The 62,370-nt window shown below is 47.0% G+C and overlaps 2 protein-coding genes and 1 long non-coding RNA gene across 3 annotated transcripts in view; 1 reads left to right on the top strand and 2 right to left on the bottom strand.

Moving 5' to 3' along the window:
* The first annotated feature begins 4,557 nt into the window (after positions 1-4,557).
* LOC144100493 (multiple inositol polyphosphate phosphatase 1-like) lies at positions 4,558-20,286 on the top strand. Its single transcript, XM_077633432.1, is given in 9 exon segments — positions 4,558-4,769; positions 8,602-8,736; positions 9,405-9,515; positions 11,913-12,050; positions 14,110-14,195; positions 16,123-16,237; positions 17,438-17,642; positions 19,817-20,031; positions 20,034-20,286. Coding segments are annotated over 9 exon segments (1,407 nt in total). The 5' UTR covers positions 4,558-4,567; the 3' UTR covers positions 20,234-20,286.
* A 2,428-nt stretch (positions 20,287-22,714) lies between these two features.
* On the bottom strand, positions 22,715-27,064 carry LOC144102574 (cell-death-related nuclease 7-like). The gene is made up of 3 exons (XM_077635811.1): positions 27,055-27,064; positions 26,108-26,352; positions 22,715-23,015 (listed from the first exon to the last, which is right to left on the bottom strand). The coding sequence occupies exons 1-3, from the start codon at positions 27,062-27,064 to the stop codon at positions 22,905-22,907; spliced, it is 366 nt and encodes a 121-aa protein (XP_077491937.1). The 3' UTR covers positions 22,715-22,904.
* Positions 27,065-56,680: 29,616 nt separating this feature from the next.
* Positions 56,681-62,370, bottom strand: part of LOC144100492 (uncharacterized) — a 7,125-nt gene continuing 1,435 nt past the window's right edge. Inside the window, exons 3-5 of the long non-coding RNA XR_013307687.1 lie at positions 61,033-61,107; positions 59,703-59,793; positions 56,681-57,872 (exon numbers count right to left, since the gene is read on the bottom strand). This is a non-coding gene — a long non-coding RNA (uncharacterized LOC144100492). The remainder of the gene's footprint in view (positions 57,873-59,702; positions 59,794-61,032; positions 61,108-62,370) is intronic.

Here is a 62,370-nt window from a genome sequence, read left to right as displayed (position 1 = left end):
GATAATGAGCTGGTGTCTTCGCTAGCGACAGAAGAGCAGTAAAAAAATGTCACCGGACTTATTTCACCTCAAAAGCAGAAACACTGACTACTCAAGCATTGGTCGCCTGATGTTTTCCCCCATGGGGATGCTGACCCAAGGACTCACTAAAAGCATAATTAGTAACGCTCGGCTGTCATATCACAGTAGGTTTGCCGACCGATTCAAAGGTCGAAGGTCTCACTAGCGATTTCTCGATTCATTGATTTATTTGTTTTATTCGGTGCAATCGTTCGGACACAATTCGGTCTTGGATAACAGGGCCAAAGGCAGACGCTATCTGCCTGACGAGAGTCCTCTCACCCATATACAACTACAAATAAGAAATACATCATTATATACACCGTAGCGGTGGCCTAGTGGTTTGAGCATCCGTTTCGCATGCGGGAGGTGCGGGGTTCGATCCCCAGTGCCACCGGGTACCCACCGGTGATACAATGGGTTCAAGCTTTCCCCTGCCTGGTGCTCGGCTTCTTTAGGGTGAAATGCTTGGGAAATCGGACTTTGACCCCACCTTGTGAAACGAAAACTGCCTTGGCGCTCTTTGGCCAAAGCTGCCCTTGCGCCATAAAAGTTCATCATCACCTCACTTACATCATTACATATTTGGTAACGCAAAAACAGAAATAAAAACCACTTCAGCACGCGGGCCAAAGTTTTCGAAGATGTATATACTTTTTTTCATGAAACAACATATAGGAAATTCCTCAAGGCATTGAATGACAGAAGGAAACTTTTTTAAAGACATTCTTAAAGCTTCCAGAAGATCTACACTGCTGTGAGACAGCAAGTGTAGATGAGTGGGTGTTCAGAAAGTTATGGACTAAATGCACCAGTATAGCAAAGTAACACGAAACCTAACTGCCCGCAAGGCTGACTTACCAGATTCTGACGAAGACACCAGGGGTCTACTATGGCAGCGCCTTAAAAGGAGTTTCTTTGTTTCACTGGAAACAATCGCACAACAAAACTCCAGTGGAATAATCAGCCGTCTACCATTGTCACCGAATTAAATGTAAATAAATTTCTGGAACTCATCCACTCAGTTAGTGGTAATTTATCTGTCTCCAACTTTTTTGTTGTTTGTGTTGTACGTTTTTTATTGCAATACATATTGTACCTTGATGCATAAGTTGTCGGTTGTCTATAAGCGCATTATTATCGCATTCTTTTTATGCATGCTGTTCATTTGTGTATTATATATTTTTGCATTGCCGCTTCCCCCTCCCCCCCAATGTAACACTCTTTTTCGAGAGCCTTTAGGGGTATTTTCAATAAATAAATAAAAATAAATATACTGTGATTTAAATGCTTTAGCAGAACATTCTGGCGCCCCATTTGGTTCGTCTTCCTGTTGGTTAATCATAAGGCGCAAATAAAGCCGGGACCAAGCAACACATAAGTACAGGCCGCTCCACCATGAAAGAGAACAAAGCTTGAGCATTCAATTAATAATTACTCGATAATTATGTATCACAAACGCACTTTTTCCTGATGCCTAATTAGTTTTCCTCTTATCCAAAAAAATATCCGATTGTCACAACTCGCAAGGAATAGTTTGTCGAAAGTAATATCAAGTCATATTTGTTTACGCGCATATTTATGACTAAGGGTGTAATAAGTGCAGTAACCCCATTTGGAAACATTACAAGATCGGTGCTACCATGCGCCGCCAGTGAAGTGGCTCTGCGTTCAGAAGTAGTGTCTTTTATTTTAATGGTCCTTTTACACTGGACTGTTCCGTAATAATGCACCGAAAGAGTTATTAATCACCCAAGGTGTCTGGTAATGTTGCATAATTCTTCATCAAGAAGTATTCCTTTACACTGTTGCTCTTTTACACTGTTATTTTACTCTGTGTAGAAAGTGCCTGAGATTTCTTGATGTACGAATTTGCTGAATCGTTCTTTACGGCTTCCTGTTAGTTCATGCCAATCTTGCCGCACCGTGAAAGACATGAAGAGTTCTTAGATCTAGGCAATACACCACCTATCTAGGCGCTACGTGGCCGTCACAGCTTACACCTCATGACCCGCTTCATATGGTAGCCAGTTCGCGATTCTTTTCTATGAAAGTGTTTTGCATAAGTTGCCGAAGCGGGTTTGTACATTAACAATAAATCATTTACCTTCCGTAACTAATTTAGTGTCATTACAAAGGTTTTTCAAGCTTTTATGACTTGTGTTTTGTTCCAGTTTCTTACTTGTTTCCAAGCCGCATATAATAAACAAAGTATTTCGTTTCTCAGAGGCTGCGTTAGAAGATGTTCGCTTTTTAGTCGTTGGCCGCACAATGAGCCTTTTAGCTATGTTGACCGGGCTTACAGTAGTAACTGTAGGGTCAGCGGCTTGCATTTAGGCGAATGATGCATCAAAATGACAGATTACAACCAGATGTAAGTCGTGAATTTTGAAAGAGACATTGACTTTTCTATGAAATCGATCAGAAGCATGGCAGGATGACTGACAGAAGAAACAACAACAATAATAATAATTGTAGTAATGCGTCAAAGCGAATTGCTAAGCACAATGCAGTCCCAAACTGCGGCTTGGGCAGCAAGGCGTGGCTCGCAAATTCTACGCTAAGCCGCAAGACACAGACCAAGATCAGGAGAAGAGACAGTGGTTTTCAAAAGGAACACAAAAACAAAAACGAAGTTCACACAAAGGTCAAATGGAGGACTCGTCTTCGGTTAAGCGTAAATGACAGAAGTCGCAATTAAGGGCGACGTTCACTTCTCGCCGCGAGGAAGGCTTTGAACGACTCAAAGGGGAAAGTTGAATTTCTCGTGACATTTTGTCCACTTGGGGCTCCTTTTTATACCCGGACTGCTGACACCCGAAGGCAGTGCCTTTGGCGCTGAGAACTGTCTCAGTAAAGACGCTTGCAGGAAGCCTCCCGAGTAAGTCTTCTTTCAGCGTAAACGTTATCCGCAAGAATTCGCTATATACACACAGTGAAATGTGACGTCGCTCATAGGCGACGGTGTAGCTTCGGAACGTAAAGAAATGTAATACGTAATGTTAAGGCCCCTTGCATCTCGCGTTTTATGTTTACGGGTGGTAGAACAGTAAGCGACCACTCTGTTCGCCGAGAAGGCAATTTTTCTACCACGACAGCAACCGTACTATTATCTCCCAATTTTATTCGCGCATGTGTGTATGTGAATACGTTTGTCTATGCTCAGATTTCCGCACTCAATTTTTACTGGCTGCGGCAAGTAAATGACGGCCAAGAGCTATTATGTGATGTGTACAGGTGCCTTGACGAGGTCAGCCGGAGCCGCTAGATCTCGCACAAAGGCGCGAATGTTTCGAAAATGTCATTTTTACAGCCCTCTGAAGCTATACTTCACTTTAACTTCATGGTTGGTTACCGTGAGTAGAGCCGGCTGAAGTAGACAGTGTCTTTCACCCAAGACATTAAACGGTTTTTAAAAATAGGCTTTTTGAGTTAGAAGAGCGCTTTTTTTCGGCATATCAATGTCAGCGATGTAGTTCATCAGAATACAGCTAAGAAGGGCTAACTAGCAGGCTGGTTAACTAATGTACAATAGTTACCTTTTTAACTATTACTATTAGGCTCCTTAATTATTGAGAGGAGAGGCATGTAGCTCACCGTAAGTAATATCTATATAATTTTTTTAGAATTTCGAAACCGCGGTTACCCTCGGCGCTGTGACCCAACGAATTTTGGCTACATCGCGCCAAAATACATTCCGTTCGAGAAGCTTGCAGGGAAAACTTCTCCAGTTCAGGTAACTCGTCAAATGAGCCAAAATTTGTTGGACAACAGCGGCGAGGGTAAAAGCATCATCGAAATTCTAAAAACTGATATAGATATTAGTTACGATGGGCTACACGTTTATCAATAATTAAGGACCCGAACAGTAAAAGTTGAAAACTTAACCATTCGATGTTAGTTAACCAGCCTGTTAATTAGCACGCTTTAGCTGCATTCTGGTGTACTATACTACAGAAAATACTGTGCCGAAAACAGCACTCTTCTAACTAAAAACCCTATTTTCAAAAAATTGTATAAACTGTTAGGTGAAACACCCTGGCTAGTTCTACACGTAAGTCACCTGGTTCCTTCTCTTTTCTGTGCCTTTGCAGACGCGCCGATTATAAACGACGGCGGTCCAAGACCCCTTTAGTGTGGACTCAAATAATGTTTAAAAATTCGAATAGATAAAAAATAGAATTGCATATAGTAGAATAGATAAAACAGCTACTGTAATGGAACTGTCACAGTATGGTGTACTTGAATATAAATCGCGAAAAATTGTAAATACCTCTACAATCTCCTGCGCAAGTCTCAACCCCCAAATGACAATGAAAGGAGACAGCGAATAGCTGTAAGTCACAACAGCTCCAAAAGAGTGTGGGCTTCATTTCTAGCGTATTTGCGACCGTCTTATTAATCGACTCTGAAGCCGGCAAAAGCCAAATTCCAGCTCTCTTCCTGAACAACGATACACGTCCGTGTCGGCCTTAATTTTCTTTTTTACAGGCGACAAGCTTTCAACATGAGGGCTGTGTGGACGGCGGCTGCTGCCATCCTAGCGCTCACAGTTGGTGCTGAGAGCGACTGCTACCGGCCCAGGGAGTGGAACGGCCGATGCAGCCGCGATCCCTACAAGCTGCCATCAACGCTATTCGGTACAAAGACGACCTATCCACATGCCACGGGTCTGGAAAGCAACCGGGCCAAGCGGGTATACGAGCGAGGTATGTTGGGGATGAACCAGAATGCCAAACCCGACGAGGTCGGAAAAGCACGCTTAGGTTTCAGTGTTGGTTTCAATGTCGAGAAGGAGCTTCTGCGGCGAGGCGAGGAAAAAAGCTCAAGATATCTTAATCAGACTGGCCAGTACGATCGGCCTGTGGGGAAAGCGTAAGTGCAATGAAAGTCAAAAAATCACAGTCGATTTGGTTAATTAGGCCAAATGCGGAAACGTGCGCTAACATGACGTGACTTGTCGGTTGGAGCTGCGACCGTCTAGGTGGAACCAGGCTTCCACCTGATTACCAACCCAACTTCTTCCGTTTAGGTGCTGTGCAAGCCTAATTCGAATCACATTCTCCTCATAACCGCTGCTGCTCATTCCGCTTAGCTGGGCGCGCTTAGGGGAGCAGCCGCCTAATTAGCGCACCAGGTTCTCGCCTGGTTACCTCAGGCTACACATTGGCAAGCAAGCCACCCGGTGGGCAGGTGAGCAGTGGCGCAGTGCCACAAGGCAGGTGCTATGGCAGGTGTTGCCATCGGTGGGACTTGGGTTTCTTGGGTTGGGTTGCGACAAAGGCTGCTCTTTCGAAGCAGCCTCCCACGATTAAATGGGCTGCCGCCTGACACGCTGGACAGGTTGCCCACCACCCGGTGAGCAGCCCTGCCACCAAACTGGCTTCAGACAAACAGACAGACAAACATACAACGTCCAAATCCGGGGAATGGCTACTGTAAGTGCTAGCGCACTAAAAGAAATACAAGGTGACCATCACTGCCAAAGAGATAATTTTCTGTGCCGTGTGAAGATATACGTCGCACTAGCATCGTTGTAGGCCGCCTTCAGTAGATCAGGCTTAAGGAGGCTGTAAACCCAAGCTTTCGTTGGCTGAGCAAGCTCGGGTTTCCATTGCCGCAATACACCAAATTTCACCAAATACTTTTTCCGGGGAAATTTAGCTGCTTTAAGGCATACATACACATATATCCGACAATCTTGGACAAAATTTTGTCAATATTGGATTGGAAAACTGTAAGGCACTGATATGGAAATATAGAAAATAATGGTCCATTCTTTCGAGGAGCTAAGAATGCCATAGAAAACCAATGGGGAATGCTTTTGACGATAGAAAAAAGGTTAAAACCAAATAAATGCAAACCTGCCCACGGGAGATCAGCGCATATATTGATTATTATAGTCAAATCTTACAATGGGGTATGAAAAAATTGCGTTTATAAGCTATTTCCCGTTCAAATATGTTTTTGTCCAGAACTGTTTGGTATGTTTCCTTGCAATAATATGTCGGATGCCTTGGCATGTTTTATTGTTCTCTGTAGCTTTTACGCTGCTGCCAAAGCGTGGTTCAAGCCCTAATTGCTACGCTTGGGACTATAAGTACGGATTAAATGTAATAAAGTTTTCGAGGCAATCTTGGCTTCGTTTATCGGCACACGACTATAAGCAGGCTACAAAGGCCACGCACCGGGAAGGGTTCTAGTCTCACGGTCCAGCATTTCTGCTCTGCAAGGCTCTTAAATTTTGATAAAACGGAGTGAAGTTTCTGTGGACGCCAAGCCACGCGTTTTCTTGGAACTGACAGCTTGTCCTTTTGTGAAATGGAGTTGCTTTTCAGGCTTAACCTTTCTGACGTCCTTTCGGCTGACGACACGAAAACGTACGTAAGCGGGGTGCATTTAGGCCGATCTTTAGCGCGCTCACCTACTGTGAAAGCTTGCTGAGAAGCGACAGTGTAGTTTCATGAAAACAGCAATTCTTCCTCGGCCCCAGTGGGCCGACGAATGTTACTGCGTCGCCGGTACACAAGTGTGAGACCTCAGAGGTGTGAGACCTCAGAGACCTCTGCGACCTTAGTACTAATACCACCTGCAGTGCTGGGCGTGCTACAAGTGCGAAATGTTGCGAACTGTGCCGTTCATGACTTGTAACACTGTGCACCGCGTATCGTGGCGTGTGACGAAGAGGGGTTAATTCCGTTATGTCGGGGCCTGTCTTAAAAAGGCTGTGTAGGGGGCTCTAATAAAGTTGCGGCATGCCTGGAATATTGAAGCACGCCGCTTCACGAATAGTGTCCAGCAAGGATTTTTTTTAATGCGCTTTGTAGAAGCTGAGTTATCTGTAGTTAAAATTTGAATTTCAGCGTCTTCGCGCCTTTCCCTCTCCTCTCGTTACTTTTTTGCACGCTAGAAGGTAGGCGCTCCTTCGCCGACTCCCCCCCCCCCCCCCCCCCCCCTCTGGGAGCGGAGCTTCCCGACCCGCCGGAGATAAGCGGCTTATTGGCCGCGGCCACGGTAGCTGCCTGACGTCTGAAAGAATCTAACCAATAGCTGTCTCTCAACATGTATACGCAGATGTGGGAGACGGAGGAGGGCGCGAGCACGAAAAAGTCGCCGGAAAGGGCTCGCCAACTTTGACGCGTGATTGTGGGTCGTCTGCTGCGTGTAGAAGAGTATTATTTGGCTCTGGTTTTCATGGCAACACAGCACAGTTATTAAGTGAGTTAATGTGCTCTCCTCAGAAGGCGTCACAGACCCCCTTTAAGCGTTGATTTATCCTGGGTTGTGATTAACTTCCATAGTATATGATGCATTAGTCCTGCGTCTGCGTACGCATGTGAGATAATCTTCAAGAATCATGTAATGCTGGACCTTGTAGCAATCACTTATCTAATAAAAATAATAACAAAAATTGGCAACACGGTAATGAAAAGCACACTAACTGCCTCAGTAAGGGTGGATAACCGCAGCGCGCATTGAAGGAAGGAATGAAGAATGGAGTGAAAGAAACAGGCGCAGTTAATGGAGGGCTTCGGATTAAATTTGACTACGTGGGGTTGTTTAACATTCACTGACATCACACCGCCTATGGTCACCTTCTGCATTTCGCCTCTGCCGAAATGAGACCGCCTAAGCCGGGATTCGATCCCGCAACCTCGCACTCATCAACTGAACGCCGTAACTACTGAGCCCTTGCGGAAGGTACGTTCCTATCACCTATTTAACCGCTGATCCGTGTTGTAGTTTTGTTTTTGTTCCAGGTGAATGTTTTTGTTTGAAACCAATAGCTCTTGTGTCATGCGCTTTTCTCTCCTTCGTGGACGTGTTGCATTCGCACTTGTAACGTTGACAATAATTTGTTAACATATTTGTTTTGCACAAGACCACGTGACAACAAGGACTTGTCGTCGGTATTTAACCCAAAATATTCGCTCATTATTTCTCGTGTTAGCAAAAACGCAATTAACTATGAACTATCGGAGCAGGGAAATAACAATAGCTGTGCGAAAAGTCAGTGGCTCGGCGACAAATCACGAATAGTCGGTTAATGGAATGAGATGAGAGTGATTCATCTAGGGGGTGTAACATCGCTGACCGCCTAAAGCTTTTGTCTAAGTTTTAAATATGTTGAAAACTGTGAAGTACACAGTTTGCAATGCGCGCTTCCTGCTAGCACTGTGATTCATATTCATCACAGAAATTTCCAAGGTGGGTCAATCATAGGCCTGCACACTTACGTTGTCTTTTCTATTTATCGTTAACGATGAGCGCAACCAACAAGAGCCGTCGAAGAGTTACCAATCAAATATTTTCAGCAAACTGTTTGCTTGTGGCGCTTGGTACAATTCTGACGAAGGCACAACGCTAGCGTGCAAGGTTGGAGGGCAGAAGCAGATGAGTAACTGTAGGGTTCGATTGTTTAGTACCCATCGAACCTGCTTGAATATTCAAGCGTAGATTTTTCGCATATGCCGTTGCATAAAAAGTGAAGATAGCAGAGATTTAATTGTGGTATCTTTCCTCCCTTGTACTTTTTCGCAGGTTGCACACCTCTCCTTTTAATGCTCGTCATGAGGCACACCACCAGGTATCCAGGAAAAAAGGATATTATTAAATTTAGTACCAGGCTCACAGAGCTTCAATCCGAAATTCTGAACGCTTCTCGCCTGAACTCCGGTAAGAAAGAACATTGTGCGATAATAGCGTTTCGGTCGTTTCCTACCATCCAAAAAGGCTTCGTCGACATTCAAACAGTTCATCGCAAACTTTAGCGCCCACATCTACTCAAAAAGAGGACACTACGCAATGACCAGAGCAATTTATCCGGAGCTGTCCATTTTTTTGCACTACTACTTAAACGGCCGATGCACCACCAGTGAAGTGCTATCTATGTGGCCGTGTATAACTGTTAATCTCTAAAAGCTGGTTTCATCAGCCATGAAGTCGGAATTTAGGTATTTTTAGAGAAAAAAACGCAACATACAGATTGGCTCTTCGTTCTTCAGCGGGTCAATAGTGTCTGAAGGCTTGAAATGTATGAACCTGCTGCTTAAAGTTTGTTTGTTTGTTTGTTTGTTTGTTTGTTTGTTTGTTTGTTTTGCCCGGACATAATTTTAAAAACTGTCAAAATTTTAGCAGCCCGAAAACCGGTCGGGATTGGGTATTTTACTAAACAGGAAAGGTTGATTACAACACCTAAACAGCCTTTGGGACGGGCCATTGCAATTAAATTCATCGTATTGCTTACCATTTATTAGCCAATTTGCATCGCTTGCATATCGAAACTTCTGTTAATTGAAGAACTTGTATCAGCAATTTTTTTTTCAATATATTTTTCTCTGTAGCTCACTTGTGCAAGGACCACGTGAAGCTGCTTAAAAAGTGGAAGTATAAGTGGAACGTATCTGACGAATACCAAGTAACGAAATCCGGCATCAAAGACACAGCACAAATAGGCAAGTAATTTGTTGTTCTGATGATGTTTCACTACCTATTTGTTGCAATTTTTGTATCTTACTCTAGCCACTGCTGAAAAAAAGCTAGAATATAAGCCTAATTTTACTGCTGAAGCAGAAAAACAAATGTGGGTGGTGGTTTCAGCCACGGAAGCTACCATTAATAACGCCCTCAACACAGAATGCAATCTTTTTGTCTGTTTTTTTTCTTGTTAACACCAATGCTAGTTGTGAACCTCCGGGAACTGGCAGCGCACAGCTAATTTTATGAAGCTGAGCTTGCTCTTCCAGACATTTGCGGACTGCCACGAGTGGCCTACTTTTTTTCTCTTTGTTTTAGACTCAGTGTGCACTATCTTACGTCGTCTGACAGCCTGTCCACTTTTTTCTGTCAGGCTTCGCTGAGGAATACTGCTTTGCTGACGCACTGCACAAGCGTCATGGATGACCAGTCACAGTCGATTTCCTTTGACCTTATTTTGTTATTTTGTCGGTCACTTTCAGTTTTGCTGTTTTCTTAGCTTTAATTTGTTTGGTCTTCCACGGTGTCTGCCTTCCTGTTAGTCTCCTCTGTTTTATGTTTTTTGCCTCGATGTGTTCGCGTGTCGTCTTTTTAGTTCGTTTCTTTCGTAAACACCTGATCCCGTGCCTCGAACCCGCAAGTCCGTGTGGATAGTGATAACACCACATCAGGTGTGACATTCAACATTCACCGAACATCACACAGTCTATATACATTACAAGCACAGTGAACCTGGAGTAGCATGTTGTTTTTCGGTAGCGTTTGCACACTGATCCCAAAACGACGCCGTGTCAGCTTACGCGCGAACGTTTGCCCACGCTACGGCAACGGATACCGCAGCTGTATTCCGTCTTCTTGCGTCTAAACCCTACCTTTCCAATAATAAACTTTGTGATGAGTAATAGGCGTTAAAAGGTGCTTAATGTCACCCAAAATTAACATCCAACAAAACTTCAAGCACATGACAGTCGTTAGTTTCCACAAGGTTCCTTCAGCGTTGTGCACTAGCATAGTACATTTTCTTGAGCGCGGAGCTGGAGCCAAAATAAGTTTTCACCCCATCCTTGAGATATCTGTTCGACTTTACGAGAATCGAAGGAAACCAAGTTTTCCCTGAAACAATACGCCTTTTTTTAATTTGTAAAGTTTTGGTCTTTACGGAACCAATACCTAACTCCTACATTATTCCAGCCACAACAATTCAAAAAGCTACGAATATGACGAAAGAATGTCAATTAGGCAGTCGGAATCTTATTTTGTTCTAAGCATAACTGCCGGCTTTCGAAGACATCTTCACGTCTTATCTACAGTGAGGACTTTATCTGCGTCGGTCTCTCTCACCGCCACACAAACGCCGTCTTATAGAACTCACAGTGCCTCCTAGTTGGGTGAATATCCACAGGAAACAAGCAGATAACTAAAGTTGGAAATTAATCCCGTAAGCAGTGATTACAAATGCCGTATTTGCGAAAACACCGGCGACCACTAGACAGTTATCGCGTAGCATGCGAGCCTGCAAGCGAACTTATTGTGTTTATACACAGCAAGCATAATGCTCAGTTGTTATAACTCAACAGCGACAAAGAAAGCGCAAAGAATGACCTCGAGCCATGTTTCAAACGTCCCCTGTTATTTTTAATGCGAAAGCATTACCAGGCTATACCGGTGGGGTCGTGTTATCAAAACGCGGTGCAAGCAGTTGACTTTCTCAGAAGTTAGGATCAAACGAATGGTTGTAATCGTTACAGGATGATAAGAGGATGATGCGCAAAAAATTATTTCGATAGGATGATTAGTTAATTAATCAGAGCCAAAAATATCGAAGAAACGTCGAAAGAGCGCGGACGTCGATATAGTGAGTGGACGGGAAAACATCCCTGGACAGCAAAATAGTAGAAAACTGTGCAAAAGAGTGAAAATAAAGTCCGAAATGGGTTTAAAAGTGTTTGGGGAATGAAAATTAATTTTGAAAATTTCATCTATATCGAGTAATTAGTTCATTAATTAGAAGGAAAATTAATTGAACGGTTGAAAATGTTGGACGGGAATATAGTAAGTCGACGGGAAAGCAACCATGGCGCCAAATTTGAAAAACCGAAATGGGTGATTAAATAGAATCAAAGGGAGGCAAAGAGAGGCAAAGAGAATCAAAGAGAGGCAAATAGGGGTGACCAGTGTGGAGGAGGCGTCAGAGCTTTCGCATTCTCCCAATGCGGCTTTCCGCAGTGATATCTAGCGTTTTTTTTTTATCTTTGGTTAAGGCAGTTTTATATCAATGCGAAATAAAACGTGCAATAGCTGCGTTGTTTTTCTCGTGAGACATTCTTCCTACAGAATCGCTGAATATTTCTGCGTTCGCTACTTGCTATATGCAGCCGCCAGACTTCAGAAGATGTTTCCTAGTCTGCTTCGTGATCGTTTTGAAGAAGACTGGTACACTGTAACGGCGACGACCAAAGTAAGGACGCAAGACACTGCAAAGGCTTTCTTAAAGGAAGTTTTAAGGAAGAAAGGTAGGCACATGTGTCTTATTATCTACTGTGCTCTGCCAGCAAGGCTCTGCCTCGACTTAGTGGCGTCCCATTTAAATCAGCATTGCGGTAGTTGTGCACTTACGTGTTGTGACATGAGCATGTATCCCCATGAGTCATAACGGAATACTGACTTGTGACGCTTTAGTTGCGTCTCCTGGTTTGGTTTATGCGGTTTAACGTCACAAAGAAACTCAGGCTGTGAGGGACGCCGTAGTGAAGGGCTCCGGCCAATTTCGACCACCTGGGGTTCTTTAACGTGCACTGACATTGCACAGCACACGGGAAGAGCCTTTTCCTTTCGCCTCCATCGAAATGCGACCATCGCGGCCGGGATCGAACCCAGTTTTAGTTACCTTAGTAGTAGTAATAATAGTAATAAGCGTATTATTGAGCCCATTTGCACCCACCGGAGAAGTGCGCTTCTTTCGAATTCAAGCTATCGACTGACGAGCTGTTTCGTGAGCGAAAGCAGAAACGGCTGTTTTGAAATTGGTAGCTCCAAAATGTTTTCAGCAGTCGTGAAGACAGGTAATGCTAAATACCCTATAAGGACATCATTGAAGGAAAGCAAATTCTGAGTGCTACCTATTTTAGAAGCTGATGGCAAAATTTGGGCCCAACACCCGAAATATATTGTCGAAAAGGCAGAAAAAAATTCAGAACAGACCACTCTATGCAGAATAATGTCCTCGAAGTACTGTTACCATGAAATTGTTACAACCTGGTGCTTTAGGGCACTGATGCAAACCGTGTGTTTCCGAACAAGAATTGCTACAATGAAATTAATATTCAAGCTTCTTCTTTGGACCTTAAATATTGATAATCACAATTACTTAAAAGCGCACAACCGCCACTCCAGACTATGTAACCATAATAAGTGCGTCAAACGACACTGCGCGTAGTGAAGTTTAATTTGTCTTTTTTATAAGAATACAACTGAAATTTGCAATGCTTTACTGAGTCAGCTCTCCATTCGCCGGACGCTGATACCACTGATGAGCAAGTCTGACGTTTGCTCGCACCAAGAACAAATGTAACTGAATTTTTTTTCATTTCACCACTCTTTTAGTTTCAGTCACGTGATCAAGCCCACTGCTGTATGAACCTGAAGAAGGCTCGTTTTAATATTAAATAACACTGACTGCTCAATCACATAATGTCACAAAAAATTTCAAGGTCAAATGTAGGTGAGAAAGGGATGAGGAAGAGTGCCACAATGAAATATCTTCGAGGATTCAGTTGCGACTTTACTTAACTGTAAATATAGCGCTTAAAAGGCTCTTGTCACTCATGATTGACATGAACTGTTAAAAAACTATGTCATGTGTGTCATCGGTAATGTGACCCATGACAGCGGGTTAGGGATCTTTTTGTTGTGTGGTAACGTCAACTCATACCGACGAAAGTTTAGGGGTAATTAACTAAAAGACAATATGTGCCACAGCACCGGAGAGAGAGCGATTCGGTTTGGTTTGGTTTGGTTTATTAGGGGTTTAATCTCCCAAAGCGACTCGGGCTATAAGGGACATCGCAGTGGAAGGCTCCGGAAACTTCGACCACCTGGGGTTCTTTAACGTACACCGGCATCGCACAGATTCATTTGGGGGCATATTGACAGGTTTGCCCTGGTCGCAACGGTTGTGCACTGCAGTAACGTCAATACGGATAGGCAGTGGGTGCTTTCTAAAATACACAGCCTTAGTCAAAACATTTCAGGCCTCATAGTTTCCAGACACGCCATCAGACTCTGGTCTTCGGCTTTTAAGGCATTCAGGCGCATAGTGGGTCCTATCAAGGCTCAAAAGAAACCATGTGGCCTGAAAACCTCTGAGCAAAGCCTGTATTGTCTGAGGTCATTAGATGAAGTGAGCATCGCATGGAGTGTTTCCGTGAGTCTGGCAATATAATTATCGTCATTTCTCCACCTGGCTATGGCGAAAACTTGGCAATGTTTTCTTTTTCGAGATGAAATCTGAAGTTCTCGTTCGAAATAAAGTTCACAGAATTTTCAACGTTGCTACCTTTCTACCTGTTCCAGAGTTCAAGAAGTTCGAGAACTTGAAATATCTGCAGCTAAACGATAGCCTGTTGGGGTTCGATAGCATTTGCGAAGACCGTCTAAAGGTGAGATTTACTCCAATTGTTGGACTCCGTTCCTCACGTTTGCATTACACGTATAGAGCACCTGCCAAATTTTTGTTCACTTTGACCTCACGTGACAGCATACCTCAAGGAACGGTCTCTTTGGTTTCGCTTAAGCGAAAGTTTGTCTGCTATTTGTCAGCATCTCACTGTCTATTTAAAGCCTTACCTTTAATTACTGGTTTTAAATATTACATAAACTATTGTAAACAATTTTCGGTGTCCACTAGTAGTGGTACCAGTTTATTCAGTATTTTAATACTAAGATGTGCCAAACTGCAAGTGAAAAGAACGTTGTACCACAAAGCTAAAAAAGGCAGAGGCTCCAAATCTAAATGAGGGCAGGCCTTTCTCGACGATAATTACGATTCTGCTCGTAGAAGCATTTTATTTAGCACAGAACTACCTGGGAGTGCATTTGTCCAAATTCTTCCCCAACTTTTTTCTTTCTATCTTTATTATCCCAATGTTTGGGCTAAATGGTAACTCGTATACATACAACCAGAAATCATTTTACCATCATAGCTTCCCAGCTTTAACGAAGCTGCGCTTGTTCTGACGAGCCTATTCCGATTTCTGCTTAAAGCATCTTGACAAGAATTTCGATTAGTTGAGCTTTCCAGATTAAGCATCTTAATGAGAATCTCGAATAGTACACGCTTTGAAATATAGATGAACGTTGATGAGCCAACGCAAAAAGACAACGGACAAGTAGAAGAAGGATGACGGGTGTTGAAACTCTTCTTTCTTCTACTTGTCTGTTGTCTTTTCGCGCTGGTTCACGAAAGATGATGGAAGATCAACTAGCTGAACAGTTATTGTTGTACAGATGAACGCTGGTCTGAGCGGAGATGCTGCAGTGTTTCATCCTTGAGCGGCTGGTGATTTTGAACTAGAGACTGCAACATTCCCGTCTGCACGACTTACTACATCTAATATTGTCCCAAGCATTTCTATATTATTGCAATGTGTAGCATTGAAATAGGCAAGATGTACTCGACTTTCGCATAATTCGAAGAAAAAAAGATGTCCTGCACCACGAAGAAAGAGAGAAAGAAAATAAGCATTTATTGCGTAAAAGCAGACCGGAGCGGATTGTGGACTGGGTCCTCAGTCCCGGACTCCAGCAGTTTCCACCCACGCTTTGGCGAAGACGACATGCGATGAAACGTGTGCCATATTTTTCACTACTTTGATGCTAAAGACATCGTTTTGTAGCGTGAGCTACACTGGCCGAGGTTGTGCAGTTTCGCGTGGCTCCTGGAGAGCCATGCTACGCATGCGCGAGGAGCAGTGACGTCACACAGCACACAGCTGGCGCGCCGGAGCCGCCGCCGCCGCGCGCGCCTCGGCGGTCATAGCCGCGGCAGACGCACTGGCGCCGGCGCGTGCCCAGCTGTGCGAGGCCTCCGTTGCACAGTAGCCAAGCCTGACGCTGCGCCGGAGCCGCTTGGTAGCGCCTCTCATTTTGTGCGCAGGCGCAGAGGAATATGCGGGGGTATACATATAGCGGGGCATTTGCCAGTGCGGTATATCCATGGAGAAGGAGAGCGAAATTGCTGCTCAGCGGCAATTGAGGCTCATCGTAGCTCACGCTACGTATGTCCTAGCATAGCCGAGCTAAGCCACTGCTAATTTTTTATGAGAGTAAATGCCGTCCACAGCGCCTGCTGCAGATTGAGCTGTTTTCATATGTATAGTTTCAGTGAGCCATAAAATGAGCGAATTGGACAAATCAGAAGTATATTAAACATGCCGGCATGAACATGCACACTACCCCACACACTGCTAGTGTACTACAGTGCGTGCCCGACTCTAAAAGACATGTTTCGAAGGCCCAAGGCGTCATATATAAAGCGCTGCATTCTAGTTGCGTCCTAACCTTTTGCCCCGACCTTCGTTTCCACAGACGCAAGGTGTGAACAAGACTGAATCGAAACAAGAAAAGGCGTTTCTAAGTGGCAAGCAAGTCAGCAAAATGGTTGAAGCTTTTTCTAAAAGGATTGGCGTAAATGTCTCAACAGGTTTGTGTACTAGATTCCTTCTGACTTCGCGCAAAAATTGTCTTACGTTGAAAGGAATTTGCTGTACGGGTACAAGGCTGATTTACTGACAGCTTTATACGCTCACTTATTGCGTGCAACGAAAAAAGGCGCAGAAATAAAAGTAAACGATCCAGGCGAGCGCACTTTAGGCAACCATTGAATCAGTCTAAGCTGCTGCAAGACTGATCCAGTAGTCATTCCGACAGCGGGCATTATTTGGTTCTTTGACTACGCAATTATGGCTGACAAATTTATCTTCTTAGAAAAGCCGTTCGGCAGACTTCTCTGTAGCCTTGCATTCAAACTAGCCGCGAGCACTATTCAGACAGCACGTGCCCGTCATTGCATCAGACGAGTTTAACGTTAAGATAAGCTTTTCACGACATCTGTTTCGTTGAAGACTACTAAATTCCAGTGATCAAAGCTGCACATATTCACACGGCAGGACCAGGAGAAAAAAGAGTGACAAAAAATTGACATAGCTTTAATGCCGTTAAACAGTGCATGACGTGTGAAAGTACTTGGTTTCGAATTAGCCTGACTATTGTCTAAACATTGCCTTAACTTCTTCGAATTCGATTGACTATTGCCTAGAGACACTGCCTTACATTGTCCTCCAAGACAGTTCATTTTAAACTTCCGTACCACGTGACTGTCATGTACGGCTGTATCTAGCGTATTTTTATATAGCCATCAGGCAACTGTGACGCCTTCTGAGCCACCTACTATGCCCTATAAAAACAGCTGTAAGGCCTAGCCTCCCTCTCTGTGGCATAATACCCAATAAACCAATGGGCACTGAGCCCCCCTTGGATGTCCGATGGACATTCTGGACGTCTACAGTATGTCTAAGCGAATTTCTGTGCCCATGGGGAAGCATGCAGACGTACTCGTCTATTAAACGTTCAGTCCGCTTTTGTTCGCTGCTCAAGTGCCCGGCTGCCTCTCTTCTTCCACTGCAAAGTTCGAGTACACAACAGCGACCTTCCCCTAGACACACCGTATTGAATTGAGTCAATGTATCAAAGGTAAAGGGGCAGAGGTCAACGTTTCAAAGGTCAGTGAAGTACTGCATTCCCACTAAAAGGCACAGCGTTGTCTTTTTGTATTGAGACAGAGCAGGAAGGACACGTTCTGAGACTGCATAATTCAGTGGTAACGTACCATTTTCTTTCCTAGGCGATGTCAAGCTAATGGCGAAGATTTGCTCCTTCGAAGTGGCCCATTATGGATGGTCCCCCTTCTGCTACCTGTTCGACAGGGAGGACCTCGACCTCTTTGAGTACGCCGACGACTTGGACGACTACGAGAAGGACGTCTACGGGAACGAACGAAGCGTCGCCATGGGTTGCGTACTCGTAGACGAGCTGGTGGATAAGATAAGGTGAGCTGAATAGCAAAATCCAAAATAGTTTCGAACGAACAGGTCGATCATCGAAAGGAACTGAAAAAGAATGGCGACATTAAAGGGGCTCTGAAACGCCTTCCGAGGAGATCACATCAACTCACTCAATCACTGCACTGTGTTGCCATGAACACCAGAGCCAAATAATACTGTTCTAAAAGCAGCAGACGACCCACAATCACGCGTCAAAGTTGGCGAGCCCTTCCCGGCGAATTTTTCATGCCCGCGCCCTCCTCCGTCCCCCGCATCTGCGTAGACAAGGTTAGAGGAGGCCATTGGTTAGATTCTTTCAGAAGTCAGGCAGCTACCGTGGCCGCGGCCAATAAGCCGCTTAGCTCCGGCGGGTCGGGAAGCTCCGCTCCCAGAGGGGGGTCGGCGAAGGAGCGCCTACCTTCTAGCGTGCAAAAAAGTGACGAGAGAGGGAAATGCGCGAAGACGCTGAAATTCAAATTTTAACTACAGATAACTCAGCTTCTACAAAGCGCATTTAAAAAATTCTTGCTAGACACCATTCGTGAAGCGGTGTGCTTCAATATCCCAGGCATGCCGCAACTTAATTAGAGTCCCCTTCACAGTCCCTTTAACAAATACCAACATTTCATGCGATGACGAGAGAGAGGGCTAGTTTCGGCAGATTTAAGCATGATCTTAACATAGAACGATTCCGACTTCTAGATGTACTGGGCTTGAATGACACGTAAAAATGTTTCCTTGAGTTCCCGGTTTCGAGCCCGACCGCGGCGGCTGCGTTTTTATGGAGGCAACACGCTAAGGCGCCCGTGTGTTGTGCGATGTCAGTGCACGCTAAAGATCCTCAAGTGGTCGAAATTACTCCGGAGCCCTCCACTACAGCACCTCTTTCTTGCTTTCTTCTTTCACTCCCTTCTTTATCTCTTCCCTTACGGCGCGGTTCAGGTGTCTGCCGATATATGAGACAGATACTGCGCTATTTCCTTTCCCCAAAAAACAATTATTATTAATAAAATTATTAGCATGAAGGAATTCAGACTTTATAGGGTAAGAGCTGAAACGCAACATGCTTCTGTTATTAATCTCTTCTTCAGGATGGGGCTTTCATTATATATCTTGTAAAATAAGCACAGGTGGAATGCATTTCTACGTCGCGACAGCAGTGACAATGAAAAGTTATTTTTCACAGTGCTAACGCTAGAGTCACGGTGATAATTTCAAAGAACGAAACGAGCAACTAAGTTTTGTGCACATTCGATTTGGGAGATGAGCGTCTCTTCAGTAGGACCCCAGACAGGTGCTGCATATTTTAATTTAGTGCGTAATAACTATTTATAAAGACAAGCTTAAACTCTGCTAGAAGCAACGTAAAAATTTCGGCGCCTATGGCTTAGCATGTGATGGTATTTATTTATTTATTTAGTTATGTATTTATTTATTTATTTATTTTACCCTCAAGGCCTGGGGCACTACAGAGGGGAGTGGATGACTGAAGTTGCTTATATGAACGACATGGGACTCTAAAGAAAGATTAGAAGAAATAAATACGTCTGAATATTTGTAATAGAGCATAGATTCAATACCACCTTTATTGAGCCGGTATGTAGGCAGCCTATTACTCTGAAATACACGCATATATTTGCTTTTCCTAGTGTCTCATCTCATTTTTCATAGGATAGCCCACTCGAAAACATGGTTAATATCAGAATGAAATATACCTTCATTAGATCCACTCCACTCTTAATTTCGTGTTACATACCACATGCATTCGCAAAAATATTAATCGATGAACATATGTCATTAGGTAAGTAGTTCACTTCAGTAAGAATGCCCAGTACCTACAGCACCCATCCTGCAGGCCCGCTATATTCACCTGGAGAAGAGTCCACTTTATTGCTATCACAAAGTATGAGCGGTCAGTGAGTAAACAATGTAGCCAGCTACGAAAGTCAGCATTTAATACAACTTTAAAAGTTAAAGCGTTTCGTGAGTAACCTTTCCATATCGCTTTGAATAATAAAGGAATATGCCGTCTACAATGAGACCCCATCAAGAACGCAACTTGATGAATGTCATGTAGGCCATGTAATGTAGACCCTCATCTACCTTAGAGTTCGCATACCCGCTTGATATTGTCTCTACTGGGCACAAAAAACAATTACGGTTTCCGGCCCTTTCCGCAGGGAAAAAGTACAAGAAAGACTCACCGGCCGACCCCGCGCAAATAGGCGGCTAAGATCAGCCTTGTATTTCACTCACGCACCGGTTATAAAGAGCCTCATCGGCAAGTTAGGCCTTGGAAGAACCGAGCCACCGCTGACGGCTGACAACTACTGCCACTACAAGTACTACAGGCCATGGCGATCTTCGCACATGGTTCCGTTTGCAGCCAACATTGCCTGGTGCTGTTCGAATGCGGCCACCAGGGCTTCTACGTGCTGCCGCTGCTTAACGAAAAGACCATCAGGCTGCCAGGATGCCGGAACGAGTTCTGTCCAATCAGCGACTTCCTGCGCACACGGGCGGTCCTTTCGTCCAGAAGATGCGACTTGACGAAGATTTGCAGCAGAAACTGGAATCCTAACGTTGGTCCTGAATAGAGAATGCGATGGCCCCAGCCAATGGGGCCCACGCTTCTTGCGCAGTGACGAAATAAACGACAGTCTACTTTATGATGCACGCAGTTCTTCCTTGCTTTATGTCCTTCATGTTACAATACTCTAGCATTGTTAAACTGTACTGTCATCCAAAGAATGAACTCAGTTCATTTGTTGATTTATTGGTTTATTGGGTTTAACGTCCCAAAGCAACGCAGACTATGAGAGACGCCGTGGTGCAGGGATCCGGATAATTTCGACCACCTGAGGTTCTTTAACGTGCACTGACACATCGCACAGTACACGGGCCTCTTGCATTTTGCCTCCATCGAAATGCGACCGCCGCGGCTGCGATCCAACCCGCGTGTTCCGGGTCAGCAGCCGGGCACCATAACCACTGGGCCGCGACTTGAAGTGCCAACGTTCACCTACTTCCAAAGAAGCTTACACCACCATTTAAGATGCTCGACAATGCGCAATTTCACCGCAGCTCTCTGGATGTTTACGTATTTTAATTGTTTTGATACGTCTTCGACCTTCACTACGCTTCAGCCTCGGTGGGGCTCGCGGCGTAGTATTGGTGGTGACGGCGAATCGCTTCCACGGCAGCGGCTAGAACGATAGAGTCTGGCGGCAACAGCACAGCGCCTAAACCCGAGCTGTTTCCACCACGCCACTCTGGCAGCACATACGCTTTATTTTACATATTTGGTTGCACAACTCAGCTCCACTGCAAGTACCCATTACCGAGTGTCTCAGTCGTTCTGTGATTTCTTTTCTCCAGCTATCACACCCTGGCCAAACTTTTACTTTTTAATCAAACGTGAAGCATTTGCGTACGTGCGTGCGTGCGTGCGTGCGTGCGTGCGTGTGCGTCGAGAGAGGGCCAGGCGCGCAGGTGCGGCAGTGTTTTCGTCTGCTTCTCCACAATCGAGCACATTGTTGACTGTCTTTTTCGAGTATCTTCGTCCTTCTTTCGTGTCACGTGATCAAGTTACACCACCACCACCACCACCATCACCACCACCATCGTCCCCGCTACTCAACCTACAAACGTGCAAGTAACAGCCGCCCTGTGAAGCATATCCGAAGTATGTTGCCCTACAGAGCCAATGGATTCCTTTTTAGTCGCCAAGCCACCAAATTTTGATGACCCCAAACAAGGCTTTATTGATTAGGCGTAAGGACAGCTTAGCAAAAGACAGGACTTATCACTCCTCATCAGATGTAGATAGCCCTTATTTCAAATGGTATGTGTTACACTTGCTAAAATTTGGGAACGGCAGTTGGTGCTTAACTATAAGCAAGATCTGTATCTTCGACTTTATTCGATGAAGTGTAGTGACTGATATGAGCGTTAAGAACAGAAGCTAGCAGAGGAGGGAACTATCAAACTGAGCAAGACGGATAGCTTGCTCCTCGAAAAACAATACCGATAGTTCGTTTTCCCGTCCGGAAAGGTAGCTGCGTTGCCGAGAAAATAGCGAATGAAAGCCCCGAAACCCTTACACATGATTTCACTATAACAACCATTACATCCGCAGATCACTCGACGGCAGTCTTGCTTTTTTGTCTATTCATGTTTTCGCTATCGTTAGAAATGTTCCCCATTGGTTTTCTATGGCAGCCTTAACTGTTCGATGCGATGGTTAGAAGCACTTCGAAAGAAAGATTTTGCTACATATGAGAAGAATGGACCATTACCTTCAATATTTCCATTACAGTGTCTTTCAATTTCCCAATTTTTCAAAATTTTTGGCCGAGAATGTGAGACATGGGACATGCGCCAGAAGAAAAATGGAAAATCGCAACTACGACCATCGCAACCCCCTCCCCCCCACTCTGTCCTCGTAGCAAAAGGCTATAGGGGGCAGCCTCACTATGTGCCAAGAGTCCAAGACTATGTGACATGTGCCATGCCTATGTACTAAGTCTATGTACCACATCTATGCGCCATGTCTGTGTACCAAGACTGTTTTGAAGACTATGTAGCAACTAACCCTGATTTCAAATCCCCTGCTCTCTCTCGATGTACTTGTTTTCAAGGTTTGGTTTGGTTTGGTTTGGTTTATGAGGGTTTAACGTCCCAAAGCGACTCAGGCTATGAGGGACGCCGTAGTGAAGGGCTCCGGAAATTTCGACCACCTGGGGTTCTTTAACGTGCACTGACATCGCACAGCACACGGGCCTCTAGAATTTCGCCTCCATCGAAATTCGACCGCCGCGGCCGGGATCGAACCCGCGTCTTTCGGGCCGGCAGCCGAGCGCCATAACCACTCAGCCACCGCGGCGGTTTTCAATAGTCCACTCTGCAAATACCTTCTGGCTATTACAAACGGTCAATTCTACAATCACTAAGTTATTTTAAGTTTCAGAAATTCTGTTTTATGTAATCAAATTTAAAACACTCGTATAATGTGCGTTACATGTGACGTAAGATATTTTGCCGCGTGAAAAAAATTCCACAGAGACGCAAGCTTCTCGTGGCTCGTGAGCGGGAGTATTTTTATTTAACAGATATAGACGAATCAGTGCAAGTCTCTGGAGTTCATGTAGTATCACAAAAGCAGAAGCGCAGCAAAAAGTGGAGCTACGCGCCGACATGTGTAAAAGCTATCCGTCGCGTAGGGTGCGGGACTCAAAAGGCACCGCTGCAGAGAGTTGTCTCCAGTTGCTACTCAGCCTTGCCGCAGTGACTCCGTTCGGCAATGGCGTCCCTAAATAACTGAGCAACCATGTCGTCCCAAATGCAGGTCACCTCTCCTCCTCGTTTGAACTGCGAAAGCTTGGGAAATAACAGCGTAACATATTATATGACAGAAAATTCTGAAAAAAAAATTTAGGCTGAAATCTTGCAAAGCAGCTTTGAGTACTCGGTTTCTAACCTGACCACGGCGGCCGCGTTTCGATCGAGGCGAAACGTAAGGGCGCCCGTGTGCTGTGCGATGTCAGTGCGCGTTAAAGATCCCCAGGTCGTCGAGATTATTCCGGAGCCCTCCACTGCGGCACCTCTTCCTTCCTTTCTTCTCTTAGTCCCTCCTTTATCTCTTTTCTTACGGCGCAGTTCAGTTGTCCGCCGATATGTGACAGATACTGCGCCATTTCCTTCCCCAAAAAAACAATTTTCATTTTTTTTTCATTTTTATTTGAAAAGCGTTGCTCATTGCGCAGAGCGCCATCCTCTACACAAAGCCACTGCACATGACTGATTTTGTATCCTTATTTCGAAAGTACTAAATCCCCTTTGCTTTCAGAATACAGCCGCGCAGGCACAGGCCATTGGGCAATTGATTTTGCAATGACGGTAAAATTGTGCACAAAGGCAAACGCTCACTGATGTATTACACAGTTGGAATTGAAAGCCGCAGTCTGTGCCGAAATTCCAGAGGCACTGGCCCGCACGATCTTTGCAAAGGTGCGCAATACTTTGTCATTTCACAGGTGTTCCCTGTGTTTTCGTTCTATTTCATGTGATTTTTATGCTCGCTTTTTATGTTGCACGTGCTCTGTGTACTGTTAAGCCTTGCAACGGCTACATGAGCCACGTAGAGTAGTAACTTTACAGCATTCAATTCTAGTAGCTGGCGAGGAGTTTCTGTGAAATAAAATTAAAATGAATATCGGACCAGGCAGCGTTTCTGCCCTTTTGCGTAAACACTGTTATGCAAGGTGCCCAACTATACTGGAGCGCTCACCAAATCGAGCAGTGACGTTACGAGGACCTAACGAAAATTTTCTTCTCAACATCGTCATCATCAATTCGAAAACGTGAGTGCTGCCTCTGTGCGGTTGCTAGAAGCTTAAGATATCTATTTACGTAAACCCGCAGCGGTGGCTCAGTGGTTAGGGCACTCGGCTACTGATCCGGAGTACCCGGGTTCGAACACGACCGCGGCGGCCTCGTTTCGATGGAGGCGAAACGCTAAGGCGCCCGTGTGCTCCGTGATGTCAGTGCACGTTAAAGATCCCCAGGTAGTCTAAATTATTCCGGAGCCCTCCACTACGGCACCTCTTTCTTCCTTTCTTCTTTCACTCCCTCCTTTCTCCCTTCCCTTACGGCGCGGTTCGGGTGTCCAACGATATATGAGACAGATACTATGCCATTTCCTTTCCCCCAAAAAACCAATTAATATTATTATTATCTTCCCTCCCTCCTTTATCCCTTCCTTTACGGCGCGGTTCGGGTGTCCACCGAGCTATGTGAGACGGTTACTGTACCATTTCCTTTCCTCAAAAACCAAACAAAACAAGTGAGCCGACGGCGTTCATAGAGTTCACGGGCGTTGACAACTTTGCAAAGGCCGTTCATTTTCACGAAAAGAAACGCGCACAACCGGCTCCGTCGGTCAGTGGAGACCTCAATCTCGCTCTCATGCACGTGGCGTTGGTGTCCAACTGCAAAAGTTTGCTTTGATTGCGTTCCGCACACTGGATAGGCAGCGCGCCCTCCCTGCCACCCTGGGAGGCCGCATGCAGTTAATGGTTGATCGCGAGAGATTGATCACCAAATTAACGCAGCGCCCTAGGTATTGCTGCAGGGCCGCATGTCAGCCACAACGCTGTGAGCGCTAATGCATTCAGGCCTTATCTCTCTCACACCAACGCAACATGTATCAAAGCAAGAATGAGGCGTCCGCATATCCAGGGAGCCAGTTATGCGCCCTTCCTTTGCTCAAAGCTATCGCCGTCTAGAACATCGTCAACGCCAACGCCAATGAACACTGAACGCCGACATATTTCTCTTTGTATATCCTGGATTAACTAACTAATGCACATTAATATTTACTTCTGCCCAAATGATGCCCCCCTCCCTTTTTTTCAGCTCTTTCCTCAATTACTGACGTGCGACCGCATTTGGAGATCTGCACAGAGACTTGAGCTGTGGGTGTCCGGTTTCTTCATGATTGGCTTGCGTTGGGACGTTGAATATCTCCCATACGTGGACAATGCCTATTCTCGCAGCTTGTGTTATTAATTACAGGAAACTGGTTTACACGCTTACTTGTAGCCCGCTCTATTTGTTTCAATGCAATAACGTTAGGAGGGTCATGAAGGTGAAAACGGTCCGGCGTCAGCTGCGGTGGCTACAGCGTCAGTGTCTGTCAGAAGCCGCCACCTACCAACCGTGGCAGGCGGTGTTTAGGGAGATTTACTTCTCTCCGCCTCCCACCTGCCAACCATGCCCCTCTACCCCTCCCACCCCCACTACTAAGGGAAAGGAGGCAGGCGCCGCAAAAAGAATGACTGTAAATTGAATAAGAATAGAATCAGAATTTGAATACAAAGGAACTGCAATCGAATCAGAATTGAAAGATAGATTATGACTGAAAGACAATGAAATAAAAATTGAAATAGAGTCAGATTTGGAGTAGGTTGTCGAGTGAACGAAAAGTGCCTTTAATAAAGGAGGTGCTTCAATCAATCATTAAATTCAAACGATCGCACCCAAAAGGGTGCCGACCGTGAGTCAGGAATATATCGCCTTTATGTCTGCCTCGTAGGCTACCATTGTGGTACGAATAAAATACTTTGAATTTGACATAACTTCGCACTTCCCTTTTATTGTCCCTTCATTTCTTTGTAACCCCTTAATACTTACTACTTTTGTGCCACTTTAGACTTTCTCCTGTTTTCGGTCATGCGACGTAGCTTACGACGAAAAAGAGCACTTGGTGGGGGCGGTTTTCCCCAAACACCCCTGTACGAAAATGCCTGCAATTCGATTCTTCCATGGAGAATATCTCGCCAAAGACAGGAGGGAAGTGTGCTGGCAGTGAACGCTCGCGAACACCTGAAGAACGCACTCAGGCGCTTACCTTATGCACAGAAAGTTAGCTACAGCTGTACCCTGTCGAATTAGGTAATTTGGCCACTCACCGCGCGATTCAGCGAGGAGACACAGAAGAAACCCTTGCGGAGAGCGACGTCCCACTTGCTGTGGTCCTCTGCCGTGCTGAACTCGACCGCTTGGCCTTGGGCGAATTTCAAGTTTATCGTGCCGACGTCCGTGACACCGTGCGGTCCGCTGCAGTCCTTGTCCTGTGGGCCGCCGGGGCCTCTTCGCCAGGACTGCACGGCGATGGTGTCGCCAGCATACCTGACCACTTCTTGCTTGTAGACGTCTGCAAGGGCGGGGGGGGGGGGGCAGAATTAGTAGGCTAGCTGCGCAGACAAACGCTACGTTATTTTTGCAGCGATAGCTACATTACGGTAGAATTTCGAGCCTTCAGCGTGGCGGCGCAGCCACGCTGTCACGTGGTGCGGAGCTGCTGCCGGCGGCGCGGCGCCTTGGCGTATCACGAGGTTCGTCACGTGACCAATTTGCACTCGGCCAGCTGCAGCTATCGCGTCACTGCAGGTTTAACCAAAGCTAAACCACCGCCAATATTTTTTCTTATGTGAAGGCTATGCGGGTATCGCAGCATGTGGCAACTGAGAACGGCAGCATTTACCGCCTTGATGAAGCGAATGTTATCTAGGCGGGCCGATGGGTAGCCGCTTTGGGTAACATTAACAGGAATTAGGAAGAGTGCTCTAGTTCACTTGTTTGACCACCACGTAGTGCTGTGGCATTGAAAGTTCAATAAGTCGTCTACTCAAGTGATAAAAATTTACCTTTGGTTAAACCTGGAGTTCCGCGACAGCTACAGCTGGCCCGAGTGGAACTTGGCCACGCGACCAACCACGTGATCAGCCACGGCGCCGCGCCAACGGCAGCTGCTTCGCACCACGTGACAGCGTGGCGGCGCAGCCACAGAGTGGAAGCGCAGCCACGCTGAAGGCTCGAAATGCTACCGTAATGTAGCTATCGCTACAAAAATTACCTCTGGTCATCACACGTGTGTAAAGCGAGTGGTAATGACAGCGATTTGCGGAACTCAATAGGCCGTTTGATGCACCATATCGTGGCGCCATCTGTGCATTGTGGCACGAACAGCGCAATCACTCTCCAGCGCTGTTGCACACAGAGGACACCACAAATCAATTGCGCTGCGAACGATGCCGAGACACTCCTTCTTTTTTGCTCATTTATCCCCTCATCTTATGCCGACGCCAGAGAACCGGGAAAGATGCCATTAACAGCTGTCGTTAAAAAAATGCATGGCGGTAGCGAGCCTATTATGTGCGGATCTTTTGACCACTGCGGTGTTTCGTTAGACCACTTGGCAACGGCTACAACGTAACTAACGTGGTATGCATGTACAGAGTCGATCACACTTGTCTAAAGTGCTCGAGAGGTGCCATCAGGGGGAAATAAAGCGGAATTCTTAAGCAGGTATTGACTTTCACTATAATGGTTGCGTTGGAGAGCAGCAAGATGGACACGTGGACCGCACAGGCACCAGCGCCTTACTGCTAGCAAAGCAGCTGAGAAAAGATTTCACTTCGTTTGCTCCGCAGCACACCGCCCGAGCGCTCTAGACAAGTGTGACCGACTCTGTACGCATCGGCGTATAACCTGCAACGCGAAACGTGCTGCCCATGAGATAAAAATGCGAATTTTTGGCAATATTCACTTCAACTTCAACAAAAAAGGCATCAACCTATGAAAAGCTCTGTCTCTGACCTTTTTCCACTCCTTAGAAAACAAAACATCGGAGTTAGAGGTTCTTCAATTTAGCATTTCCGTCACCCAAGTCGGCTATTTTTTTTTCGTCTCCTCCATTGACTCTCCTTCTTACACTTTCAAAATTTTAAAACGAACTCGACGACCCCCCGAGGTGCAGCTGCCGCTGAAGTGTGCGTGACATCACCACCACAAGTGAGGTGGTGCGAAAGGCTGACGACAGGGGGAGTGAATTGTAATTTTGTTTGGGGTATAGTTTTGCAGTTTTCGGAGGAGAGAAGGGTGGTAGCATGGCAGATAAGCGTGCGGCGAGCACGGTCGCTCATCCATGCATATAAGGTGGGTGTCCGGCGTGACAGACGCAATCAGGGAAACGAGCGAGTGCGATAACCAATCAATGTGACCCACAAGATTACAGCGGAGCGCATTTGGCAGATACTCTCAGATCATGAATGGCAGTTTATCAATATCTCTTAAAAATATACATAACAGCTGTACCACGTCGGTTCACGCCCATGTCCAGCATTCTTGTATAAAAATTTAGTACGGAAATACAAAAGGGAATAGTCCATTCTTCCTATGCGTAGGAAAACCTTTCGTTTAATGTTTCTCCATCGCTTACATCGAGTAGTTAAGACGCTTACATCGAGTTGTTAAGAATGCCGTAGAAAACCAATGGGAAACTTATTGTACGATAGCAAAAACTGGAATAGCGAGAAAATGAAAGCCTGTTGAGCCGCGTATAAATGTATTCTTATAGTAAAAACATAGAAGCAATGAAACAATTGCGTTGTTTTACTCTTCCCCGTTTAAAAATGTTTTTCTCCAGGAATATTGGGTAAGTGGGGCAGAAACGTGGAAGCCAATGAAGAGAGTTGAACTTAATCTGCGGACAACGCAGCGAGCTATTGAAATAAAAACGCTAGGTGTAACTTTAACAGACAGGAAGAGAGCTAACTGGGTCAAGGAATAAACTCAGGTTAGCGGCATCCTAGTCGAAATCAAAAAGAAGTAATGGGCATGTTATGCGAAGGTAACATAAGCAATGCCCGTTGATGGTAATGGACTGGATTCCAAATGAAGGCAATTGTTGAAGGAGTTGGCAGAAAGTTGATTGAGAGGACGGGATTAGGAAGTTTGCGGGGATATGGTGACCTCAGCGATATAAGAGGCTTTTACACTATGCCCTCGCATCACGGGTTGTGCCGGCAGGGGCTGCAACAAAAAACATGGGATCGCCTACACTAAATGTGCAATAGGAGTGGTGTACTGCATTCTCCTCTCATGTGGGGCTTCATACGTTGGCCAAACTGGCCGCTGTATTAATGACCGGCTACGGGAGCATGCCAAAAACATAGAAAACAAAGACACTAGTGCTAATCTCCTGCGTCACATTGCTTCGTGCACGTGTAGGGCAAGGTTGGAGACAAGACCCCCGGTTCTAGACAAGAGCGGCAATGATAAGGCTGGGTTCGTTCTAGAGGCCTATTATATCCGAAAGCTGTCCGATTGTAGTGTCAGTGACACGCCTGTACACGTTTATTCATCGGAATGTGTCTTTTTAGATTCTTTTTTTGATTAACTTGTGCGCATTTCTGGTGTGCGGTTTCTGTGCCTTTTCCACGCGCATGCTCGACATTCTGTTCCTATATAACCCCTGTACCACAGCATGAATAAACAGTTGGTAGTAGCGCTCGTGAACCTGTTTTTTGTGTCTCTTACTCTGTCCGTCGTCCGGTATTTTGCGCTTCCTAGTTTGCAACTTACACTACAGTGGGCGTAGTAATGCTGATGATGGTGATGGATGGTGGTGCACTACACCTGTTGCCTCTCTACCTATGACGTCACCTGTGACGAGATCAATTCGGCCAATCAGAGTGGCGTGCCGCACCTGTTGGTTCCCTCCCTCTCTCCGTTCCTCCTACCAATCATTTGCGTTACGACACCGGCGACATCGCGCAAGCGAGAAGCGAAAATTGCGCCTTTTCTATTCCCCCGCCGCGGTGGCTCAGTGGTTAGGGCGCTCGGCTACTGATCCGGAGTTCCCGGGTTCGAACCCGACCGCGGCGGCTGCGTTTTTATGGGGGCAAAACGCTAAGGCGCCCGTGTGCTATGCGATGTCAGTGCACGTTAAAGATCCCCAGGTGGTCGAAACTATTCCGGAGCACTCCACTACGACACCTCTCCTTCCTTTATCCCTTCCGTTACGGCGCGGTTCAGGTGTCCAACGATATATGAGACAGATACTGCGCCATTTCCTTTCCCCCAAAACCAATTCTTTTTATTTATTTTTCTTTTCTATTCAAGTGTTTTATACAGCAAGGCTTAGGGCCGCTAGCAAGGAGTTGTTGCGAACTGCCGGTAATGTGTGCCCTGTGAAGCCGCACAGTTTATATGGAATTCACCCACGCGTAGTACATGGGCGTTGCTGTTCTCATGGTGTTCAAAAAGGAGCCCACAACAGCTCTCGTTTTCACGTAAGCAGAATGAGGCACGTCCAGGTTTCTATCAAAGGGCTTCATTCAAACGACGCGACGCTGCTATTAAGAGAGGGAAAACACGTTATCCCCCAACAAACTTGTAAAACAGCTTCAAATGGATTCAGAGTGAACGCTGCTACCATGCTGAATACATCGTTTGGATACTTCGCCTGTTGCCCATCTTATCCGGACATGAAAAAGTTGTGCCTTAGTTGAAGGGTGTCTCACAGATTATCCAACGTAGAACATATGACCGGACCCTGAAGCTGAACTTTGTCCTAGCAAGTCCGGCTAGGACTTGCAAGACCCTTTTCCAAAGCATCTCACCCTGAAGAGCCGAGCACCAGGCCAGGGGAAATCTTGTACCCATTAAAAACCGGTGGGTACCCGGCGGCACTGGGGATCGAACCCAGCACCTCCCGAATGCGGTCAGCCTCACAAGTGGTCGCAGCCGCACGCTCTCCTCGCCTTCCGCGGCACGCGCACGGGGATCGCTTTCCGCAACTCCTCTGACATACAGCTGTCAAGAAATACAGGGAAGGAGATATCCAGCAGAAACGGGAATGGCAACAGGTTCTCGTTATGACATACATGACACAAGTCAGCGGTCACACAAACCAAGGAGCATAGGGGATATCTTTTTTTATGTGTGGTTTTTATCAACGGGAGATTAATAAAAGCACAAGAAAAGCAACCACATGCCGCTGGTGGGATCCGAACCTACGACCTCCGAATTTGGCGTCCGGTGATCTACCAATACAGCTACGGCGACGGCTGTCCAGTATTCTGCTTTCGGGGCTATACTTATGTGTAGCGTAACGTGGTACTTTGAGAGTGTTCACCAGCGCCACCATCTTCCAAAGCGGCGGACGTAGTACGTCCTGTATAACCGCGAGTGCCACGTAGGAACGTGGTCGAACGGTAAGAGTGGAAGCTGTGCTGGAGCCTTGTTATGCTACCTATAACATCAAGACTGCCAGAATCGAGGCCCACGTTAAAAAAAATGGCTGTGGTTTAGCTCTGGTTAAACCTGGAGTGACGCGATAGCTACAGCTGGCCGAGTGGAACTCGCTCAGTCGAATTCCAAAGTCAGTCTGTCGCCGCTCCGTTTCGCTGTGCGTTCCTTCTTCATCTTCGTCCCTGGACGTGGATTAACTCTCTCCCTCTCCACTCCCCCCTCCACCACTCGGTGTTGCCGGCGCGCCGCGCCGCCGGCAGCTACTCCGCACCACGTGACCAGCCACGGGGTGGCCACGCTGAAGGCTCGAATGCTAGCGTAGTGTAGACCGCGACGGCTGCGGTTTTATGGAGGCGAAACTCTAAGACGCCCGTGTGCTGTGCGATGTCAGCGCACGTTAAAGAACCCCAGGTGGTCGAAATTATTCCGGAGCCCTCCACTACGGCACCTTTCTTCCTTTCTTCTTTCACTCCATCCTTTATCCCTTCCATAACGGCGCGTTCAGTTGTCCAAAGGTATATGAGACAGATACTGCGCCATTTCCATTCCACCAAAAACCAATTATATATATATAAAATTGGGCCGAATACCTATGCTGCTTGGGATTCCGATGGGTAAACCTCGAGCAAGATCTTGCGATGTTTGTGGGAATGTGCCGAAAATGTGCCGAAAATGTGTGCAAATTTTGTTAGTTTTTGATGAAAGAAAATGGCGCAGTAATTGTCTCGCACCTCGGCGAACAACGGAACCGCGCCCAAAGGAAATGGAGGAAGGACCTAGAGACTCAGAGAAGAAAGGAAGAAAGAGGTGCCGTAGTAGAGGGCTGCCGAATAATTTCAAACACCTTGGGATCTTTGAAGTCTCTCTCTCTCTCTCTCTTATGAGGAGGGGGGGGGGGGAATCTTTAACGTGCGCTGACATCGCACAGAACACGGGCGTCTTTTGCGTCTCGTCTCCATCGAAACGCGCCATGGCACACACATCTTTACAGACTCCCAAGCCGCCTGCAGGGCCTATACGAGTGGACGTGTCCCGCGCACGGCTCTCCGCGTACTGGGCGGCCATCTTCAGTATGATCACGTCATCACCTGTGTCCCAGGACACGCAGATCTCGATGGCAATATTAGGGCAGATACCCTAGCTCGAGATTACACAAACCGAGCGGGGCACACTGACTCTACTCAGTACCCCCTCTCAACCCATTATCAACGCGCCTAGAGACCCTCCGCCTAAATAGGCGTCTCTACAGACCGCCACATAAGAAACTTTCCCCGGAGGACTCCTGCCACCTAAGACGCATCCAAACACTCACTTTCTCCAATATTCACCACCTACACCGCATTCACCCAACACTTTACGCAGATACATGTCCTTGGTGTGGCGAAATTCCCACATTCACGCACACTACATGGACATACTCGATAAACCGTACCACTTAAAGCAGCACAACGCAGCGCTGGAGCATTGGGAGTTGACGCTGGCCAGTGGCACCGTGGAAGACCACGAGGCGTTACTCGCCATCGCCAAAGTGTCGGCGGAAGCCACTGGAGTCTTGGACTGAGGAGCCCACCCACAATCCTCTTCGATCTTCTTTTTACAATCCAATTTTTATTCTCTCTCTCTCGTCACAAAATCCGCAAGGGACTGCTTGGCGAGAAGTCATTATTGCCTAACTTGCGCGTAGGTTTTCATCCTATCTAAAGCAACGGCTGGATTCCGCTCAACGGTAGTCATTCTCACGTGACCATACTGCAGAGCGAAAGCTATAGCAGCAGGTCTCTGCCGAGCTGCGTCTCCTGCGAATGTGTGGGCGCCAGTGCCAAAACGGATCTCTGTGCTCAGCTTACGGGAGGCTACACAGTGAGAAATGTGCACATTGGGCGTGCACGAAATGCGGGAAGTCGGAGTATTCGCGCAGAACCACACGCAGAACTTATGCCCGAAGTTGTAACGCGACAGCGACTTCCAGGGTTGAGCTGCAGGATGTTGATATTTTTGTCGTTTTCGATCTCGCGAGAAATGAGTCATCGGCTAATAAATGTATGTTAGATGGCACATAACAAGGAAGATCACTGATGTAAATTAGGAATAGTAATAGTCCGAGAATATAACCTTGTGGAACACCAGAAAGTGTATTAACAAACGGTGAGTTCAAACCGCAGGTGGAGATAAATCGAAAGTGATTAATGAGAAAGAACTCAATAAATCTGAACAAGTTATTATCAATGTTTATGTGACGTAAATTATAAAAAAGTAAATGACTGCAAACTTTATCAAATGCTTTTGAAAACTCCATAAATATACAATCAGCGTCTAATTACCCCTCGAGTATATGTTTTAAACTATCTGTACCTGTATGCTTTGCGGAAGCCATGTCGTACAAATAATAAAAACGAATTGATCTCAAGAAAGTCGATACGTGTGGCCAATGTGATATGCTCAAGCAGTTTACAACGTCGGCTAGTGACAGATATGGGGCGATTATTAGCTGGAGAAGTCTTGTTCAAAGATTTGTGAGCTGGAATGATGTTCTTAATTTTTCATTATTCAGGAAGTGTTCCTGTATCCAGTGATTGTAGCAGGTGTTATTAACTGGGTATATAGGCACCAGTATTTTTTAAAGAATTTAGAATTAAGTGAATCATATCCTGAAGAGAATTATTTTTTGATGTATTAATTAGGCGAGCAATACAGCTGAGTAAACAGCCACTAAAGGCATCACTAAGTAATCATAATGACCTATATCGGGAAGGTCAATGCAGCGGTGGGATGAAAAATTATTAAAAAAGTAGTTTTTAATACCGTTGTCCCGCAATTACTACTTGAATCACTACGCGAGTTTACCAATGCGATCGGATTGCTAGATATTGGATTAATGACAGGCCAGAAATTTCTAGGATCACCGTGTAGCATGTACGGTAAAATATTGGATAAAGAGTTTTCTTTGGCATATTTTATGGCTGACATGTTTTTACTGGAGGCAGCCTTGTAAGCATTCCAGCGCGAATTAGTAGGTGAAACATTTGCGGTGCGCAAAATTGTCTTTTCTAGTTAAATAATTTTTTACATGGGCGTTGTAACATGCTGCCTGCGAGTTAGAAATGATGCTGCGAACTGAAATGTATCTTGGTTATACGGTCAACCTCAGCTACAAAGATATCCCGGTTTCACTGAGTAGAAATATTATAAAAGTTTGCAAGAAAATATTCCATGAAAACGCGCAGTTCGCTGTTTATTGCTATGAAATCAGCGGTCTTATAGTCACGCATTTTCTTTTTTACTTGAGAAGGTTTGAAGGCTGCGGAGTTGAGATTAAACGCAAATAATGAATGACCGCTAACACTTGGCAGCTGAGTGACGTTAGAAACAATATCCTTTCTCTCTCTCTCTTTTAAGAGTGCTTGAGGCATCGAATGATATCCTAATTGGCTCAGTAATTAGCCTAATCAGTGAAGGCAGTGAGCGTAAGCTTACGAGTTCATCGCCCTGTACCTAGAAGGAAGACAATAAGGGCGCAGTATTAGCATTTCAAAAAATTTTCGGATAACTAAAATCCCTGAGTTGGTCCGAAGCATTGGAGCGGATGGGAATGTCGCTCTGTTTTTGTTAAGACAGTCAGGAGTGTGTTTATAGAGGTGGCGCTGTAGACAGTGATCGGTAGCGTGTACCTATATATTAATTTGTGGTGGTCAAGAGCTAGTGACACCCAGATTATTTCAAGGATAGTGAACACTGACATTTGGGTATAGTATGTTATTAGATGTAACGAGTAGAACGCAGCCATCACTAGACCCAGCGAATCACATCTGTATATGGTAAATTTATCTGCATTATGAAGAATTTCGCGGTCTTGAGCGTTAGAGGAGAGCCATTTCTTCTTTAAGGCCGATAATGTGCGCAGAACCAATGATGGATGATAGGGAATCATGTTTATCCTTTACACTCCTAGCGTTGGTAAATATAATGGACAGTTGTGATTTGGACGAAGAACTCAAACCATCGTCGCTTTAATGGTTATAGACAGTGGCGGATGAGGAGGCACCTTAATGATTAGCGGCGCAATGTGCTCCTGTCTGAAGTTCTTGAATGATATCAGGTAATGTGTCGTATGAATAGAACGTGCCATGCATGAATATTTTATCTCATTTTACTTGAATTGCCGCGCTGACGTTGGGATTTCGCAAAATATATTTGGTTTCTGGAGACAAATCGTCAATATAAAGAATGACCGTGACGACCCCGTAATCTGTGAGATGTGGTAGTGCGCTGTCATATCCTCTTGTCTCCGCGCTGTTTCTTTCTGTAATGTCGAACTAACCCGCAGTAGTGCCCTTGTGGGCTTTGGATTAGGTTCGACTGCCTCGGGTTCTTTAGCGTGCACTGGCATCGCACGGCACACGGACGCCTCTTTTGGTGTCCCCTTTTACAAGGGCGCCTTTTGCGTTTCGCCTCCAGCGAAATGGATCGAGGAGGGACTGAAAGAAACAAGAGAAAATCGATTCCAGAGAAAGGAAAAGGGCGCAGTAGTTCTTTTAAAATTGTCATTTATCAAACTTCGAACTAACTGCAGGCTTGCGGTATGGGTGGCGCGGCTGTACTACGCGATAGTTACTGACCGCCGCGAAATGCGCGACCGGCACGTGCATTTCGATGCGGTAAACCATTGTGCCGATGTTCGTCGGATATGGATCATTCCCTGTAAATCAACCTGGCTCATCTACCAGAGGCGAGCAGCAGATAAGGTACAAAGCTATGTGAAAAGCAGATAAAGTACAAAGAGGTGAAAGTTCGGGCAAAGCGCTCACAGCTACCTTATCGTTATTCCTTTTTCCACCTTTCCTCCTTTCCCAGAATGTACCAGCACTGGGCGATTACACTAGCTGCAGTTCCTCAGGACCCAACTCAGAAAAATTGTGCCCGAATGAAAAAAAAAGGTAAGACGTCATTTTTTTGTTGTTGCAGTTTAACACTGCCTCGCTCGTAGGGACATCACGTGATGATGCGGGGCGTAGCACGAAAGAAGGCTGCGACGACGGACAGAGCGAAGGATTTCTTTGCCCGAGAAACCGTGGAGCAGGAAGCCAGCCTGAGACTTCGCACGGTTCCTTCTGCGGTTAGTGCTTCCTTTACGATACTGTTTGCAGAGGGAGTCCGCTTGCGTCTTCCTTTGCGGGTTATGAATGTGTGGGTCCTGTTAACTTATACTACTTTAGCCGTGAAAAAGTTAAGCCGCTGCAAGGTAATACTAAAATGATATAAACGGCTGCCGCACTAGTCGCCCTATTGTAGGGCTAAAAACTGCCAGCCACCATGGCTCTTAGGCAGATGGTCACACAGTTCATAGTGTGTTTGACTTAGCGCTTCTCGCGCTGAGCGTCATTTCTGCCGTTCTTCGGATTGCGTGGTTCGTCGCGTACTCCGGAAGAGGGCTGGTGTGGGCTGGTTGGTACACTGCATGTATGGGGGCACAAAGGTAACAAGACACACGTTTAAGCGCTGTTACGTTCTCTCCGTAGTGTGCTCCCAGCTTCGCTATTTGTGTCGCGCGTAGCAGTGAATGCGGTTGAACTCAGGCCTTTGCCACGGACATTGGGTGCTTCTTTTTCAGAGTGTACCGGTATTCCTTGTTTGCTCAGTTCGGGTAGAAAACTGAGCAACGTGTTCAACCTCTGGCTGTTCCTCGGTCCGTACTGTATGCCGCACCTGAGTTCGTCTGCCTTTCCGCAGCAGTTTCTTGGCTCCTCACTCACTTCGCTCTTCGAAGGCGTTCTTCGCATCCTTTTATTAAACTGTCCTCCGCACTTTCTTTTTTCCGATCTTGTCCAGAGGTGTGAACACCTGTCTAGAGCACTCGGGTGGTGCTTCGCTTAAGAGATTAGCCGATAGTTGAGTGCAGGTACTGATGAACTGAGTTAATTGCAACGGTTGAGCACATTCGGATAGCCGTATACATACCTTGCAGGTTGCAGAAAGGAAACACGCTTCCTGAAACGCTATGCTTCCGGTGTAAGCGAAGCACTTTCACACATTTTCAAAGGTTATGGCGTCAACATTTCTCATGTACTGTACCTACCATCAAGTTGAAACAACAGGTGGCACGGGTAAAAGACCGTCTAGATTTCTCAGGGTAACCGGGCGTGGTATATATTTAAGATACCGTGTCAAGTCTGGGACGCTGCTTACGTTGGCGAAGCCGGAAACTTCAGACGCAGGCTCAAAGAGCATCAGAATGACGTCACGATCGAATGACCGCTGCAAATGTAATGCTTTGGCGCAAAACAGCGCATCAACGGGACACACCATCGATGGCGACGAAACATCAGTCATTGCCACAGAGAAAAAGTTATCGCGCCTTCTTTTAGAATCTGTTCATATACATAACACGAAGCATGCTCTTAACAAGACACGTGGAAATCTTCCAGGAAATCTACAATCGGACGGTACTCAATTTTAACCCTACTTTAGCCGCCTTCGTACTATGCATCGCTGTATGTAATCAAGGGACCCGTACGGGCCCCGAAACGTCGTGCTTCCTTTTTTTCATAAATTTTGGCGAGTGTATTATTTCTGCAATGTTCTCTTCTCGCCAGACGGTATTCCGTCAAACTCTGAGCTGTACCTTGCAGATATAAACACCTTACCCCTAGCAAAGTAGCTGCGAATTTGTTCAGTAGTCATCCTTTGTGGGCTTATTGATTCATAGTCTCGCAAAACACTGCAGCGCAGCAGAAGACGAAAACACAGAACAGAAGCGCCCCTTGTGTTCGTTTCTGTTCTTTGTGTTTTCGTCTTCTACTGCGATACAGGTTTTTACGAGACAGTTATTCACTCCGCATCGCATTTCGCTTACTCTAGGCAGGCTTGCTCACCTCTGTAGTAAATACAGGGTGCACGCAAACATCAATGATGAACTGTTGAGCAACGCCAATGTGAGTCCTCGTATAGCAGACATGGCAGCTCAGCGCACGGAGTTCCCATCGTCTCTGGTCCCCAGTGTTTCCGTGCTGGCTGTCCTCCGCTGCCGTTTTAACTTCTGCTGCTGTTTAAGCGATCGTTGTGTGTCGCTGCTTTACCAACCTACGTGTGCCATTTACGGTGCAAATCTCGAGGAGCTTTGCTTACGTGTACAGCTAGATACAGTATTAAAGGGAACGGTCCAGTCTGTGGTGATGGGGGTCGGTCAAGGTCTCGTGGCATTTCTTTAAAGTTTGGAGACAGCCCTGTCGTGCTTTCCAACCGCTTGCTTTAGCAATTCGTTTGGCTGCTATGCACGCCGGAACGGAACTTCGATGAATATTCCGCTTTTGAAAATGCAGGAACTGTTCTTAAACTTCCAAACGTTCCTGCAAATATAGGCACGCTTCGCGCAAGCATGACGGGAGATGCTTTCAATATTTACAGCAACCGGGGGAGCCCGTGAGACTCGCAACGCTTCGGACTGGCTGTTTCTTTTTTGTGTTGTTTCTTCAGGAACAATGGGAAGAAAAGAAGATTGCCACAAGTGATAGACGTCGAGGAACGAGGAGATGACGATACATCCAGGGCTAGGCAGGCTGGGCCATTTATTTTTTTCTTGGGGAGGGGATGGGGGGTCGGAGGTCCAATCCTTCACTAATCACCTCTATTTTTTTTCTTTCAGCCCAATTAATTTACCTGATATACTTACATATCGCAATGACGGTAGAGTCCTGTTGCGACCCTGTGATCACAACCCGCCTTTTTCACATAGCCACTCTGCGCATACATGCTTTTTCTATTCCAGCTCAACTGGCTGAAATCTGCCAAATCCTACTGCGCATGCACTGGGAAAAGCCATCCACTTTCGCTTCTGAATCGGTTTTGCTTTGGACGAGCGCTCCTTCGCCGCCTTTCTTCTCCCGATTAGAGAATCATCGCTACGCGTCCCAGCATTTGTGCTCCCGATTAGATCCCCCGCGGTACGTGACGTGTGCATGGTTTTTCAACAAGTTCTCGCCCACTCGCCAGTGGACGGCACATCTTATGAAGAATGCTGATTTATGCATTGTTTTAATCACTTTTCAATTACGCCGCTCCACGTGTGACGTTAAACATTTTCGACCAATCCAGGGTCTCGCAAGGAAACAATGCCGGGCGCCGCCGATGGGAATGCCCGGCCTCTTCCGCTGAACGGGACCCTCGACGCTATCGCGTTGAAAGTTAAAACTGTCGCTGTGGCAAAATATGGCAATGCTGGGGGAAAATGAGACGCTCTTTCTAAATATTACGTAGTATTGCAGAGAAGGTACACGAAGTGGTCTCAACTTTCATGAGCACAATCTTTTGAACCTGTCAGCATGGCAATCACTGGATTTAGAAAGAACTCGGCACTGCTTTGGTAAACGACCTGCTACAGAATAGGCAGTTTTACACCCGGGCTCTGCCTGTAGCCTGGTTACCTGATTTTTTCAATATTTTGCTTTTCTCAATCTCTTACTTTATTTAATTTCATTGTCGTTACTGTTTCTCTTCGTCCCCGTGGAAAAGAGATATTTGGTTTTATTCACAATACGTGGCCACGAGGGTTTAGACGTGACTGTCACCCTGACCACACAGACCTTGTTACATATTCAAAATGTGCTGTAGAAGTAACATTTCGTGCCCACCAGAAGGATTGCGCAGTTTAGGCTAAAGGAAACCTGTTTCTGGTTATTTACATTCACTCGATCTATACTGTTTTGGGGTGGGCGCTTTTAGGGAGACGAAAAAACTTGGTTACATCAGCGCTGCTTGATTTTCTTTAGTGGTTTCTTGATGTATTAGTCCCTCCAATAGTCACACTCTTTTCCATTTTTTTTTGCGTTCGAACCATATCAGGGAGTTGGCAATAAAGCCAATACGTTTTCTTCGAACCGTAAAATATGCACCATGATCTCGTGTTTGGATCATTCGTAGCTTGCTGCTGAAATAATTCTTTCGGAAGAAGATGAGGTGCAAACATTTTTAATCTGCGTATGCGATAATAAGAATGGCCGGTATCTTTATTGGTCTTAATAACTGCGTTAAGCCAAGATGCTTGGTCGGTGGAGTAGCAGTCCTGTGCGCGCCTTTACGACCATTTTTCGTTCACCAAGGCTTACTTCATAATTTTTTTTTCGTGCTTAGAAAAGGCCAATCATGGCAGCATTAAGTTCACTTTCAGCGAACATGTGCTGGATCATGCCAGTAGAATGTTGGGTTTGTAATAGCATGTTTACAGCTACGAGGCGCTAAGCAACAAAATTTCACGCTTTGCTTGCCGTCGCGATCTGGTCTATACTTTTCCCTAAAACCGACTCAAAACTTCTTGCATCGATCCACTATGGTATTGAAAATATGAGCTACTTCACGCGATAGCGTATACAGCTCATTCGGTGGAAAAGCCGTCGGCGTAGTTGGTGGCGCGTGTCGGAAACAGTGTAAATAAAATCGTATCATGGCAATTCATGATTCTAGTAGTTGATGATTGATTGGAGTATGATGTCGAGTTAATTAAATCATTGTAATTAATTGTTGAAATGAAAAAGGTATCAAATTGCTCAGAATGAAAAGCCAATGCATGATTGGGCTAATTAAAAGGCATGTAATTGAGAAATAATTCAAATGAACTAATTGGAAAAATAAAAACGCCTTCAAAGGAGTCAAAGTGCATAACCTTCGTCGCTTTTGTGCCGTGAAACTTAGTATTACTAAGTAACCATTCTATGTATATGCCGCCGATATAAGTTCCAAGGAAAGCGTGCCTTGCATTTGCGCGTCCATCTCCTTCCGTGGTGTGCAAACTTGTCATTTGCCAGAGCAGATGTTAAACAGCGTACGTATTAAAACATGCATGTCCACACCGAAACGTGCTTTCTTTAAAGAACTTTCAACTTGCAACCACGATAGGCCTTCAAAATACTTGAGCTGCAGATACGCCACGCCATGACGCAACGCTTATTTCTCGCAGGTCAGATGGCTAGAAGGAGAGACCCAAGTCCGGACCCGCTGTCGTCCAACCCAACGGCTACATTGCATACGTGCCGAATTTGTTTGGGATGCGTCGGCGGCTACACAGCTCCCTTTACAGGAGAAGTGTTTGACTGCACACTGCCCTGCACCGGCAGCAAACACCGAGCCTGCCAGATCATTCACCACCTGTCTGCATGGAACGACGCGCTACTCCAGGGCCGCTATGAACTTCGCGAACGAGCGCGAACACGTCCCGAGTTGAAGTTGGCGTTATTAGCTCCGTTCGCCGCACTGAACGATCTTGAAAAGCTGCTGAAAGTGGCCACGCTCCTCTACATCCTTATCAAGAAACATCACTGCCTGACAGCGGTTGATGTCGACATTGGCAGACTGAATGAGTACGACGCACTCCTGTGCGACGCCCTTCGTGACAACGAGCACATCCAGAGTGTCGCCCTCCTGGATTACACGCCCAACCGCGATGCATTCAAGCCATTTTTCTCAGTGATCCCGTCGCTGAAGAATTTAAGGCACTTTCAGTACACAAGCGACGCAGAGTTCCGCAGGGCAGATATGAGAGCGCTCGAGTCAACTCTGGAGAAAACAAACGCACTGGAGTCGTTGCACATTCCCGGGCTCCCGAATTACATGGACTCAACGGGCCTCCTGACTGCGATTGCCCGATATGCCTCTTTGTGAGAGCTTACGCTAAGCTTCTCGTTTTTGGAGCAGGCCTCCGACGACTGCGGCGACGAGTTCTCGGAGTATCTCAAGAACAGCGACACACTGACGACGCTGAGCCTTGAAGGAGACTGCGACTTTCGTGATGCCTGCGGGAAGCGTTTTTTGCGGGCGCTACGCGATAACGAAAGCATCCTCAGTCTGATACTGGACGAAATTTTCGTCGATAATGACGCGCTCGACCTCATGACCAGCGTGTTCGCGAAAAACACCGTGCTTCGCAGATTCCACATTCATCCTGTCTACAAGTGTTTCATTGACGGGGGTGGACATTGTGATAGCTGGCTCCCCAGTCTGACAAGAAATGATAACATTGAAGAAATAACGTTGCCTTTTCAGATCTGGCGGCCACCGCAGTGGTTGGAGTTCTTGGAAGTGCTATCGTTGAAGCAGAGACTCAAAACCATCGCCATAGGTTGGGCTGAAATGTCGGTGTCTGACTTGAACGAGTTCGGCATGTTAATCTGCCAAAGTGGAGCAGAAGAGAGAGTTACCTTCAAGCCTGCATTCGATATTTCCCTATACGATAAAAACTTCAGCCTCATTCGGTGCAAGAGCTTCGTCGACATCGTGGCTGACTGTGAAGACAATGCTGCACAACTTCAGAAGCTGACAGCCGAGGTCTCTGCTGTAAGTCATGTGACGTCATTAACACTGAGCATCTCTCCGCTTCCAGCTGAGGCGGATCCTCTGTCTCCGATCGCCAGCCTCATCGGAGCAACAACCACGCTTAAGACGCTGCGTCTTTTTGTGTCTGCAACCGATAAGGCTGCGAACTATAGAAACGTAAGCTGGACAGACACCATCGAGTCGCTCTCAAGAAACCAGAGCATCTCAATTCTGCACATAGACTTGAACATCATGAAGGCCGAAGACATTGAAAAACTGGCCGATGTTATCAGATGCAGTGATAACATCACAAGGGTCGGTGTGACTGTTGAAGAACGGATGTCGGACCTCTTCCCGAAGCACTTGTCCAGAGGCATTGCCAGCAACTACACCCTGCTTAGCGTTCAGTTCCTCGATCACTCGGACCCAAACGCGTTCGCTGTCACGGACACGACACGGCGCAACTGCGGTCTGGTGGCACGTGCATCACAGTTCCGGATGGGAGCTCGACTCGAAAGGTACGTGTGACTTCTTCAAGGACAGTACAGGGATTATTGAAGCGAACAGCTTCACTACGCAATGTAAAGCAGTATTCGTATAGTTCAGAGAATGATATTGAACGACCTTCAGCACAACCACGTTAGTCGTGTGTGACCATATGTGGTACAGTTATAGTGCCGAACCCTTGACCCCTGACCTTGACTCATGACCTTTAGTTTACCTCTGAGCTTTGACCTCCGACCTTAATAGTTTGACTTTTAACATCTAACTTCTGATATTATGACCTCAGACATTTAACCTTTGACAATAAGCTATCTTTGGGTTGATCTTTGACCTTAAGCACATCCGATATGCTGATGTGAAGCCATGTGATGACATCCGATGGGGGTGCCGTGAGACCATGTGATACGACGTCACAGCAGCGTGGTCGTGTGGGTATATATATATATATATATATATATATATATATATATATATATATATATATATATATATATATATATATATATATATATATATATATATATATATATATATATATTAATATATATTGTCAAGGCGTTTATTTGAAGCACAGGTCGGTTGGTCTTGGTTGACCGGCGACACGACGGCCACACTCACAGGCGTCGTTCGAAAAACCCAGCTGCACTTCGTCTGCTTCTTCGTTGTCCCGCTTGAACTCGTCCGCTTCTTCGCTGCGCTGCGCCTGTCGGTCCCATTACAATTACTCTCCCTCCGAAAAAGGAGCCATCCTGGCGACTTACGGAGAGGAGAGGATAGGCGGGTCATAGTAAGGCTTGAGGCGCTCAACGTGCACAGTTTCGCGCCCCCGGCGACGGTGGTCCGAAGAGGGAACGAGCGGCTCAACGATATAAGTCACCGGAGAAGTTTGGTGAACAACCCGGTAAGGTCCGTGAAAGCGAGACAGTAGTTTCGTGGCGAGGCCGGGAGTGGAGGAAGGCACCCAGAGCCAAACGATGGCGCCAGATGGGTATGACGCTGGAGGGTCCGGGGAATCCCGACGGTGCTTCTGATCCCATTGTTGCTGTGTGATGAAAGAGCGGGCAAGTTGCCGGCATTCTTCGGCATACAGGTGAGCTTCGGAGAGTAAGGTGGTCTCGGAAGGGTCAGGGTGATAAGGAAGGATGGTGTCCATGGTGGATGTAGGCTCCCGGCCATATAAGAGGAAGAAAGGAGAAAACCCCGTGGTTGTCTGAGTAGCTGTGTTATACGCGTACGTGACGAACGGGAGCACTTGATCCCAGTTGGAGTGGGCGGTGTCAACGTACATGGCAAGCATGTCACTCAGAGTGCGGTTGAACCGCTCAGTCATGCCGTTGGTCTGGGGGTGATAGGCGCTGGTGAAGCGATGAACGATTTGGCATTGCTTGAGCAGGGCCTCGACGGCGTCCGAGAGAAAAACACGGCCGCGGTCACTTAGAAGTTCTTTCGGGGCGCCGTGACGATGAACAAGACTGTGTAGAATGAAGTGAGCGACATCGTTTGCGGTAGCAGATTTGAGAGCCGACGTTTCGACGTAACGGGTGAGATGGTCAACGGTAACGATGATCCACCGATTATTAGCCGAAGTAGTTGGAAGCGGGCCATAAAGATCAATGCCGACGCGGTCATAGGGACGGCCAGGGCAAGGTAACGGCTGCAAAGGAGCGGCGGCGGAGTGGGGAGGTTTCTTGCGACGTTGGCAGGCGGTGCATGACCGAATGTTCTGACGTATGTAGCGGTACATTCCTCGCCAGTAGAATCGCTGACGAAGGCGAGCATATGTTTTCAGTACACCGGCGTGGCCGCATTGTGGAGCGGCGTGAAAAGAGGCACAGATTGTAGCACGGAGGTGTCGAGGGATGACCAACAGCCACTTCCGGCCGTCGGGGAGGTAATTACGGTGGTATAAGAGGCCATCATGAACGGCGAAGTGGTGGGCTTGGCGGCGAAGGGTCCGGGTCGAATGATGCGGCGAGGGAGTGTTCAGGAAGTTTAGCAGCGAGGTAATCCAAGGATCCTTCAGTTGTTCGGAGAGCATATCAGGGATGTTGAACGAAGAGAATTCGTAGGCACAGACGAGGGCAGAGGTTGACTCGCATGGGAGTGGTGAACGAGAAAGGGCGTCGGCGTCCGAGTGCTTGCGGCCGGAGCGATAAATGACGTGTATATCAAACTCCTGGAGACGCAAAGCCCAGCGGGCGAGTCGGCCAGAAGGATCTTTGAGGGAGGATAGCCAGCATAGGGCGTGGTGGTCTGTGACGACTTAGAAGGGCCGGTCGTAAATGTAAGGGCGGAACTTGGCAATTGCCCAAATGATGGCGAAACATTTTTTTTTGTGACAGAATAGTTTGATTCCGCCTTGGTGAGGGCGCGGCTGGCGTAAGCGACGACGTATTCCGGATACCCAGGCTTTCGCTGGGCAAGAACTGCGCTTAAGCCCACACCGCTCGCATCAGTGTGAACTTCTGTCGGACAGGCGGGATCAAAATGGCGAAGGATGGTGGGAGAGACCAGCAGGCGGCGTAAAGTGCTGAACGCGGTATCGCAGGCGGGGGACCAAGACGAAAGGTTCGGGCTGCCGGCAAGAAGCTGCGTTAAAGGGGCGATGATACTGGCGAAATTTCGGATGAAGCGGCGAAAATATGAGCATAAGCCTATAAAACTGCGAAGTTCTTTCAAGGTGGTTGGTTTGGGGAAGTCAGCGACGGCGCGAAGTTTGGCAGGGTCAGGAAGAACGCCGTCTTTGGAGATGACATGGCCTAATATTGTGAGCTGCGTTGCACCGAAGTAACATTTTTTCAAGTTTAGTTGGAGGCCGGCGTCAGTAAGGCTAGTGAGTACGCGCTGAAGGCGGTGCAGATGGGAAGGAAAATCTTTGGAAAAAACGACAATGTCATCTAGGTAACACAGACAAGTTTCTCATTTGAGGCCACTGAGAATAGTGTCCATCATCCTTTCGAATGTGGCTGGAGCATTGCAGAGGCCGAATGGCATCACATTGAACTCATACAAGCCGTCTGGGGTGACGAAAGCGGTTTTCGGCCTGTCGGTCGCTGCCATCGGGACCTGCCAGTAGCCGGAGCGTAAGTCGAGGGATGAAAAATACTCCGCTCCCTGCAAGCAATCCAGTGCGTCGTCGATTCGGGGTAGAGGATAAACATCCTTGCGTGTGATCTTGTTGAGACGGCGGTAGTCCACACAGAACCTGATGGACCTATCTTTTTTCGTCACCAAGACAACAGGAGAGGCCCAAGGGCTGTGAGAAGGCTGTATTATGCCGCGCCGAAGCATGTCGTCAGCATTGTCACGGATGACGCGGCGCTCGCTCGGCGAGACTCGGTACGGTCGCTGACGCAAGGGAGCGTGGGTACCAGTGTCAATTGTGTGAGAGACGGCCAATGCGCGCCCCAAGGAGGGCTGGGAAAGGTCGAAAGAGTTGCGGAAGCGGCAGAGAAGTTCCAAGATTTGGTCACGGTAAGCGGACGGAAGGTCGGGAGCGATGTTACGACGAAAGACGTCGATGGAAATCGGATCGGACGCTGTCGCACAACAGGCTAAGGCAGTAACTGGGGAACAGGCACAGGTATCGGAGAACTCGGAAGCAAGAGCAGGGTCCAGTTCTTCAATAGAGCCGAGGCATTCGCCGCGAAGAACAAACGATGGGCAAGAAAATGGGTTGGTGACATAGATGGCGCAGTGGCCATCGGAAATCGAGACCACGGCGAATGGAATGAGGAGGCGCTGATGGCGAGTGGCTGCTGCGGTAGGTGTGAAAAGAACAGGGCCGCTGCGGAAAGAGTCGGGGCGGAGCGGAACGAGGGCTGAAGAGGAGGGAGGTATGTCGGTGTCGGCAGCTACAAGAAGCTTAGCGGAGCGCACAGGTAGGTCACACAACGAAACATCACACAGGGGAGAAAGCTCAAGTTCCGCACGGGCACAATCATTCACCAAACGGTGGGTCGAGAGGAAATCGCAGCCGAGGATGACATCGTGAGAGCAGGCGGTCAGCACAACAAACTCGATGGTATAGGCGACGTCGTTGATAGAAACGCGGACCGTGCAGGCTGCGATGGGGTGGATGCGCTGAGAGATGGCCGTACGTTGTGAAAAGTCAGACAGCGGCGTTGTCACCTTACGAAGTTTGCGGCGAAGAGCGTCACTAATTACTGACACTGCAGCACCCGTGTCGACGAGCGCTAGAACGAGGATGCCTTCAACAGACACCTCAATCACGTTAGCAGGAGAACACGGAGGACTTAAGAAGTTGGCAAAACACGCAGTTCTTGCCTCCTGAACAGCGGCAGTCAGTTTTCCTGTGGGAGAGGGTCCGGGCGGCGGAGCATCGGAAAAATGGAACGTCGACGAGGGGAAGGCGAGAGGCGAGTAGGGTACTGGGAGCGATGTGTAGAGGAGGCAGAAGAGACATTAGGCAAGGGCGGCCCGGAATCGTAGCGGAAATTGCGCATGAAATCGCCAGAACGAGGAGATCGCTGGCGGCAAAAGCGTGCGACATGGCCCGGAAGACCGCAGGAATAGCATATCGGTCGATTGTCCTCGGTACGCCAGGGGTTCGTAGGGTTTCGGCGGGGTCGACGAACCGGGACCTGCGGCGGGGGTATAGACGGCGGTGGAGCATAAAAGGCCGGGCTGCTAGGGTAGGCGGCAGAGGTGGGCGAGCGCCGTGTACCGGTGACTGCTTCAGCATAGGTGAGCGGCGCTGCCACAGGAGGAGGTGGGGGACTGGATGGCAGAACTGCAGCGACCTGCTCCTGAATAGCACGACGGATAGTGGGCGTGAGAGATGGCGCCAGGTCGTGCGGAGGGCAGACAGGGTCGGGAATGTGATGCAGCAGAGAAAGCTGGCGAGCGATCTCTTCGCGGATGAAGTCTTTAACCTGCTGCATGAGCAGGGACTGCTCAGCAGACGAGCCACCAAGGGCCAAGCCAGCAAGACCCCCCGCAGGCGCGCCGGACTGCCGCGTAGATGCGCGTTGCTTGCGGAGTTCGTCGAAGCTTTGGCACAGCTGGATGACGGTAGCGACGGAGGTGGGGTTCTTCGCCAGCAGCATCTGGAAAGCGTCATCGGCTATGCCTTTAGGTATGTGGTTCACTTTATCCCCTTCGGACATGGAGGGGTTGACACGCTTGCACAGGTCAACGATGTCCTCGATGTAGCTTGTGAATGTCTCGGAAGGGAGCTGAGATCGAGCACGAAGACGTTGCTCGGCGCGAAGCTTCCGGACGGCGGGGCGGCCGAAAACGTCGGCGAAGCTCGTTTTAAAGGACGACCAGGTGGGAAGATCGGCCTCATGGTTGCGAAACCATAGGTTGGCAACGTCCGTTAGGTAGAAGAGGACGTTGCTAAGTTTCACGGAATCGTCCCACCGATTGTAAGTGCTGATGCGCTCATAGGAGGCCAGCCAATCGTCGACGTCTTGGTAATCGGTGCCACTAAATGGAGAAGGGTCACGCTGGCGCTCCACCCCGTGACAGAGTACGGTGGCAGGGATGGGCTGCGATGGTTCACTCGGACCTTCCGGCATGGTGGCGGAGACGAGGAGCGTTCCACTTCGAAGTTCCAGGATGAGGACCGGGACGGGAACCGAGGCACCTCCACCAAGTGTCAAGGCGTTTATTTTTGAAGCACAGGTCGGTTGGTCTTGGTTGACCGGCGACACGACGGGCACACTCACAGGCGTCGTTCGAAAAACCCAGCTGCACTTCGTCTGCTTCTTCGTTGTCCGCTTGAACTCGTCCGCTTCTTCGCTGCGCTGCGCCTGTCGGTCCCATTACAATATATATATATATATATATATATATATATATATATATATATATATATATATAGAACGGCTTTCGCGAGCGTGTAGCGGAGCAGCCATGGAAGAGCATGAAGCGCTTAGCAAGCGTGCTTGCTTATCGCTGAATTCCGGGGTTAGCCAAGATAAACTACTGCCAATTTTGGGCAGGGTGAGGCACTGCGAGATAATTTCACAAAGGTGGAATGTGAAATGTCCGAAATTGCAATTTTTCGGTAGTTCCACAGTGCCGCTTTATTCTTATATGCGGAAACTAGAATAGAAGAGAAAACGACGAATTTTTTTCTGCTAGTGAAGGAACGAGCCACATTTCAGCCACTTTGAGTGATCCGTTGCTGAATACCGTGGACTTTCAACACCTAAAGTACCCATGGAATATCCGGTGGTGTAAGTCAAGGCTTTGTGAAGTGTCCATGACGCTCCTGCGATGTAGAATCCCTCACTTAAACTTGTACTTATGCAGGTGCGGGTTCGCTGCGACAAACCTTTGTGTATCATGTGGGCAAGTTGAATCAATCGATCATTTTCTCCTCTCTTGCCGGCGGTTCGCGGTTCAGAGAAAGCAATATCTGGAGGTTCCTCTTTCGAGACTTGGACTGCCTCTGTCTCTTACAGTTCTTCTATCGTTCGGTGCGAGTGCCAAGGGATTCCCGTTAAGCAGTGTATGCGGCTACCTTCACGATTACATAAGTGCAACTAATCGATTATCCTGTTAGCTATACACAAAATTCTTTCGCATGTCCAAAAAGGCTAGATTGATTCTATTCCGGATGACTCATACCTCTTGAATTCATTTTATTTTTCCCAATTTTTTTTTCTTGATTCAGTCTTCTGACGTTTCCTTCCCCGCGCAAATGCTTCATTGGCATTCTACCCTATACCTTGGCCAATCCCCCCACGTGGGTATGTGCCATATTACTTGAGGAGAAGAAGAAGAAGAAGAAGAACGAGCCACGTCCAGCGTACGCTCTAATAAATGCGTTCAGCTTAATTTAACGACAACGCAGCCAGCCATCCAAAGAAAATCATAGGTGTAACGGTGATAGGTGTAACGGCAAGGTGGGACTGGAAGCGGGCAGAATGCGTGAGGGAACAAGAGCGGGTTAGTGACATCCTATTGTCGAAATCAAGAGGAAGAAATGGACTTGGACAGGCCATGCAAACAGAAGGGAAGATAACCGCTGATGTTTAAGGGTAACGGAGGGAATTCCCAAAGAAGGCAAGCGTAGCAGGGGGTGACAGAAAGTTGTGAGCGGATGAGATTCAGACATTGGGGTGTGTTGTGGGGTGGGTATGGCGACCATAGGCGGCAAAGGACCGGGCTAGAGGCCATCATTTCTGTGCCACCAAGTATTCTCTTGCACTGTATGTTGTTTTTAAAATTTTATGTAACCACTCTCCTCTATAATGTCTTCGGCCCTGATGATACCCGCGAGGGTACAGGTCTTCTTTGCCCTGCAGTGGGTGTTGTCAAGATGCTGCTGCGGCTGATGATGAGCACTGTTTTACAAGCCATCTTATCAGCGGGAATCAATTCATATCGCTGCTATGTGCACTTATGAAACCGGTCGAAACATTTTCCGTTAACCCCGTCTTCTTAACTCTCGCAGCAAATGGCGGCTTTGCTTTTTTTTCTTGTAGGGTAAAAAAGTGGTTAGCGCGACAAACGTGACACCCGCTGGAAGGTTGGAATGCCGGCGTGTCTTCAAATTGAATTTCTTGAGGTGCAAGAGTGAAAAGAACGTACGGAATAGAGGGCGCATCGTGTTCCCCTTTAGTTGTTTGCCTCGCTGCAGTGGACTGTTGACGATCTCATAAAGTTACAAGAGCATTTGATGTAGTAGTGTGCAGGTGCATTCAAATGTGGCACATAAAAACGTGTCCATTTTCCTGCCTTGCATGTCCTTTTGAAACAATTTCCTTGTTAGGTCTGGATGCTTGCTGCGCACGGTCCCCGCGTCGCTCATTCACGGCGACGGAGGCAACACGTAGATAAAGTTTAAAGCAACGCAGACGGATGCATACGTTCTACCCTCTCACAATAATGCGTACTGGAATGGATAACCATTGAACCTACCACGATTACTGGTTGAAGTGTAGATCAGGCACGAAACATACTGCAGGTATCCCGCTTTAGGAGGTGAGCGAAATATTTAAGCAGTGATGCGTCATTATGTATGTATATCCCCTAGTACAATATTTATCATTCGTGTCTGCAGCTCTATTCACAGCTAGTGGAGGGTTGGCTTAGTGGTTTGATAATCCGCCTCGAATGCGGGAGGTGCCCAGTTCTATCTGCAGCGCTGTCAGCTACGCAAAGGTGATACAATTTGTACAAGCTTGTCCTGGTTTGATGCCCAGATTCTTCAGGGTGAAATGCTTAGTAAACGGGTCGCTGACTTAATCTAGAGTAGACGAGAACGCCTTTTCAGGATGTTCTTTGGCCGCAGGTGCCTTTGCGCCATAGAAATTTACCGCTCATCATTGGTACTTATGCACTGATTGAGTTTGTCGCCTTGTCTGATTATTTTGTTCGCGCTAACCTCCTTGAAAAGGAAACGGGAAACACGCAATCGGCCCCTCTGAAAAGGTAAGTCACGTGACTATATAGAGACACGATTTGTTAGTCGCCAACTGACTTTTTAAGACGCCTAGAATTGGGAAATGTTTCCTTCTCTTCATTTATGCTATTCCGTTGTTTCTAGCAGCTACAAGTTATAGGTAACTATGCGTCACGGCGCGCCTGCTTTATGTTGTTGACTCAGAAGCTGTAGCACACAGGAGATGGTGAACAGGAGAAAACTGATCCAGGTTTATCTGAAGCCGCTCATCAATATACTTCTATTTGATCAGTCTCTTGATGCGCCGAATTTAGAGAAAATCTAATATGCAGCAGATGCTGGAAGAGCATAGCAAAACTGACTAGAAATGCAAGCTTTGTATTTTAAATCAGTTTTTTTATCCGCCGCAAGAAAAATTAGCGGTGACTAGGTGTGCTATGCCTAGTACACGTAGCAAAAGCGGCCGCAATGAGCAAGGTTTGTCTTCTTCCATGGCTTGCAACTGACGGCCGAGCGCGGCGCACTTGTCGCGAAACTCGCGCTTGCGCAGTAAGAGCAGATGGCCAAGTCGGGCGAAATCACTCCGGCTAGCGTAGTGTAGCTTTCGCTACAAAACAGGTGCCCTCTTTTTCGTCCACATCGACTTTGGCAGGAAATAACCCGACACGAAATCGTGACGCGGTGTGAGGTGACAAGCCGTCAGCAAATCAAATCAGATTTCTGGCCACTTCGTGGATGGTCATTTTGAGAATGCCATTGTTCGGAAGCGCACGTCACAACACAGTCTGTTGTCTCGTCCCAAACCGTCCGCTGTGTCCGCAGGACAACTGTCTGTGCCATGGAACGCGTCTTCCGCCATCGTGCCCTGCTGAAGGAGTTCGCCCAGGTGGAATGCATCTCCGTGGAGAAGGCCGCCGCTGAGCTGAGGGTCGCACTGTGCGCGTTCGACGACATGCGCTCCTTCATGGTCATGGCTGGCGTCGTTCGCATCAGCGTCGTGTGCCACGCCCGGGAAGACATGCAGACGCAGCTCGACGACCTGAACGAGCCTTGCTGGAGGGTGCTCCGGCGCTACCTGTTCTTGGACCACGTGGTCACGAAAGTGCCGCCGGCGTTCTTAGTGCAGTTTCGTATTATTACCGTTTTACACTGACGCTGTTCTGCCTTCACAGCAATTTATGGGGGCACCTAAGCAATTCTAATTGCCATTGTGGGAGCATTACTCGTCGCTGAGGTGTTGAGTAGCTCGCTTCGCGCATTTCACTGCGTTGAGAAGGTCCCGTATACTTCTTTGGCATTGAGCTGCCTCCTCCGGCCACGCTTTGCTGTCTCGCCAGATGACGTAGACGCAAGCTGTTTAACCTTTAAACGGTGCAGAACCCACAGCGCCGCAACATCCCTCTCCGAAAGCTGAAGCCAACCTATGGTGGCGGGGACCCTCCCTTTAGTGTAACCTCTAGCGGCGTTTACGTGGATATGACCACGAATACGATTACTGATACGTGAATATGGCGCATCGTATTTCCAGCGTATCTTGAAGGGGTGACACGTCACTTTTTACATGTACCTCATACAAGATCAGCCAGGAGGACAGTGGCCTCTCGCCCAGTGGAAGCGTCGGAGGTGGCCAGCGGCTCCCGTCTTGAGCACGATCTGCTTTGTTATCTGGCTGATGGGGTCGCCAGGGAGGAGGGGCGGCTCCAAACCTGTTTCCATTCATTGCGGAGCTGGACGACCTTCTCAGAGGGGGAGAGTCACCATCCGCAGTGTGAAGACTGTTTCTCTTTCTTGTCTTGGCTGTGGCGGCGGTAACACTTCCGGGAGGGGTGATGACGTCATTCGCGTGCCTCGTTTCTGCCGTGGTTTATTCCCTAAACGAGCGAAGTAATGTGGGTGCGGCGCTCGCATTAAACCACTTGGAGAATTACTGTTTTTGCACGGGGCGTTTTTATAGTGAGCACCTGGTATTCATCAGTGAAGCAGACATTGGCTGGACTAAGTAAGAGCCACAATACTGCCTACAAGAGGCGCTTTTCATTCTGCCATTGTTGTGTGCACTTAGTTTCCGAGGTCTTCTGCTTCCTCCTGGTAAGACACTAAATTTGTTATCCCGTTTAGTTTTCTTATGCCGATGCCTTAAAATTGACCCGGAACAGCTTAGTTAAGCACAGCTAGCCCTGGGAAAGGTGTTTGAATCCGTGTTTGGGGATAAATGTGACACTCCCAGGGGGATGGAGATGAAGTAGACTGGTTTGCTTGAGTTGCCGCAGTACGAAACGCGTACAAGTGTGAAATTTTTTTGGCGCCGTGTGATCCACCGCTGTGGCTCAGTGGTTATTGCGCTGCTGACTCGAAAGACGTGGGCTCGATTCCGGCCGCAGCGGTTGAATTTCGATGGAGGCGAAATTTAGAGGCCCTTGTGCTGTGTAATGTCAGAGCACGTTAAAGAACCACAGGTGGTCGAAATTTCCGGAGCCCTTCACTACGACGTCCCTCATAGCCCGAGTCGCTTTGGGACTTTAAACCTTGAGAAACCAAACCATAGACCAAGTTTTTACAATATTTCAGGTAGCCTGAGGCCCTCCTCATTGCTGAGTAGAATGCTTAGCTTAGCCTTACCTGCCAGATGCTTCGGCCTTCTTGCGGAAGCAAGGATTGTGGTTTCCAGGCTGCCTGGCTTCGTGTTTTATATGTAACGAGTATTACAATTTTATAGACGCCATGCACCATAGGACATTCCACCAGACTTACACACCCTCTCGACGAACCAGAATTATAAGCATACTCGTTGCTATTTGGCGCTGTACACCCGGTGTTGATTTTACCGTGTGCCATAATTAAGCCTGAGCCGACCACAAGCCTTGTGTTTGGCGCACTTTGGCCTAGGATGCCCTTGCGCAAAAAAAAAAAAAACCACAGCCACCACCACCACCACCACCATCATTTCTTTCTGCAATAGTCACTCGGTGGCTGTGCTGTAAATGAGCCATTGCCGATCTCTGACGTTTCCACTGGCATCGAATTCAATGGCAGATTTTTTGTACCGAAGGCTGGTACTAGTATCCGAACCTCTGACACTTGTTCTTTGCGATATATATTTATCAGCATTCGATCAGCGCTTCACGCAACCCCTTTCTAGTCGGCACGTGTCGCTCGTTTTTCGCTATGTTGACGATTACCTAGTTATGGTACACTTGACTCTAGAGGATATGTTGACGACGCAGTCAGTGACATACTTGAAACATACGCATCTGTTTCTAGAGGCCCCACTGTCACGCACGGGGTGACAAGTGATAACTGCCTGCAGTACTTGCACCTTGAGCTTCAAATCGTCGTCAGGCACATTTGCTGGTCCTAGAACCCAAGGACTAAGAAGGCCCCACTGTGATTGGAAAGCACGCAATACAGGCTTGTTAAACGCGCTAATATAACATAACGCAGCGCTTCCATACAGCTGGTTACTCTCTTCATTTAATAACCAGTGTAAGTGAAAGTTTATCGCAGAAAGTGAAGGCCTGAGAGAGCAGGAAGGCACTACGACGAAAGTTCTCTTACAGGTTATGTCCTAGTTTAATCGTGTTTTGCATGACGGTACTGGGTCAAGATCGGCTTATCGGCACCGTGTGCACTTAGCAGAGTGTCGGCATTGATGGCAATAGAATTGACATCAAGGGCTTGTTCCTCCCGAAAAACATTGTTGAATATGATAGTCTGAGTCCAGGCGTTTTTCACGATACCAATACTAGCGAGAATTTCGAGAAAAAACTGGAATTGTGCTTATGGTCCTAATGTCCATTTTTTATATGTGCCTTTTTTGTGTTTTGTTCCCCACCCTGTAACAGCCCGCAAACGGCATACAGTATTGTAAATAAAAATAGTAGGTCCCAGTGTAGTTAAGAAGCAGGTCAAGAAGTTCACCGAGTCTATTTTGGTCGTTGTGTACAAAATTTGCTCACCTAGGGCAGGTTCTACATTGTACAAACTGGTTGGTTCAGTTGAACATTCCGCAGAGGTAAGGGCAAGAAAGAGTTTCATTGGCAATGTGATGTTTGGAAAAACGTTTTGTTCGGATCGAAAGACCAAAGTGTGGGAGTGGTGGTGGAAGCGTTTCACAGCATGAAACGAACGACAAGTTTTGGCCGTGGTTATGGTGCTCGGCAGCTGACCCGAAAAACGCGGGTTCGATCCAGGCTTATGCATCGCATTTCAGCGGAGGACAAATATGCTAGAGGCCCGTGTACTGTGCGATGTTAGTGCACGTTAACGATACCCGAGTGGTTGAAAATATACCAGAACCTTTCACTACGCAGCCCCTCACAGCCTGAGTCGCTTTTTAAGGTCACACCCACATAAACCAAACATTTTCACATTGTGTTTTAATCATTTGTGCTTAGCTTGTTCACGTGTTTTAGGCCATATTTTTAATCATTTATCTGTTCTTTTATCTGTTAGTAAGCCCATTTATTCGCTCATTGTCGTTTTTATTTCCACATTGAGTTACACGTTACTGCCCCACCACCACGTTTACACTGTTTTTTCATTTCGCAGTCTGCGTAGTCATCTCGCGTTTTATCGCCTAACTTCCGCATTTGCTCTTGTTGACTGTTTTGCATTTCACCATTTAGGTTTCCATGGCACATGTTATTTCGTCGCTTTCCACCTTTACTCCCGTTTCTTGGAGTGTGAAGAGAGAGTATGCCATCCCTGCATGTTTGTTTTGATAGTTTTTTTATTTACAAGATGCTACGTGGTGTGACTTCAGATTTCCTTGTTAATTCACCTCACCCCAAGTATAGACCTTTTCACTGCCCACACCTTAAGCGCACGTGCGTGTTGGACTGTGCTGCGCATGCGCTGTAGATGCCTGTATGAAATCCGCCAATCAAAATGGTGCTGGAACAGTCCAGTGGTGAGACGGTTGCTATCAAAAAGGCAAATGTGAAAAGGGCTATAGTTGCCAGTTAGATTTCTCTCCCCCTCTGTTTATCTTCATATGTGCGAGTGACAAAAGTGGTCGCTCGCCTGGGTTCCCGCCTTGAACGGCCAGTGCTTTCGCTTCCTTCAATAAACGGTTGTAAGTCTGCAACCCTGGTGCCTTATTTGTTTCTTTACCTCCTGTACTCGTCCAAACGTTCTTCGAAAATCAACCAACTAGCCCTCAAGACCGTCCTACTAAAGAGCTTTGATCTCCCGGAATCTTCCAGTGAAGCGGATAAATTTCCTTTCATGATGTAAAGGGAGTCAGATTTATTTGGCTTGGAAGGTGATGGTAAACATTTATTATGACATAAGAGTTTTGGTCACAGAGGCCCTTGGGCCCGCGCACAACACCACTACACTCAAACTTTCATGTTCCTATGGTCGATGACGTCAGCAGCCCGGTCCGTGGCGGTCTTCTGCTGGACGGGGTCCTCGGAGCTTAGCAGGGTCTTCCAGTCCTCCCAGATGATGTGCTCCATGCCCAGTGGTAGAGGATCCGCCGGCCACTGTAAATTTGTTCTTTAGATCACAAACTTCGTAAGCTCGGTTTCCATTAGGTCAACTTCGACCAGGTCGACCAGAGTTTTGACGAGACGATGTGGAGCCAATGGGGTCGAGTGGTGAGCGACCACCTTGGCGGCAAAATAGAACGAAATGAGAACTGTTCAGAGTACCAATACGGGAGGGCTGAGAAAGCTGAACGACATGACCACAACAAATATGCAAGCCTACGATTACGTCACAGGACGTGTGCTTACCTCCACGTTTTGACAACTGAATCTCTTCGAAGTGCCAAAAACAGTAACGTGTGAACAGCTTTGCTAAAAAGTTTCACGACAGCGCTCATCTTATTGGGACGCACGGGCAGACGCACTGTGCTGATGGTGAAACATGAATGTGCAGTCTGTATTACATTCTCTGTGCATACTACACGCCGGCCAAGACATTGGCATTGCTCATTTGCACTCACACCGATACCATACAACTGGACCGGAAATGCACAGGCGCCGTTTGAGCACACCGCTGCCCGTATGCAACGACAAACATAAAAGCAACCTCAGCAGTTTTCGTATGTGATGCCTGCGACACAAGGTGCACTGCAGTGTCACGTGATTGAATATCTACAGCACTGTGATCCCCACTCGGGTGCGTTCGAATAAACAGGCATTGTGCGTAACTGCTCGTCAGCGCAGATTCTAGTTTTTTTCTTAACTGCGCTCGTATGCTGTACCTGTGTGCATTGGTTATGCACACGAAGTGATACTTTCTCGTCAGTAGGCCGCTTTGTTAGAGCCTGAACAGCGGGCGCGCAGACACGCACACTATGGTATTCGCTGTTCAGCTGATAAACATGCCTGAGTGAGTGTAGAAAAAGAAACAAAAACGGTTGACTTACTTATGAAGTTGATTCACGCACTGGAAGCCACCGGTACCTCGGTTGGCGGCGAGGTACCACATCCAAACAAACAGCAACTCTGCGATGACACCAGGAGAAAATGGTTGCTACAATGCAAACAGGTGATTAGATGCTATTACTGATGATATCTGGGGATTAATGAAGCGAGTGTCTAAGCCAAATGCTGTGCCCATACTCTATTGGTACTGTTTTTCAGCAGCGCAGGGGACAAAGGTCGAGACAAGTACACAGACACGGCGCTGAACTTACAACTGGTTTATTTAGGCGATTTCCACTACTTAAATACAGTGGCAACCAATCTCAAAAGACAGATACACATAACAGATTGACGATAATGACAATTCTTGAGCACAGGTCTACAGTGGCACAACACCAGCTGTGCACGTTTTTCTATTCTCATTAAGGAAACGTAGTTCTTTATCAGACAGCTATTGAGGCAACGCTTACGCAATCATTTTTGAATTTATGGATTTTATGGGCTTCAATGATTTCACGAGTGATTTTCATTCTCTTATCTGACAGCACTCCGCACTGACTGAAAACAGGATAACACGCCGGTTTTTTGTTCTTTTTCTTTCCTCTGTGCAGTCTCTGCAATTAATGCCAAGGTGACGAGATGCGGTGCCGCTCACCAGTTTGCCACGTGTAGTGCTTGCCACATGTAAGCGGAAACCTGTACACAACATTGTTTCTGCATGGTACAAAACCTTTTTGGTGTTTCTTATCGCATCCCACCATCCTTTCATTGCTGCTGTTTAGAATGTGGCAGTTTAGAGAGCTTATCGGGCGCGGAAAAAAAAAACGTTTACATCAGCACGCGCTCCCACCCTTTTCGGATTATGTGAAATGCGCTGTAGATAAGGAATAACCACACACTTTCTTTTTTCTTTCTTATGCCTTTCAGTGGAATCTCTGCGGCCTGAATTAACGTAACGTAATTTGTAAGTTCAGCGCAGTGTCTGTGCACTTTTCTCGTCCTTTGTCCCCTGCATTGCTGAAAAACAATGTCACACCAACTTGCCCAAGCCTCGACAGTATCGATTGGTACAACAGTGGTAGTCAACTAACCCCAAGCATGTCCAAGTATGCGAGCGCAATGTAATCGAATAGACGCACAAGCTTAAGTCTACGCCCGCTAAACCTTCGGAGTGGGGCCCCAAGTTCTGCTTCAGACTTTTGCTCCTGTAAGACAGCGCTCACTAGCAGTTTTGTTTTTCAAATTCCAATTATTTTCTAGGTGCCACATGGCCACTAAATATTACCGAGTGTGACATGAGATGTCATCACGTACTATTTCGATACAACGAGCTCCTTGCGCTCTCGCATAATATGGAGCTCATGTGCACTGCCCATCAGCCGTGCATTACCTATTATCAGATTTGTCGTGGTAACACTGCTTCCAATCTTCTTGCGGTGAGACGTAGGCAAGGCGATGAAACAATGCCCAGATATACAAGGCCCGAAAAGAACACATAATTCTCTGCCGAGGCACCGCTTAAAACCACCGAGCAACGGTGGTTTGTTTCATAGCCGCATAGCGAAGCACTTATGGCAGCCCTTAAGCTCAGAGTTTGTCTAGAGTAAGCTGAACCCTTGTCCTCAGGTCCACATACCTTTCGATCTGTAGGGGTGCCGTAAAGCTCTGATATAGTGTTGAGAAGAAGAAACCTGGTGCTCGGTTACTTTTGGAAAAGGAGGTACTTACGGTTTTATTTAAATCCAGCTAGTGTTTCTTGTATCAAGGGTCACTTGTGATTGGTCAACAGTTCATTCTTCCTTCGCACTAGCAGGCGCTTTCATGTGATTATGAACAGTTTTTACATTTTTCCCTCTGGGTCCTAGAAAAAGGCGCCACTCACCGACTCAATACAAATATAAACGAACTCACCGACGAATTTCAGGCCATTGCGCTTAAATCCCGGGTTCTGTTCACTGGTCGCGCTCAGCCCAGGTACCACATCCAAACAGAAAGGCCAATCCTGTAAAAATTACAAAAAATCGGGGTTGCACCCTAATAAGGCATTGTTATAATTTCCACCACTAACACTTCACCGAGTCATCAACTGTAGGGGAGTAGGGCGGGTGGGTGTGGGTAGATAGGCAGTATTTGAGGGTGGATACTTTTGCTTTCTCAAAGGGTAAGACTAAGACCAGAACAGCATGGAGAGGTTATTACTCTTACCACGCAGTCACTTGTTGAACAATTCGAAAAACCACGCCCACTTTTTGCAGTATTCTCAATCGACGTCAACAGTTTGTTAAATGGCACTGCAGGCGTGACGTTTTCAAATTTCAAAGGGCTCCTGAATACATGAAGCGTGGGGAGAGTTACTGCAGTGTCAAAGAATAGCACTACCGTTTATGCTTGTCTCTCATATCTCGGCGGACACCTGAACCGCACTTTAACTGAAGGAAAATGAAAGTTTGCTTTAAGATAAGGAAACAGCGCCTGTCGTAGGTTGCGCCATTTCCTTTCCTCAAAAAACCAATTTCTTTTTCAATTTGGCTTTCAGAAATTATCTCCAGGGTTCGCGCGTCATTTGTAACCGGACTTGGTTCAATTTCTTCGCATAAAACGAGCAATAATGGCTCCCCCACTGAAATCACTAATTCCAATGTACAAGTTCAAAAAAGTTAAAACACCACAAATTGAGTAATTAAACATTGGAATCCACCCAAGCGCACCCATACGGCTACAAATGAAAGCTATACAGCATTCACAGAAAGTTCGTAGTCCCGTAGCACGGCTTAGCCGGACCAGGACGAATTTTGCTTTGACTACGATGTTTCTGAGAAAGCTGTATAGCTTTCCTTTGTAGCCATATGGCTGCACATGGGTGGATGCCAATGACTAATTACTCCCTTTTCACAAATCTACTCTAACTTGGGGGATTCCCCTAAACATTTTACTAAAACACCACATGTTAACAATAATAGATAATTAATACGTTCTTGTCTTTAGAAATTCTGGTTCACATTATTTTCTGTGCATGTGCGTCTTTTCTGTTTTTGTTTCTTTTCACAGATCGGATTGCTGCGCCTGGGCTGGTTTATTAAACTGTTGATGTAGGTATAGTGTGCCCGATTTGTAGTTCCCTTGGGCCTCCTGCTTATATGTAGTATATAACCAGGTACGTACTGCACTGTAAATATGAAATAAAAATGTTCATGTTCAAATGAGATGTATAGTTTGCTCATATGGCCGTTTAAATGCGTACCTTGGGGGGGCCATCCGCTCGGGGTTGTTTCCAGTCTTGGCCACGGACTGGAAGGAGACATTGTGCTGAAGTCACCTGGAAAAGGAATGACATCATCAAAGAGGGGAAAGAGAGACAAATAGGCATAAATTGAGGGACAAATAGGCACATAGACGCACAAGAGAGGCCCTTAGTCATTGCAGCAGCACATGTGTTTCCATTTCGCCAGTGCGGGTTTCCGCAGTGTCCTCAAATGTTTTGTGAGGCACGGGCAGGTGCGGTTATGATGGCGAAGACGTAAAACACCAATGGGTAGTTTGTATTATATTCTCTCTACGCACTACACTTCGGCCATGACATTGGCATTCATTTGCACACACACCGATAACACATCTCAGAACACGCGACTGTGAGGAATTCCTGACCATAGATTTCAGGATCCAAGGTAGCGATCCATATATTTGGAATCGGAAATGAACAGTCGCTGTTTGAGCACACAGCCAGCCGTATGCGATGGAAAAAAGATGTGGCTCGAATCCACGCTGTGAAAGTGGTTGGACAGCGAAGCTGTAAAACGACACCCAATTACCCACCACTACTTCACTTGAAAGTTCCCACACGTGAAACCGGAGACAAGTGAGATGCACTTGAGCTGTATGCTACATGCCTCATTTAAAAGCAGATATGCTGTATGCATTCAATTTTTAGCCTGGCGTTTTTTGCTTACGACGACACGAAAACGCAACCATGACCTTTATCGGCAAACACACGCGGCGAGCAGGAACGTGCTTCGCATTGTTTGCAGGTGCTGCTATCATACATTATGCGGTTTGCACTTCACACGAGGGCTTCGAATGGCGTCAACTCGGTATGGCAGTCGCATACCGAGAAATCACGGAAGGCTACAGACTCAATAGAAGGAAATTACCACCCCCCGACAAATCGCTCTCACTAAAGGAAACAATGGCCTGGAGGAAGATACAAACGAACACCTACTTTTCGCCAGAAGTCTTATGTATATACAATCAGCACAGGGCAGAGGACAGGCTATGTAAATACTGTGGAGCTGAAGGTACTTGAGGACACATAACTATAGAATGTGGCAGCTCCCCAGGGGCTTCGGAGTTCAATCATGAAACAGCCTGGGACGATTTGATGCGAAGCGAGGATCCGGCTATGCAGAAAAAACTCGTCAGCCTGGCGGCCGAGTCTTTGACCGCCCAATGCACCATCCCTGGCACGGTAGCCCAACCCGCCTGGGCTTTCGTCTTAGGCTGGGGCCCACGGGGGAGCAAACTACCACTGTTTGGCTAAATAAAGTTGACTGACTCACTGAGCTCTGCAAACGTAATGTTTACC

Source organism: Amblyomma americanum, chromosome 8 (assembly GCF_052857255.1).
Source record: "Amblyomma americanum isolate KBUSLIRL-KWMA chromosome 8, ASM5285725v1, whole genome shotgun sequence".
NCBI lineage: Eukaryota > Metazoa > Arthropoda > Arachnida > Ixodida > Ixodidae > Amblyomma > Amblyomma americanum.
The sequence above is the reverse complement of the archived record's forward strand: the minus strand, read 5'-3'. Positions and strand labels throughout refer to the sequence as shown.

Bases quoted from the DNA above. Each gene is read 5' to 3' on its own strand.
- LOC144102574 (XM_077635811.1), bottom strand. The intron at 23,016-26,107 runs GTGAGTGGCCAA...TTATTTCCCAAG, and splicing joins TCTCCTCGCTGAATCGCGCG to CTTTCGCAGTTCAAACGAGG.